The 72,089-nt window shown below is 37.8% G+C and overlaps 5 protein-coding genes across 9 annotated transcripts in view; 3 read left to right on the forward strand and 2 right to left on the reverse strand.

Moving 5' to 3' along the window:
• The window catches only part of sobpa (sine oculis binding protein homolog a), a 39,359-nt gene extending 36,399 nt beyond the window's left edge, over window positions 1-2,960 (reverse strand). For both annotated transcript variants that reach the window (XM_081350585.1, XM_081350584.1), the window contains exon 1: window positions 2,737-2,960. In XM_081350585.1, the coding sequence (XP_081206711.1) occupies window positions 2,737-2,832 (96 nt within the window). In that variant the 5' untranslated portion in view covers window positions 2,833-2,960. The remainder of the gene's footprint in view (window positions 1-2,736) is intronic.
• Window positions 2,961-12,110: 9,150 nt separating this feature from the next.
• On the forward strand, window positions 12,111-56,335 carry pdss2 (prenyl (decaprenyl) diphosphate synthase, subunit 2). Its single transcript, XM_081350590.1, has 8 exons — window positions 12,111-12,702; window positions 31,144-31,278; window positions 38,043-38,241; window positions 47,089-47,163; window positions 51,760-51,921; window positions 52,068-52,196; window positions 53,083-53,118; window positions 55,906-56,335. The coding sequence occupies exons 1-8, from the start codon at window positions 12,476-12,478 to the stop codon at window positions 56,059-56,061; spliced, it is 1,119 nt and encodes a 372-aa protein (XP_081206716.1). The 5' UTR covers window positions 12,111-12,475; the 3' UTR covers window positions 56,062-56,335.
• A 6,325-nt stretch (window positions 56,336-62,660) lies between these two features.
• On the forward strand, window positions 62,661-67,588 carry bend3 (BEN domain containing 3). 4 transcript variants are annotated; one of them, XM_081350588.1, is made up of 5 exons: window positions 62,676-62,995; window positions 63,200-63,440; window positions 63,729-63,783; window positions 64,464-64,618; window positions 64,771-67,588. In XM_081350588.1, exons 3-5 carry the CDS (start codon window positions 63,732-63,734, stop codon window positions 67,030-67,032), a joined length of 2,469 nt encoding a protein of 822 aa, XP_081206714.1. In that variant the 5' UTR covers window positions 62,676-62,995; window positions 63,200-63,440; window positions 63,729-63,731; the 3' UTR covers window positions 67,033-67,588. The 4 variants fall into 4 exon arrangements, with proteins under 4 accessions (XP_081206713.1, XP_081206714.1, XP_081206712.1 ...); XM_081350587.1 differs by lacking the exon at window positions 63,200-63,440 and having other exon boundaries at window positions 62,661-62,995; XM_081350586.1 differs by having other exon boundaries at window positions 62,712-62,995; window positions 63,200-63,783.
• Window positions 67,589-67,591: 3 nt separating this feature from the next.
• On the reverse strand, window positions 67,592-71,114 carry mtres1 (mitochondrial transcription rescue factor 1). The gene is made up of 4 exons (XM_081350591.1): window positions 71,025-71,114; window positions 69,110-69,549; window positions 68,726-68,798; window positions 67,592-68,515 (listed from the first exon to the last, which is right to left on the reverse strand). Exons 2-4 carry the CDS (start codon window positions 69,538-69,540, stop codon window positions 68,333-68,335), a joined length of 687 nt encoding a protein of 228 aa, XP_081206717.1. The 5' UTR covers window positions 69,541-69,549; window positions 71,025-71,114; the 3' UTR covers window positions 67,592-68,332.
• Window positions 71,115-71,515: 401 nt separating this feature from the next.
• Window positions 71,516-72,089, forward strand: part of matn3b (matrilin 3b) — a gene marked incomplete at both ends in the record, with an annotated part of 4,749 nt that continues 4,175 nt past the window's right edge. Inside the window, one exon of the mRNA XM_081351604.1 lies at window positions 71,516-71,690. Within this exon, the coding sequence (XP_081207730.1) occupies window positions 71,516-71,690 (175 nt within the window). The remainder of the gene's footprint in view (window positions 71,691-72,089) is intronic.

The raw sequence follows: 72,089 nt of genomic DNA on the forward strand, positions 1-72,089 counted from the left end.
AATAATTGAGGAGGGTAGTGAATGACGTTTAAGGGTTAATAGATGCGAGTGGTCTAACATTACAAGCATTAGTAACATCAGAGCCAATCTCATACGTCATCACATTCTCTTCATTATTAATTTTTGCAACGAGGCATTTAACTTCAGATACATCAGGATGAGAAGGTTTTTGGTGGGTGGTTGTCTCTGAAAAACACCTGAGTGTTTCAGGATAGCTGAGAGAATAATGGGTAAAAACCTTTGTCAATTATTTGAGAAGTTCGCATGATGATGAAGCATACCTAAGCAAAACTGATAGGCTATATCTCAGACTTTATTTGTTTTGCTGTTAAATTTGCATGTTTGTGTATGTGTTACTAAAGAAGGAAGAGTCTTATCACCGGCTATATGTTTTGTCAAGGTGTGTGACCATGTTATCATATTATTCGTCCGACAGTAAGTAAGGCGAATTGCTGACAACTGTTGGATGCAGGATGATCACAGACACTCTATTGGTCTCTGTCAAAATTAAGGCAGAGATCAGCTTTATCCACAGCCCTGTGGTCAAAATGACAACTCTACGGATGAAATGACAGATTTGTGCCTGACTTGTACACACAACACCGCTGACAAGGCCAACACTCACCACAGGCCTTTGGAGATGCACATTGTGCAGAAAATAAAGACTAAACACTGTGTTACAGATTTGAAGTATTGGGAGAAATCACTGAATTGTGCACTATGGATTACAGACAAGAGAAGTGCATATAGGTGACAATTCTTACAGCATCTGTCCATCTGCCCAACTTCACCATTATTCTTTCCAAATTGTATTCTCCTAAAGCACATCTTGAGTTGAGTTTCATCCTCAAACTCTAAGCAGACAGAATGCCAAATCTGTTTATATACACTACTTTTAGTACAATATCAAGGAATGTAAAGGACATCATGGAAGGCAAGCAAAAAAAGATATTTGTTCCAATTCCTTACTGTCAAAAACTGATTGTAGAAAAATTGATTCCTTATTAAAGGAAAGGTCAACAGTGTGAAAGACAATGCAAACTCGTTACATATAGGCAGTGATTTATTTCACTCTGTTCACTGATAAAAATCAGACAAAAAAGGTCCTTAACACTCAACACTCATGTTCACAGGTAAGATGTGACTTTTTTAGCCTGGATCTTTTTTCTTTTTTTCTAAATTAATTGTGAGGTTAAATGAACTTTTATGATGAGCAGTTTTCCATTTCTGAATTAAAACTGATTTTGATAATCAGACACATAAAGTGTTGCAATTGTCAGAAGACTGTAAAGGGTGTCAAGTTTGACATTTTTATAAATAAAATTGTATTATTACTTTTATTGTTAATTCTATAAAAAGCAGTAGCCTAAATGCAGCATGTTTTGTAGCATAAACAGGAAATTATATCAGAGGGGTTCAGACCCCTGAAACCCCCAATAATTCACACATCACAGCTCCAGAATGAGTCAGTTTCTGCAAGTACAGCATTGCTGTGAGTGTGTGTGTGTGTGTGTGTGTGTGTGTGTGTGTGTGTGTGTGTGTGTGTGTGTGTGCTTTTAAGGAGACCGGGGAGACGCACGCTTGTATCTCCGCTACAGGTCGATCAATATCTGTCAAATTTAGAGCCCCGGCGGACCGGTGAGCCTCGCGCAGGTTCAGTCAAATAATCACTGACAAGAAAGAAAGCGAACGGAGCGAAATCACCAAAGCCACACGCGCGTTTACAGTGACCTAAACACATGATCAAATCAATAATAATATTAATGAAACGCGTCCCTGTACACCACGATGTTGCTATCAGAATGAATGTAGCTTGTTCTGATAAAAAGCACAAATAAATTCTGGCGTTTCCAAAACATTAGGCTGCATGGCAGCGGATGCAAACGCTTCAAACAATGAGCACCACACAACCAGGAGACAAAGCGCCTGTGTGCGCCTTCAAAACATACAAACACACGGCTCTCCTCAAACAGAACAAAAAAGTGAAAGAGTCTCAGATCTTGAATAAACGAAACCATGATTGCATATTGCAAATACCCCCAGTAGGCTTTTTAAATGTGCATTTGTCTCGAGCAGACAGCGCTCAGTCAGTGTTGAACAGATGCACATCTGGAGTGACCGGCGCTTCCCATCAGAACAGCTGGACAGAATGATGCACCCTTCCAACATGCATTCCGTTTCATTATTGAGTTTTTACTCTGCTCTGATGTTTATGTGGTGTTTAGCAGAGATATAGTAACGCGCTAGTAGTAGTAGTAGTAACGCAGCAATTTGACGCGGAGACTGACGCACTGGATTTTCCATCAACTACAGTGGACCCAACAAGGGGATTTCACTCTAAACCATCTCGTGATGTGACTGGGAACATTTTATATTTTACGTGCATGTGATTTATAAACTCATACAAATATGTGTTTAAATAAAAAGCCACAATTTAATATAAAAAAATAGATCTCAAGCACTGGAAAGCGAGACCAGAGTGGTCTGGAAGGTGCGTGAATTAAGCTAAAAAAGAAACGGGAGGGAAATAATGCCGACCTGTTCAGCAACCAAAAAAAAAAAAAAAAAAAAAAAAAAAAAAAATCAAAGTTAGCTGATTAACCCCAAACACACAGCGCTTGAATGAATCGGTTCTCTATATTCAGTCCGAGGGCGGAGCGGCGGTGCGCTCAACGCATCCAAAAATGACAAGCCTTTATGGGCGCCAGTGAGAGAGAGAGCGCGCGCACAACCTACCTTCATCTCTGCGTTAATTTCCCTCTTCACGGGGTGAGCTGGCTTTCTGCTCCTCTTGTTTTCCGGAGGTCTTCCCTCTTTCTCCATCTCAGCCATGTTTTCTTTAAATCTCTGTCAATATTTGGGGGTGAAAACCCCGCGGGCGCACGGCACGGAGCGAGGCGGGGCCGTTTCAGAGTTGCGGAGTGGCAGCGAATGGCAGGCGCGCGAGAAGCCCTAGTGAAGTTGATGCTGGTGCTGGTGCTGGTGTTGCGGGCTCACCGTGCCCGGTCGAGTCAGCCATCTTCTGCCTGCTATTTCTCAGCGGTCTGAGCGTGAGCAGGATCGAGCCCTCTCGGAAAGCCAACCAAGAGGTTGAGAAAAAAAGAGCGAGCCAGACAGGGGGAGGGGCCTCCACCGCAACTCTATACGGCCACGCTGATCCCGGGAAGGCTATTTCCTCCCAATTTTCCACAGATCGGTTTTCACTCAGGACTCCACGCGTGGCGGAGGTTGTCGCGCGATAGGAGTGAATGGGTGCCGTTGTCTGATGTGTTATCATTCACCCCGCGCGCGTTATCAGCGCTCCGCAGGGGGTGCTTGATATTGTCGTACGAGACAATTAATGGAAATGAAACAGTCAAGGGGTCCTAATCATTTCCTTTTAATTAAACATCTTTGCACGGGTGGAATTGTCCTAATGGGTTGTATGGTGTTTATGAGAGAGATATCTACAGGTAATTAAAACCCACGCTGGAGTGACAGACAAGACTTTACAGGTTCCAAACAAATGTGTTACAAGCAAGAGAGGGAGATGTATGATACATGACCCTGTGACACTAAATTTTGCACCTAAAAGCTCTTAATTTAGCTTGTCTAAGGTATTGTTCAATCTCACTCGCACACACATTTAGTCAAAAGTATAGCGGATCTTCACTGAAGCTTGAAATAAGTGAACAAAAAGTTCTAAGAATCAGACATTTTTTTAATTACCATGAATCCCAAAGGTCCAACAATGAGCAAACATGGCAAAACATGACAAAAATTGATAAATTTGTAAAAAAAAAAAAAAAAAAGATGTATATAAACATGGAACAAATATTGTAAAGACAGGTGAATTTGCAGCAAAATATTTTAAAACATTATTTGAGTGACACATGACTTTTGATGCTAATGAAAAAATATATGGGAAGTGTTTTATTTTTTTATTTTGCTATGCATGATTGCATGGTGAGTTGCATTTTAATATGCCTTATTTTTCACCTGCTGTCCTGCAGCCTCATCGAAACCCATGACCCATTTTTGGCTCACAAAGAACCACTTGGGGGGGGGCATCTTAAAGTGCACACAGGTCCACCTGCAACAAACAAATCACATTCTAAGCCTCTTTTATTTCAATATTTAAGGTAAGGCTGATCTCTTACAGACACCAATCAAACCTGATATTCTGTGAGGAACATGCCTACAACTTTTGACAGAAAGAGTTAATGGACTGTAAAGATGGAGATGAGAGTCACACAGATGATTTTTTGTTTGTCTTGATGTAAAAGAAAGAAAAATCTGAATGTTTTACCAAAATCACTCCCAGTTTCCCTCCTTCTCTTTTTTTGCTCCTCCAATCCACCGGTGAATTCGCTCTCAAGCATGGCACATGTAGGACAAGGTGGCACGAGACCTCCTCTCTCCTCTGGATCGGACCAGAGGCCGTCGTCCTTGAGAGCGTATCGACGTACCGTCCCAGATCACTAGCAGATGCGCGACGGCCTGAATGAGTGCATTGTTTAGCACACACAGCTCTGGCAGCCCCTGCCGAACACTAGCCCATGATAAACAGTTACATTCTAGCAGGGATACTGTTACCCCTCTTGATACTAGAGGAGGTGCTTCAGCCCGTTTCTCTAACAGCCCAAACTGTGTTTTCTCCAGCGTGGATTGGCTTTCACTCCCGATTCGATTCCATAGCTCTTAGCCTTGTGTATCAAGTGCAGAGGAATATGGTTTGTAAACACAAGTAAGGCCCTAATATGCAATGACAAATAAGATTAAAGGATGGAATTTACGTCTCATGGGAAACGCCTGGTGGAAAAAGTGTGGTCATGAGACAACATCAGCCTTTTCTGTTCTCATTGTAATCCCTGCTTGTTTATATTGTGTGTGCATTGTGTCCGCTGAAGTGTGTGTGAGAGAATGCGTGTGTTAGTGGGTCTCCATTTCAAAAAGATACTTATGGGATTTCTACAAGAGGGAAGTATTACAAAAGGAATTAAAAGTAAATGGAAAACAGCTGGATGCAGAATCCGTTACTGGTTTGTGAAAAATAAACATTCGTTTTACAATCACAGGGACTGATGAAGCTTCTCTCTGAGATGTGTATAACAGTCTCATCCACCGTAGCATCATATCTTTATTTCACTTGCACAACACAACTGAATTCCTCCCTTCATTTAAAGGCAGAAACTCACCTTACATTATCTTTAAATGGGACTCGGATCACCCGAAGGCTCTATGCAAAATACAGCTTTCCACTGAAACACACAACAGCCGTCAGATGAGGGTCAACAGATGAGGGAATTCAAAAACAGCTGTTTGAAAAGTACATGCAAGTGGGTTTCCAGTGCAGATTGCTTTCAGTTGTTTAATGACTAGCCAATTACATTTTTTTCCTTTAGATTAATTTGATACTTCTTTAAATTAAGACAACTGGTGCCCAGGTTTTTAAAGACAGTTCATCCAAAAATCATCTTTTACTCACCCTCAAGTTGTTCCAAACCTGTATGAGTTTCTTCTGTTGAGCACAAAATAAGATAAAGAATGTTGGTAACCAGACATTTGACGGTAGCCACTGACTAGCTACCGTCAACTATCTGGTTACCAACATTCTTCAAAATATAATCTATTTTCATATTAAAAAAAACAATATACGTTTATGTATTTCTACTGTAACCAACTTATTTTCTGTGATGTTTTTTCACAAATCCCTTTTGATGCACTGAGGTCTACCATTATACCAGATCCTATGGTTGAACAGGAACTTTCAAACATACCACACCAGTTTGCTGTCTTGGTTAGGCTATATCTCCAGTCCCATAAAGACAACTCTACAGAAAGACAAATGTTGATTGTGAAGTTTCGGTTTGATTAAATTACCTCTTGAAGCAGGCTACACCAGACCTCTTAATTATGTGATGATTACAGTTTTAATTTGTTAAGTAATCATAAGTGACAACAATTGAAAGAATGACTAGGATTAGATCGAAGAGACAAATGAAGCTGTGAGCAAACACTGTACAGCAGCAAATAAAGAACGACAGGTGAATTGAACGTGGAGACCCAAAAAGCAGAGCTCTGCAGGAATCATAGCAGATGGTTGGTTATTTGTGTTGGTATAATTTCATAGAGTGCCATTAGAAACATCAATGTTTTGAACTTGTAGAGGTGTTTGTTGGCAAATGAGCATAAACTTTTTATGCAAAACGTGAAGGTTGTGAACGAAATGGGGCAGTTGATATTTCAGAGATGTAATAAGTAAACAATTTCTGAGGCTGGACTGATTTGGTTCCTGGTTTATGCACCAAGTTGCTCCAGCCTAATCAGATATTGAAAACTCATAACAGTTTTAATGATCCACTGTTAAGAAATTATATTAGTTATATCAGTAATGATAAGGGCATCGTTACCAGCGTTACTATACTGTCTTTTGGTAAATGACTTCTTAGACAGTTCATTGTAAAATAGCTGAGGGGTATTGGGGGAATCTGAGATTCATGTGCCATGTGTTGTTGATTAAAGTAATGCAACCTAGTCTTAAATAGAAGGTCGAATTTATTGAATTTCAAAGGGAGAGGAAAGCAGAGAGACCCTTCATTTCTTCTCTCTCTGCCCAAAGCAGCATGTGTGAATATGTAATCACATTGGAAGTTCTCTGCTAAACATCTTCCTGCTTTTAAAAGTGTCTTTCAATTTTCTCAAACCTAGGCTATAGGTTCATTTTTCATGTCTACAAAATTAGGCGGTGTGGCATTGCATTGTCCGAAAATTGCAGAAAATATATAACTTTACAGAAAAAGAAAAGAAAAAAATTATATATATGGGTCAATGACGTATAAGGATTTTCGACAGGCCAATTTTAAAATACAAAAAATAATAATACCTGTTGCAATTGTTCAAACATTAAGGATGTTGTGTACACCTAAATTCATTTTAAAATTTGAATTTAAGTGATTTTAGTGTTTTTCATCTAGATGTATTGTCCGTAGCCTTAAAAAATGTCATGTGGTGCGACCGTGATTTATCTTAAAATTAATTAATTTCCTTAACATGCTTAAACATTTTTTTTACAAGTTCTTAGTAATTAAAGTGTTTAGAAACAAAGTATTTGCATTTCTTTTGAGTTTTTGTAAATAATGATCTCATTTTTTGTTCTATAATTTCTGAGTTGCCTTCTTAAATCTAGTTAACAGACTTATTTTTCCTGTAAATCACATAAAACTGGTAGAAATGTTAATAAATGTAAATATAATTTACTAAAGCATACTGTATCAGTGATTCATATTTCAGCCACAGAAATAAGATATTTTATTTTAAATTTAATACAGTGATTGCTTTTATTGGTCGCACCACATGATAAGTGGTTGCTCCAAATGACACGAAGACCTTAAAGAGATCAGTGAACAATACATTTTATACAAAAAAAATAGATTTAAACCAGATTTTATACAAATTTCACAGAATTTTCCTGAACATAAACATTTTATAAACATTTTTTTTAAATAAAGATCACATCACAAACACAAGTGCACCATTTAATTTAACTTGACTTAGAATTTCTTTAACAAAAAAAGATGTAATAACAAATAATATATGTAACAAATAATAATATTATAGCTATAAATTATTTCATAAAAGTATTGTATACAGGTAACATTTGGGGTCAATAGTTTTTTTTAAAGTAATTAATACTTTTATTAATCAAGGACACATTCAGGCACAGGCTATAATGTTACGAAAGATTCTATTTCAAATAAATGCTGTTCTTTTGAGCTTTCTATTCATCAAATAATCCTGACATATAAAAAATATGTATATATGTATATATATATATATATATATATATATATATATAAAAGAACATTTATAATAATCAGAAATATTTCTTGAGCAGCAAATCATTAGTGACCCTGGATCACAAAACCAGTCACAAGTCGCACAGGGTATTTGTGGCAATAGCCAACATTACATTGTATGGGTCAAAATGATCGATTTTTCTTTTATTCCAAAAATCATAAGGATATTAAATAAAGATCATGTTTTATATTTTGTAAATGTCCTACCATAAATTTATAAACATTTATTTTTGTGAGTGAATATAGCATTATCGCAAACATAAATGGATAACTTTAAAGGCGATTTTCTCAATGTTTCGATTTTGTAGCACCCTCAGATTTCAGATTTTCAGTTGTATCGGCCAAATATTGTTCTATCTTAACAAATCATACATCAATAGAAAGCTTATTTATTCAGCTTTCATATGATGTATAAATCTAAATTTAAAAAAATTGACCCATGTGACATTGACCCATTGAGTGGTTTTGTGGTCTAGGGTTACATATTAGAATGATTTCTGAAGGATCATGTGACACTGAAGACTGGAGTAATGATGGTGAAAATTCAGCTTTGCCATCACAGGAATAAATTACAGTTTACTATATATTCACATAGAAAACAGATATTTTAAACTGTAATAATATTTCACTCTTCTCTTATCAAGGTACTCCGCTGTTGCTGCAGGGTCAGAATTTTTTCGCTTGGCAGTGGCATCTGGTAAAATAGATTAAAATAGTTTTAAATAAATAAAAAGGCAATAATAAATACACTACAAATAAATGCATTATTACTAAACTGAAATTACATGCTCTCATTTTTTTTTGTTGCATTTTTCTCATATTGTACAAAGAGTAAACATAAACTGTCTGAAATATATTAAAAAAATCCCAAATTGCATAAAAATCTATTCCAAATGATACTAAAGTAAAGTACTTAACCGTCAATTGAATATAAAAGCATAAAACTGCCAATCTAGGACATATCTATCATGGAAAACAGTCTGCAGTGGTCGCACCACATGATATTTTCAAATTCAGTCAAAATTTACAGGCACAGAATTGGCCACTTAAACAAAACAAGCTAGCTTCCCAAAAAGGTCACAATGAAATTTATAATAAAAATATATATTTGTAGAAATAACTTTAATATAAAATTTTTTTTTAGGTCATACCACATGACATCCAAATGTGGCCACTACATACCAACCACTATAAAGGTTTTTTTTTTTTCTTCAATTTGAGAGAATTACAAATCTGCTTGCTGCTTCCATGGGTCTTCCTTGGTAACTTGGTTTATGATGTAACTTCCCGTGTTTGAAAAGTTTTCAACATAAAAGTCCCAAAATGGTAGTTCCTTGATGGTCGCACCACATGATATTTCATAAAATGGACATCATCGGACAAAGTTTATTTGTATATTATGATGGAAATATAAATACAGATGCTTTGAATTTTTTGAAAGGGTTACAAAACATTTTGGAAATCATGCCAAATAGTGCAGAATATAAATTTGAATAAATTCAGAGTAATTTCAAAGATGTTTTCAAAACAGAAGTTATGGCCGGACGGTCGCACCACATGATGTTTTGACACTTAAAAAAAAATAAAATAAAGAATAAATAAAAAAATAAGTATAGGTTTTTGAAAAGTTAAAGTGAGTACATACATGGGAGAGGTACTACAAATATGCAGTATCTTTTAAACCCATTTTTGCCTGAAAAAATGCAATCGGACAGAAAATGTAGGCGTCACTTCATTGACCCATATGTGTGTGTGTGTGTGTGTGTGTGTGTGTGTGTGTGTGTGTGTGTGTGTGATTATACTAAATGGCATTAAATGAAAAAATGGCCAAACATACATTGCAAATATGCTCTAAATATGCAGATGCTGCTTCAAATTTTTAATTTTCAATCAACTTGAATGTTTAAATTTCACCGACATTAAACTGTCTTAAAAATTTGTTGAATCTTGTATAACTTTTTAAAAAAGTTGAAAATTGCTTAACTTATTTTGATATAAGCATCTCTATTAAATATTTATCATATTTCAAATATGCAAGATTTTTTTTTTTTTTTTGACGCATGTTTACTGATTCTTGATCAGCTTCAAAAGACTAAATGAAAGATGCCCTGCAATTGAGTCAAATAGGATAGCAAAAATGTACCAGATCACATAATCATTGTGACCCAAGGCATCAGTTTACCAGACTGAACTGGGCTAATGATCTTAATCTTTTAACTTCACTGTCTTACATCTTAGCATGAAATATAGTATGCAAGGTCATAGTTTAGTAAATTATGGATTTTCTCCTTCCTTTAAGGTTAATAAGGCATACTAACCATGTGTGATTATATGGTTAGTTGGATTTTATTATTTGCACCTTCTCATTGTTTAGCCTACATGACCCTAGAAAACACTTGCGACCTATTTTTGAGTTGTGACCCACCCGATTGAGAAACACAGCTCTGTATTGCATGTTGTAGAGTGATTATTCTGGATTTGTGATAATCCCCATATTGAGATCATGCCAGTCAAATGAATCCCATGGGATAACAAATTCAGCTGTATCAACTGTTAAAAGCCAGGATTTCACTTAAGCGCAAGAACATTAATGATGTCAAAAGTTACTTTTTACACAACCTGAATTGTGTAATTGAAGGACAATGTATTTATTTGGACACTGCAGCCTTTGTTGGGAAATTCACGTTTTTGCTCAAACCTATCACAGATGGTGACACTTTTGTATGGCCACAATGTTACCACTCAATTTGTATGGCCACAATGTTACACTCAAAAAGTTAGTTTTCAGCGTTACTGTGTTTGAAGCAGAAAGGAGTTGACGATGTTATTCTAATATGCATTTTATTATGAAGATGTTTTTAAGATGATCTAGTTTTCATTGTTTTATCAAAGGCTGTATGTGTAATCAACAAGTGTAGTATTTTGGTGCACATTTAACGTTCACACAAGACAAATTATGCAGATACCAATATGGACAGGTTAAACAAAACTAAGCTAAAGGTAAAAAAAAGATATAATTCAAACTACATTAATCAGTGTACTCTGGTGGGTTGCCCCTTAAAGTTCCACTGAAGTGCCTTGAAACTGCATCATTATTCAATGTGTTAATGTAATTTCCACTGAAACAGGAAGACAGGGCAGGACATATGTGAAACCATTCGACCCCGTCCCCATGCAGAAAATAGTAAATGTGCGAAAAAGTGACAGATTTTAGCTGCAGCTTCAGCGTCTATTTATAATTTAGGGGGCTGGATGCTTTAGATTCGAGAGAGCCTTTGATTGGACAGGAAATCTGATGAGAAGCTAGTAATCATATATCACATAGTAATCAAACTTTATCTAAGATAATCTCTTTTTTGTTTAATGAAGATGTTATTGTTGTTGTTGTTATTTTGCTGTTTTAATTTATTCACAGTTCCAGAATCCCAATTCAGTAGATGAGCATAAGTGCTTTTATATTGCATTGCTACCTTAAATATGCTATACACAAATCAAGTGGAAGAAAAAGACACGATCGCTACTGAGCAGAAAAAAATATATAAAGTGATATTATTGGCGTAATGTCAGGAATCTAATCATCAGCAGAATTTAGAAGATAGACCCATAGATATGAGATCCTTTACTTGAAACATTTAAAAATGTTGTAGTGTGTTGGCTTTTTAACTTAGAATACAGACGTCTTGTCTTTTAATTTTGTAGCTTTTTTACTAGTCAGCTCCCGACGCGATGTTATTGTACGCGCAAATTCAAAGCGTCGCGTCTGGGCACGTTAATGACGCTCACGCTCTTTTAAACTCGTAATAAAGCGGTGAATGATTTTTCCAGAAATGACGCTGATCTACAGTACAAGTTTATATTTAGAATACATTGCAATCACTCCAAAATAGATGACGACAACTCACACACCTGCATTATGAGCTGTGCTTCTTTGTGTGCTATTAGGCTTTTGCCTCGCAGCACCTGATGGATGCGTTCGTTACACATACTACTTTCAGAAGCCGGCACCCGCTTTGTAACGGACACATTAATTGGTTTAACTGCAGTAATGTAACAGTCTATGGTTAAGATAAACATCGTCACTATTTTTAGTTAATAAATAAATATTGAAATAAATTGTAGATGGGACATTTGTACATTTTTTTTTTTTTTTGTCCCTCTGTCTGGGCCCCATTCCGCCAATCGGGCCCTAGGCACGTGCCTAGTTTGCCTTTGCGTTAATCCGGCTCTGGTCTCAAGGTTTTGTTGAAGAGGGTTATGGTGACGAAGGGGTTAATCGCGCAGTCTTTACGACAGACCGTAAACTGATTCGTGGAAGATGGCGACCCGGTGCAGCTGTCAAAACGTGAGAGTTTAATTTCGTAGAACCGGACACTCGATAAACACCACAGACCATCGGGTTGGGCAAATGTACTTGAATTAACCAGAGACCATCGCTCGCTCAGCGAAGGAGACTTCTGTGTTGAAGAAGATGCAGTTTTCTTCCATAAGGAGGTGACATTGGGGAGGACAGAGGCTGCTGGATTTGACACTCAAAAAGTGAAAGACAGTGTCAGATTCCTGATGTCAACTTATCTGAAAGTACCAATGAACATTCATGCATTTAAATAACTAGTCTATTAGTTTTATTTGTTTTAAAAATGGCTTGGAGGTCACGGCTCTCTTACATTGGACGGAGGCACCTGAGTATTTTCTCCAACCCTTCTCCCTCTAACTGGACTAAAGTGGTGTCTGATGCGGAAAAGATCGTAGGATATCCAACTTCATTCATGAGTTTACGCTGTTTACTTAGTGACGAGCTCAGTAACGTGGCCATGCATGTTAGGAAGCTCGTGGGAACGAAACATCCTCTGCTAAACACCGCCAGGTACTGTGTTTTATTCATGACTGTCTTCTGGCCACCAGACAGAAAGACTTGACAGTTTTTTAAACATTCATATGGAAACAGAGTTGGCTGTAATGAATATTACAACGTGCTATAAGAAATTTTTCATAAGCACTAAATCAGCATATGAATCAGAATGATTTCTGAAGGATCATGCGTGAAGACTATTACAGCAAACTGTCAAAACTGCTGAAAATCCAGATTCGCCATTACCATACACTTTAAAATATTGATATTTATTTTTGAAATATATTTATAATTTTAATTAAAAATATATTACCAAATTCAACAGTAAAGTACAATTTGGATATTAATTTTATTCAGAATTATAGTTTCTTGATGATGGCTCCATTAGCTCACTTGATAAATCTATCAATTGCCAACGTTCTGGAAAAAGGCTGTACACACCAGTTTAAATTGGGGGATTCCAGCCTGATTTCCAATTAACGTTTAATATCAGTCTTACCGTTATGCCAATGATCCTAGAGAATGTTGTAGAAGAACAATTAGTTTGGTTTTAGACTACAACATTTCACAACACTACGTTTGATAAACAAAAAATTTCTTCAGAAATGTTAAGGATCAATCTAAATTGTTTTAAACTTATTAGACAGTGTAGATCTCAAATCAGGCATCTTTTTATGCATGCAATGATCTTGCCCTGTATTTCTGACTGTATTATAGATTAGACTCAAACTAATGAGTCCGTAATCAAAAACCTTAGGTAGTAGAACTACCAGAAGTACAGCAGTTGTAAATTGTAGGATTGACAACCGCGTAAGCACACAAGGACAAAACTTTTTCTGTAAAGCTTTTCTTTTTGCAACTCTGCAACATGTTGTCAATTGAAATTAAAGCAGCACTTGATATAAAGACTTTCACAATGACGGTTAGCCTAAGTGCTGGTTTACAACTAACCAGAGCTGTACGTGTAAGAATAAATTGTGTTGTTTCTTATAATCGAATGAACCAGTTCATTATAAATCAAACTTACCGTAACCAACATGCATAGTACGTCTTCTGGCTGTCATGGGGCCTATTTATCAACCCTATATGGGTTAGGCCTGGTTCATGAATATTGATTAGGTCATCTTGACGTTGCTTGGTTTACTTATTGGAATAAATTGCTGTTTGACACAATTAATGTTAATGAACCAATAGTAGCGTTGCTCAAATTAATTCCCGACGGCACTTCAGCCAATCAGTTATAAGCATAACGTAACCTGGTTAATATACATGAGCCAAGCCTCCAGTTTAGCAGGATTTGAAAGATCGTAGTGTGTAAAGAAGCCCCTGAAGTGCATTCAAGTGACAAACTGATTCACACACTGGAGTATCACCTGAATATAGTGGTTAAAGATGCAGGTCATTAGCACAAGTGGCTTTTGGCTCTCAGAGGACAAATTAAAAGGCATCATAAGAGTTTAACATCCTGCTGACCCTCTGGGTGCTGACCTGTTCAGTTTGTTCATTGAGAAGCAATGCAAGTCTAGTCATTTCTTCTATAAATCAATAGGCTGGATGATTCCTCACTATAGTAATTCCTCACTATAGTCCTGCGCTATTGAATCATGTAGCACACATAAAGCTGTTTTGTTGGTGAAAGAATGAAATTGAAACTACGAATCATATGTCAAATAATGTGCACGAATTGTATTTTTCAGGCTAGTCCAGTTAAAGCATGTTCATTGAGCGTGGAAGGCTTAATAAATGAGACTTTTGTCCTCTCCTAGATCTACAGGTGAACGTTACCTAATGGTTTTGCATCTTGACTGCAGAAGTCAACGGTTCAGTTCCGGTTAGGGGCGAATTAGAAATGGGAGAGTTATTGAATTCACTTGAGCAAGGCACTTAACCTCTAGGTTACTCCTAGTAGATAGACCCTGGAAATTGAGTACTTAAAAGTCACTTTCAAGTAGCCATGGCCAAATTAAAGCTGGCTCCCTCCAGTGGCTGCCATTTGCAGTTCCAGTCTGATTTTGTGCAACTTTTGAGACAGACAGCCCACTCTGTGATACCATAGATCAGACTTTTTTTTTTTTTTAGTATAGCACTCCATCTGCTTTTTTTTTTTTACCCTGCTGTGAACTTCACTTTGTCTCTATAGACTATATTCATTAATTTAGCCTGTGATGTGCCGTGCGTAAATGTTAGCTTTAGGTGTTTTGTGTAATAAGTTGGCTGAGTCAAACCTTCTGATCAGTTTTCAGTGAGAGAACAGGTACAGTCTGAACTCGAGGCATATCTGGAATTTGAATCTGAACCATGAATTACCCTCAAACACAAAATATTTTCAAAAGGAAACAAAAAAAAAAAAAAATCCTAAAAGGGATAATTCACCCCAAAAGGAAAATGTTGTGCAAATGTACTCACCCTGTGCGAAACTGTATGACTTTAGTTCTTCTGTGGAACACAAAAGAAGATATTTTGAAGAATGTTGGTAACGGTTTTGGTTACCATTGACTTCCATTGTGTGGACAAAGAGCACATAGACATAATTTTTAATGTTCCACAGAAGAGAGAAAGTCATACAGGTTTGGAACAACATGAGGGCGAGTGAATGATGACAGAATTATTTTTTTTTGGGTGAACTATCCCTTGAACTATTTTTCACCTGAGTGCTGTCTAAATGAATGACATACAGAAAGTTTTAAGAGGAAATAAAGACTGAGTGTTTGTGTGTGTGCGCTTGGTTTTAGAGGGAGAGAGAGTTCGGAAACTCAATCCGGCCCATCCAGACGACAGTGCTGGAAACAGTAGCCCAAGGGTGTAATAACCTATACACCTAAATCTGATATGACAGTCCATTTGGGAGGGGACCCTGTCTTCTCTCCTCAGCATCAGTGCAGATTCAGCCGTCTCCTAAGACGCGCCACAGATATTTATATGCACAATTGCTGGCTGGCGAGTCGGGCAATGCCAGCTCACGTTCCGCTTTGCCTTTCGGTTCATTCTTTAAAAAAAACACAGACCTCAGCGAAGTTCAGAGCAGTTTGCGGTTGCGGAAAGAGCTTGCGGAGATGTCCGTGACACGTCAGGGGAAGACCTTCACAGTTACACACAGATGTGTTTTTCTCCACACATACACAGGCACTGTGACAGGGTGGTCTCACTGAGCTCCTCTATGGCAGGGCTTTTCAATATTTTACGGCGAGAGACCGCCATCCTAAAATTTAAAAGGCATCTTTTTAAGTTTTTGTATAAAGACCCAATTTATACTGTGAAAAATGTATATTACAAATAAAATATTATATGGAAAATATTTAGTGTCTATTACGTCAGATTATACAAAATTTCCACTCCTTATAGTGCTGTTCTGTTATTAATTTATTTACATTTTAATTTATTATTTTATTATTATTATCTTTTTTTTTTTTTTTACACTGTTTTTCTCTAAACTTTTCCACGGACCCCAGTTCGAAACCCCGAAAAACTAATTGGACCCACCCAAAACATGTTGTCTCAGTCTCCATGTCTTAAAGTGATGGCCCTGCTGCAAACACACATAATATTCCAGAAGAACAGAGTTCAGTGATGTAATGTCACATTTTCCCTATGACATCATTCGCTGTGGCGTTTTGATTGATATTTACAGCAGTTTTCTTTTTTAGCTATTAGGGGTCGTTCACACAGGACACACTAAGGTGGTAAAAGCAGCTAGATGAAGCATAGTGTATTTAAAAAGGTGTTAAAAATATATGAAATATATGTAAATATGCTCATCCCACCCCCAGATTCATCTGATTGGCCCATTATTTTATGACTGGCATTTGTCCCCTGTGACACATGGGTATTGACATTGCTCATGGTGCAAGATGTGTAACACCCCCCCCCCAGAAAGATTCACTATGGACATCTATCTAGCTCATGTTTTCATTGGCTTACCAAAAAATGCCATCCTGTGTGAACAGCCCCTTAAAAATGTTTCACTCATATTAAATTTACTTCACTGCGCACTCCTTGTTCGTGAGGGTCATAAACACTTTCCAGCTGGTCTGTAACATTCCATCACTCATTCATTCCCTCTTTCCAATCATTTCTTATCACCACTCGTCTTGTTTTAATGACTCCCTGCTCCTCACTTTGCAGTAGAGTGAGTTTGTGATTTAATGATGTGTGTTTGTGTGCATGTTTTGAGACGCAGTTTCTGTCTGATTGAGTGATGGTGTGTGTGTTTCTGGGCGGTGCATTTGACCAGATTATTTCATAGTTCTCTTGTCTGACCTTTCTATCAGGGGTTTTAAAATGTTAGCTAAAGGCAACATGGCTGTTGGACTGGAAGATGTTAAAAACCTGTGAATTATTCAACGGGATAGTCTTTCACATCTTGGGATGTGACCTGGTGTATATGAGGGCTGTTTGATTGATTGCATTCACATGAACAACACAAGACAGAGCTATCAAAAATCAACTCATTATTAACACCAAAGAACACAAGGAAAAACATGTAGCCATAAACATGGTATTTTTTATATTTAGACATCAATGCAAATCTCGCAGGAGTGGGTCGGTTTTACCTTTGCTGCAGGTGGGAGTGGGCGGTCAAAAAAATACAGTGCGTCGAGTTCCGCAGTCCCGCGATTCAACAATTGAAGTTCACGAATAATTAATGATTAATGAATGAGTTCTGACAAACTGTTCAAAAGTTATTAGCAAAAGCCATTTTTTAGATCTCATGACTTGTAGGTGGTGCTGTTCCCAAATTTGGCATGGACCCTCAGATAATGGTTCTGATGAAGCGTACCAATTTTCGTTTCGAGTGATCAAAGTTTGGCTGAGATATAGCCTCTGAACCAATTTTGGGTCGACCGCGTTAACTTCGCAACATCATAACTTTTGAGCAAAAATTTATAAAAAAATCTGTTTAGTCATGTCTGTCTAGCTCTGTGTACTTTTCAAAATGTCCACTACTGTCTTAATGTAAGATGTTGAATGTGATCAACATGGAATCAGGTGTACTAAGTTTAGTTTTTCTAGGTCAAAGGGTTCAAAAGTTATAATTGTTTCAAATGTGAATCTTTGAACTGGTGGTGGCGCTATAGAGTTTGTCCTAGAGGTTACAAAATTGGTCAGATTATTATTCATTACCATCATTTCAAGTGTACCAAATTTTACCATTTTCTAACTTGCGGTTCATATGGCTGCTTCTGCCATTAGGGAGGAATAATAAGAAAACTAACGGATACCATAGGGGCTACAGCCCCTAAAAATGAAATTGTGAATTTAAAAGCTAATTAAAAAATATTAATAAATACTATAATAGTATATAAATACTAAAATAACACTGGCCACTCAGAACGCTGAAAACTGAGTAATGGGTGTGTGCTGATCAGGTTTCACTTAAACCATTTATGACCTTTACCTGATAAAAGAATACAGTTTACAATGATTACATGACTTGCATGGTATTGGGTTATTTTTAAGCATAATCTATGTAAGATGATATATGTAACCACACTCATTGATTCTCCTGCTATAAGCCACTTTTCTGTATTTCTATTTCTCGTTTGTACCTTAAATGTCTCTCGCTCTCCTTTATTCATTCATTCTGTCATGATATATCCTGCCCACCTTTCTCTCTCTCTCTCTCTCTCTCTCTCTCTCTCTCTCTCTCTCTCTCTCTGTCTGTCTGTCTGTCTGTCTCTCTCTCTCTCTCTCTCTCTCTCTCTCTCTGTCTGTCTGTCTCTCTCTCTCTCTGTCTGTCTCTCTCTCTCTCTCTCTCTCTCTCTCTCTCTCTCTGGGCTTTTTGGTAGTGGGCGTGTCTGGGTGTCATCTCATCTTGATTACCACAGTTGTGATTCATGACAAGTGACTCTCTGCCTGGAGACGGGATTACAGCCTTTGTCGTCACAGGAACTGCATTATGCCTCATTGCCCGGCAACCAGAGACTATTGTAGCCCTGGAATGCTTGTGATATGTACGTCACTACATCAGATTAATAACAGTCTGGATGTAAAATTTCTATTGAGTTGTCCTTAATAGCTGCACACAAAATAAAACATACAGCACAAGATTCAGCCCAATTTGCCAATGAAATGCTCAACTGGTGGACTGATGGACCAAATCACTAGTCACGTTCACTTCCTCACTGAAATGGCTCAGATGCCTCGTTCACTCACTAAACAGCAGGTTATTATAGAACAATTATGGGACCCCTTTTCACCTTCAGAACTGCCTTAATTCTTTGTGGCAGAGGTGTGGACTCGAGTCATGTGACTTGGACTCGAGTCAGACTCGAGTCATGAATTTGATGACTTCAGACTCGACTCGACAAAATGTACAAAGACTTGCAACTCGACTTGGACTTTAACATCAATGACTCGTGACTTCACTTGGACTTGCGCCTTTTGACTCGAGAAGACTTGCTACTTCCCATGAAAACTGGGGAAAAAACGTTCACACGCCGCTCTGTTTATCTGCATCTGTGAAAAAATGTGCACCACCTGTATGCATGCAGAGAGCACGCGCGCTGCCTGCACGACATCCAATCACTGTAGTCCCGCGTTGTTTTGACAGCATCTAAGCAGGCACATTGCAAGACAACCAATGAAGCGCAACAAGCACAACGCATGCTACGAATTTGAACGAATGAAGAGGACACGGAGACCGACAGACTTGACAGAGCAGGTTAGTTATGATATAAAAAATCTCTGCTCTCAGATTCTGTCACTTTTATTACGAAATTCAGACAATAAATACCGTTTTGGCGCTTGTAAATGTGACACGACAGATCCCTAGCGGCACGTGAACCGATCATCTCTAGCTGATAGTAAATAACGTTAAACACGAATGAACACTGTTGAAAGATACAGTACAGCTTACCGAAATGTATTTTCCTCATACATAATATCGAGCCATCAATCAAAGGGGTCAATAAAACAGTTGGAGAACAATTATGTCACATAACATTTACCTCAGGAAAGCATTTAATGACCATAATATAGGCACGTTAGTTGGCTAGAAAAATGAGCTATAGAGAGTATTTTGCTAAATATGTGTACTATTGCATGTTTATTATATTTTTACTTATATCATTAAATAAAGTTGTTATTATAATAAAAAAAATGCATTATATTTAATTTGTGTTATTTTTAACCTTAAATAATACTGCCAGCTGATAGGGCTCTCTGTATGTTTAGGCTACAGCATTAGGTGAGTTGTTTTTTTCTTGAGAAAAATGAATGCCTATCTTGTGTAGCCTACCTAATATTTATCCAAATGAGTCAATATTAAATCAAATCATAATAAGTGAATTGAACTGAAATAATAAAAAAGCGTAGCTTACCATAAATTGAACCATGTAAACATTGTAACATGTTGTCACTAAACCTAATAAAATTCAGTTTAGTTACTAAAATGTTTTGACAATACACTTATTGTGATGCAAAAATTACAATTATTAATAATTGCATCACAGTTGCACCTAGGAGTGTGACGGTTAGTATATAACCGTGAGACCGACGGTTATAGTTGAACACCATCATTAGATCTATATAACCGCCAAAACCGTGTTATTAAAATATTTTTTACAAAAAAATTTTTTATCATAGAGAATGTTTAAATACTAATTAAAAACAATTGTTAACAGTCTGTGTTATTAATGGTCTACGTCGTTTCCAACTGTATTTGATTCTTTGCCAAGTACCCCCTGACCGACCCAATTATTTTAGATAGAAATAAAAGCTATGATATAATGATATGCCATCATTATGCGATTTATTAAACAAATGAAAAACATTTGCAATTATAAACATTAGCAATGAACATTTGCAATCGGGAGACATGGTTTTTACCACTTAATGAAGTTTTGTTTTGTAAATCGTCAGACATGATTTTTACCACTTCATTAAGTTTTGCTTTGTAGAAATCCTTTCTTTAAAGCGAAGTTCGTTTTGTACAAATTGTATCTTAATTTTAATAAATGTTTCATCAACCAATAGGCTCTATGTACGATCGCTTCCGCGTTTTGTCTCAGCCCGCCCAGTTACATCCGGTGCTGCGTCAGAAGCCGTTTTTGCATTAGGTGGAGATAATGGCAAATTACACTCGCTGTTTACAAACACTTCCTGCGGTTAACGTGAATGATGTTAACAATATTGTGAGGCAGTTAACTGTCACACATATGAGTAAGATAGAGAAGTTCTTTAAATTATAAATTTCAAGCTACATCAACAACTTTGAGGGTGAGTATTCTCTCATATTGCAAAAAAATCCGACTAGCGAATCAGTTTCTAAAATCGTTGTCTCCGTTTCTGAGAAAATGAATTTTATTAAAGTGAATTGTCCTATAGAACCAAGCGGGAAGGAAGTCGACCGGAAGTTGAAGTCGGCCGGGTGCCGCCATCTTGAGCGGAACTTCACTTGCGTTAGCAATCCCATTGACTCCCATTCATTTTGGCGTCACTTTGACAGCGAATAACTTTACATCTGAGGCGTTTGAAGACTCCATTTGTCCATTTTTTATTTCTAAAGAAACACGACAATGTATAAAATGCTCCATTACCTTGTAGCTTATGTTATGGCCCCGTAGAAGCAGTTTTTGTAAAAGTAGGCTAACGATTGCGTCATAACCAAGCGACTCTTTGTCGCACATTAGAGAGATTACCGTATGGACAGGAGGAGAAGCTCACGCACAATCGGGGGGACGTAGAGGCAAAATGACAATATAATTAATCAGAATACCTAGCAAAAGTTGATCCTGCTCCATGCTCATGGACAATTCCTACTCACACTCTCCGTCTCTGCAAGATTCGGAAGGGAATGATTCAGATTTCTCTTGGCACAGCTACTAGAAGACAGACGGGTTGCTCACGTGGTCCGTGTAACGCTTTGCTCGGTTTGAGTCTGCGCGTCAGGAAAGGAAGTGCTAAGAAATCGCTAAAAATGGGCTTCACTTGTCTCAATTGAGTTCCAATGGGGTCGCTGTGTCCATTTCTTTTACTGTCTATGTATAGAACGCGCTATGCGGAAGTAAAGACGCCGGCTGAGATCCTACCGGAAATACGTTAGCAGCGTTCGTGCATTGAGCCTATTGCATGTATTTAATAATTAAAACCTATTGATGCTAGGCCTGTCGCGATAGTCGATAAGTCGATTAATCGCACGATAAAAAAAATGAGCTCGATAATTTTTCCGGCCGCGATAATTCCATTTGCATGCTTGTTTGTTTTCCTCGTCTCTCTCTCTCTCTACCAAAGAGACTGGATGACCACTCTCGGTTCTTTAGCGTATAGGAGGAGTTAACCCTCTTGTTGTCAGTTGCGTGGTCTTTGTGTGGGGAGGCGGCGGCGCGGCGCTTGTCAGTCACATGGTCTTTGTGTGGGAAAGCGCCGGCGGGACTGTTTGCGGCTACTGCCGGGAGAGAGAGAAGATGCTAGTTGTGAGTTGCGACAGCGAGCCCGATCACATGAAAATGCATATCTATACCACGAATGTTATTTCTCGTGCCATTTATACGCCAAAAATAGTTTTTGCGTGCATATGATACGCTCTTTATGGCGTGTAATACGCACGCACTCCTCACCCCTAATCCTAACCAAGTATTTTCAGTGCGTAGCATACACACGCAATAAAGTGCGTCTCCGTCTTCCCGACAGTACACAATCACTTGACAAAGTAACAGGAGGACAAAGTAACAGTGCAAAATTGTTCGATATGGCTTGTTGAGGCTTTTTTTTATTTGTTTACAAAGGTCCTAACTGTCAGTTTTGCCTGTTATGGAATGTATCACCATTTAATAATGTCTAAAGCCTAATGTTTAATATTTTTTGAAGTGCAATTTTGTTTCATTTTATATATTAACAGACATTTATTTTGTTAACAGACACTAAGAGTCCATTGCTTTCATTGTTTTTGGTTGTTTTGTTCATTTTTTTGGATATTTAAAATGTTTTCCGTTTTCAATGTTTAATATTCTTTAGAAATAAAAGTTTATAGATCGTTGAAAAGGTGTACCTGCATTATTATGCCATTATAATTATATTAAATGAAAATGGTCTCAGAACGACAATATTATCGTTTATCGCGATAATTTCTTGGACAATTTATCGTCCAGCAAAATTTGTTATCGTGACAGGCCTAATTGATACTTTGCAGTCACGTGACTACCACGGATACCTGGCGGCCAACAAATGGGTATTTTCAACGTTGAGTCCTGTCTTTCTTGTAGATATCAAGTCTGTTAGCGAGCTAGCTGCATAACTACGGACTAGGATTAACTCCAAGGTAACTAAATTGTGTAAAGCAGACAAGTTTTTTTAAGATAATCGAGCAGTAATAATTCCTCCGTAAATAATCTAGCTCTCCTGTTGGGTCATCTCTGGTTCTCATTGAAAATCATAGGTTGTTTTGAGGTTTGCGATATCTATCACACACTTCTGTTATTGTTAGCAAAAGACGACAGCTGTTACTGTGCGTTCACACCGCCACCGGCGAGAGCGTCAAAGTGCCTGGAAATCATTCATTTTCAATTAATTTTGCCGCTCTCGCTGGCGGCGGTGTGAACGTACAGTTAGCCTAGCTTAGACTCATAACACAAACACCTGACTCGCCGAACCAGCTGGTGAATACTGGTGGTGTTGATTGACAAAACTACAGTAACTTAAAGACACGATTAATTACATGATCATACACCCATTGTATTCAATCAAATGTTGAAATTACCTTTGATGGTAATATGCACAGACGTGTGTATACTGTGAAGGTTGCTTATCTCATCTGCGGTTAGTGCATCCAATTGCACAACAACTATCTGGCATGTCGTTTACACCTCAAAACACCAACTTTTGTATAGCAAAACTGGCGACCCTTGATTAATTTACTGGGTTTCATTGCTGGAGAACGACGTTCTTGCCCGCCAGCCAGTACTTGTGACGTCACGTGCAAAGTATCAATAGGAGACAATAAATAACCGTGACATTGAGGCTCCGATGCGGCGCGTTCACTTGCATTGCATTGTGAAGCTGAACTAGAGCGCATCTCATCGTAAATGAATGAAACTCAGCGTAGGCCTCATACATTAGCATTAAATATATTTGCTGCATCCTTTCTAGAACAGACAAGGGCATTCTTGCGGCTTTGAAATCTGGTCAAAAAAAGTTGGTGCGGATGATGAGTTTTGTGATGCGGTTGCGGATGAAATAATACACCATTCGCGTATCTCTATTGATAACAACATTGAACACTACACAAATATTACTTTTATTCAAAGCCCCCCCCCCCCGACAGTTATGTTACGAACGAACCGTCACATTTGACTCACGTCATAACCGTCATCACCAAATCTGAAACCGGCACACCCCTAGTTGCACCCATCTCCCGCCCCCCCTTCCTTCCTGTTCAGCAGAAGAAATAAATTCATGTGAATTTTTTAGTGAAAATTAAATTTTCTGTTTTTTTACTGTATTTGATTAATGTCATTGTATAAAAAGAGGTTTAAATAAATACAAATCTTACAGACATACATGATTTGTATGCATTTTATTTCTGTGGTAAGACGACTTGAAATGACTCGAAACTAAAATGGTAGGACTTTGGACTCGACTTGAGACTTGTTGGCTTTGACTTTTGACTCGACTCGGGACTTGCCTCATCTTTGACTCGACTTGACTTGGGACTCGAGGGCAAAGACTTGAGACTTACTTGTGACTTGCATAACAATGACTTTGTCCCACCTCTGCTTTGTGGCATAGATTCAACAAAGTGCTGGAAACATTCCTTAGAGATTTTGCTCCATATTGACACGCAGTTGCAGCAGATTTGTCAGCTGGACATCCATGATGTGAATTTCCCATTCCACCACATCCCAAAGGTGCTCTAGTGGATTGAGATCTAGTGAGTGTGGAGGCCGTTTGAGTATTTGACCTCATTGTCATGACGTGGCATCAAGAAATGACGCGTTATCCTGCTGGAAGTAGCCATCAAAAGTTGGGTAAACTGTGGTCATAAAGGGATGGAAATGATCAGCAACAGCGTTTGAACTGTTTAAGCTGTGGAGTTCCCTAGTGAAAAAAAAAGTAGGCCCTATACTTTATTGTATCTGAAATATATTCCCTTTTTCAATAATACATTGCAAATATGCTAACACATTTTTTTACTATCTTTAAATATAATAAAAGTATATTAGCATCATGCTTTTACCTATTTTCACAATACAACTTTTAGCAGTTTTACTTTTAATATAATTGTACTTTAATATATTTTCTAAAAATATTTTAGAAAAATATACTTGAAGTGAAAATTCAGTTTATTTTTTAAAAGTGTATTTATTTGCACTTTATTAAAAAAATATTTTAGGTATATTTTAACTGTGCTGGAAATGATTATTGTAACAATGCATTGAAAGTATACTTTCAAAATACATTATAGTATACAATAGCCTACATACATGCATATAGCTATACAAAGTATAGCTAAGTATTTTTTTGTTTATTAATGTGCATTTGTTATTGAAGACAAAGTGTGCAATTTGTAGTATTTGGAATAAGCCAAAGGTATTACTGAGCAAGTGAGCATATACTTCTTATTAAAATATAATACACTTATGGTCTGCCCTGATAGCCTCGTGAGTTAGTGTGCCGACATGTAGCCGTTGTGCTTCGTGCGACCCGAGTTCGAGTCCCAGCTTGTGGACCTTTCCCGTCCCTCTCTCTCCTCTCTCTCTCTCTCTCTCTCTCTCTCCCTCCCTGTGTAGCTACTGTCCTATCTTAATAAAAGGCAAAAATGGCAAAAATAAATCTTTTAAAAATATCTATAATATTTTTATGGTATATTTCGAAGACACTCGTAATGAATTTGTAATGTACTTGTAACACAAATAAAGTACACTTTAATATCAGTAATCAAGCATGTAATTAGTCCCTACACAGGCATATACTTAAAGTATACTAAGTATACTTGAAGTTGTTCCAATTTGCCACACAAATGTACACTAAATACTCTTTAAGTTATGCTTTACTGCAATTTAATTACAGCTAAAATATACTTAGTACAAAATTAGTTCAAAATAGCACACTTCAAGTTAACTAATCATTAACACACTTTAAGTATACTAAATTAGTCTGGCTGCAAGTATACTTCGCATATTTTTTTCACTAGGGTTTAAACGATGTTCTATCGATAATAAGGGGTCCAAAGTATGCCAAGAAAATATTCCTCACACCATTACAACACCACCAGCAGCCTGAACCGATGATACAAGGCAGGATGGATCACTGCTCTTATGTCGTTTACGCCTAATTCTGACCCTACCATCTTAATGCCGAAGCAGAAATCGAGACTCGAGACCAGGCAACGTTTTTCTAATCTTCTACTATCCAATGGTGGTGAGCCTGTGTGAATTGTATGCTCAGTTTCTTGTTCTCAGCTGACAGGAGTGTCACCCGGTGTGTCTTCTGTTCCTATAGCCCGTCTGCTTCAAAGTTCGACATGTTGTACGTTCAGAGATGCTCTTCTGCAGACCTTGGTTGTAACAAGTGGTTATTTGAGTTACTGTTGCCTTTCTATCAGCTCAAATCAGTCTGGCCATTCTCCTCTGGCATCAGAGATTCATATTTTTGTTATTAATTTATTCACTTTTTTATTTCACAATTGGTGAGTTCGTAATATGATAGTATTGCAGGGTGCTCTTACAATTTATTTTGTAGAATATACAAAGATTTTTTTATAGTATGGATAGATTACGTGTCTCTGCTGTTTCTGACAACTTTCCTTTTAAAAAGGATTGGGATTTTAAAAAGTTGCGATGTCATGTGAGTGTTGGTTGAAATTGAATGATTTATTAATAAGTGTCTCAGAGGAAAGAGGCCTTTTGTGCTGCTGTGACATTAGGAGGCAATTATAAGAAAGTTATTTGTATTATGTATGTTTTAAACAGATAATAGAGCCGAGTAAAGGGTCGGTGGGGTTGGACGCCTTTGCACAGAACCAGCCACCAACTGTCATACAGATGCAAATTAATCATGATGTTGAAAGGCAGGCCAGCTCATAACAGTGATGACCTCTGCCTTCAAGACCCCCTCGTGGAACTGTGATTAACAAGCCTGAGAGTGTCTTTGTGTGCGTTTCCTCCTCCATAGAGAGAGAGACAGTGAAAGATGGAGAGATTGGGGGTGAAAAGAGGGCGAGACTGTACTGGAACGACATGCTTGCTCGTTAGTTTGGCACCGTGCATTTCATTTAGACACAATTAGGATACGGTGAGGCGGACCGACATCACACGCTTGATCACACACTCATATACTCAGGGCCGTGCACAGACCTTTTGAGGGGCATGTGCTGAAACTGAAAAAGGGCACCCCCCTCCCTTTTTTTATATCAAAATTATTTAGTAAGCCTACATAAAAGGAAGAAATGGTCACGTCTTCATGACAAATTCAATAACACAAAATAATAGTCTCAAAAGCTTTAGATTTATTCACGATTAATAACAACCATAATAATAATATAGATAAACAGGGTTTTAAGGGCCTCTTAACCTAAATACAACAGCAACCTTCTGTTGCTCTTGTGTACTCCGTCTTTTTTAAATTGCATAGAAATATATGTCAAAAATACTTGACTCATACATAAACATGTTAACCAAATAATACAAATTAGCTTACAAAACCAAACAGAATAGCTAAAAAATTCTGTTTTTTTTATTGAACTTTATTCACTTTTTTATGAACTTTGCAGATATATATATATATATATATATATATAGAGAGAGAGAGAGAGAGAGAGAGAGAGAGAGAGAGAGAGAGAGAGAGTTCAGATGCAAAAGCCTCTAAGTGCCATCTGAAAATTTCTTCTAGAATGATAATTTTTATCAAGCTCGTATATTTAAGTTCAGTAATTTCACTTAAATGACAATTAATAGCTAATTTTCATTGCCATTTAAGTGAAATTACTGAACTTAAATATATGAGCTTGATAAAAATGATCATTCTAGAAGAAATTTTCAGATGGCACTTAGAGGCTTTTGCATCTGAACTCTTCATATTCTCTTTTTTAGCTATTCTGTTTAGCTAATTTGTATTATTTGGTTACCATGATTATGTATGACATTGAGAAGAGGGGAAGGTAGAGCAATGAGTCAAGTATTTTTGACAAACTATTTTGAAATATAATTTGAGTAATTATGTCCAAATCAATTCCAGCTTATAAGAAACTATAGCCATACCTTTACTATATCCAACATGTATCCGCCTACCTGGCAAAAATTTGATACTGTGCTGTGGAGGACAAGGGATGTTGGTCTCTTGAAGGTCTCTTATTCACTAAAAATATTTCACAATATTACTGTTTTTGCTTTATTTTGGATCAAATAAATGAAGCCTTGGAATGAATTACATCATGAATTACATTCTGCATGATACAATATAAAGATTTCACAGTGATCTTCTGTAATTTTTTTTTTTTTTTTTTTTTAGTTACTACTACAACATTACTGTAGTAAAACCATGTTTTACTACATTTTATACATGTGAGGATGAGCGGAGAGTATAGAATAATATAGATTAAAAATTAGCTAGATAGCGAATACATGCATATTAACAGCCTTGAATTAACCATAATTGAATATTATTACCATAACATGATTAGCCTAAATGTTAATAAATTAAGTGTATCAGCAATCATAAATCAAAGAAGAAATTTCTTAGAAATATGTTACCTAGGTGATGAGGATCGCTTTGTGTAAGTTCCAGTACGAAACAGCGCGGGGGCGCACCTGTTATGATTTTCCGATGTTAAAAACAAATTATATGTTGTTGTATTACTTATCAATATATAGTTTTTGACCAGCGAATGTGTGCAAATGTGCATTTTTTTTGTCCGTCATTAATACGGCGCAGGCGGTAGGCTATCACATTACATTTTCATCAACAGGTTACAAACTAGTTTGTTTTTCCTGTTGTAAAATACATTTGGCCAAAATCGCATTTTATAAAAGATGAAATACTACTGTATGCACAGGATATTTAAGTTATTTGCGTTAGGCTATGTATTGGGTATGACTAGATGGCAAATGCTAGCCTAGACCTCTCTCTCAGGCGACGTCCCACATGTCTCAGTCAGTGAGTCATCAAATAAATAAAATATGAGCCTTTATAGACATAGTGTTTAGTAGTACTTATTCAAACAGCAAGATATTTATTTACCCTTCGCAAAACTTCGTTCAGCTGCTGTCTACTGTGCGGCTGCTTGTGGAACTTCAGTTGATTCAGTGAATATAGAGGAGGCGGAGTTATCAGCTTACTGACAGCTTGAGGATCGAATAAGATTTACACAAGCTCGGTTTAAGAACTTTCATTGGCTAAATATTTGTAAAACAGACAGACAGACGTAAAGGATGACCAATAGCATTGATTAAAAAAAAAAAAAAAAAACACCACCAAAAAAGGGCACTTCGGAGTGTGAGGGCAAAAAGGGCATGTGCTCTGCACAGGTTGAGCCCTACCTGTGCACGTGCCTGCATATACTAGAAACTTATATTTTCATAATGCTCCCAGATGACAGAATTAGTCCCGTTCACACAGAACACATTTTTTACATTCCACACAGCACTGCTTTTCTGTTTGTCTCTAAATGTATGTTTCACTGTTGCACTTGAATCTGATGTGTGATTCAGCATTATAAAAATGTTCAAGTTCAACTTTTTAAAAAATGTCTGTAGACCTTGCGGTTTTCCCTTCCACTAGGCTACTCTTCGTCTCGCTTTTTTTTAAAATACAAAAATGCATTCTGTGCGAATGGCCCTATATAAAATGATTTTTTTCACTGTTTTTTGTTTTGTTTTACATTTTATGACGAAAATTTAAGTGGTTTATGGTTCTTGAATGTGAAAAAGTCACCATCATAATCATAAATTTAATAGAGGATTTTAACTGTGACAAGATGATTGACAGGGCAGTTTACGTGACAGGATGCACACGACAGATCCGTCCGATAAAGATGAAGAAGTAGTATGTCCCAAAGCTTGCCTACGTTTTTGCTACACATTCAAAAGTAAATACCTTTTCTTCACAAAAAGAGTACATACTTTTATGGTGTAGTGTAACTTAGGCGAATTGGGACGCAGCATTATGGCTTTACACGATGACGATCGCTCTGATTAGTTTTAGGTCTATCCAATTGCGCCCAGAGGCATTTGAGTGACGTCCGTTGGTGACGCCCCTTTGGAAATGAGTTATTAATGAAGCTCTGCCAGACCATAACTCGGTTACTACTACTGAGAATGGTCTGGTTTTAACCAGGCTAAGTTAACACAGTATAGTTATACTGAATTGACTTTCATGGCCAAATTTTGATGGAATTTGGTTTACCCTTTTATGTTTTATATTTATTTTAGTCACTGTCACTATGGTTACGGGTGATATTTACGGATATGATGAGAATAGAAATGGGGATTCACTTTATTGACTCCTTCACACAGACAGTATTCAAGCTGTTCCTGGCTGCTGTTGTAGGAACAGGATATTTTGAGAGTCACACCTGCTAGGAAATACGGTTGTCAATTCCAAACACTGTGTGAATATACCATCTTCAATGCAAGTCTATTTATTTTATGTCTATTTTTAAGTCTATATATATTTTTTAAATCTTTCAACAGGTTTAGACAGATCCAGACCCATGTTGACCTCAGAAGAAATTGAAAGTTTTCTTGAATTTTTAGATGGTTGTAGAGATTTAATAAGAGATATATGGCATAGTTTGATTCATTTAACAATAAAAATAATTACTTTTTTCTTTATTGTGGCTGTTCCTATATGCCTTGAGGGCATCATTTAAGTGATTCAGTGTGTCCCATCAGGAGTGAGCAGAACACTGCTTTAGAGCAGATCCTGGAGAAATCTGCAATCTTGGCTGCTTATGACTCTTTAATTAGTTGATAAATCACATTTCTGCTCTTCATAGCACTATTAGTTCTCATTCTGAAGGGTTTGATGGGGAACCGCAGCATTCAGCACAGAGTTAGCCTGCAACAGTTAACCTGAATTATTAATTGATCTCGCATATGAAGGTGTCTTGGAACACTTTGGAAAACAAAAAGGAAGCAGTTGTTTTTTTATTTAAAAATAAATAATTAAAATAATTATCAGAAGAATAAATAACATTTTAAAATATATTGAAATAGAAAACAGTTATTTAAAATTGTAATATTTTTCAATAGTACTGTTTTTCCACTGTATTTTGATCAAATAAATGCAAACTTGGCGAGCAGAAGCCTACCAAGCCTTCCTTTTTTAACGGTATTGTATTTATTTAATTGTTATTATCAATTGCAGAAATGTTATGCTTTTTTAGTTTTTTTTTTAAATGATCAGTGGGTTTCTGCTTGGGATTTGTCATAAAAAATATGAAATATATTATTATTTATTTTTTATGTATGTGAAATGTAATGGTTTGTTTTGTTTTTTTGTTATTTTTTTTTTCATACATAGAGGGTTTGTGTTCGACAGCCGGAATAATCTACAGATGCGAGGTCTTGTGGTGCTGCTAATGTCCAAAGCAGCCGGTCCAAGTCCCAGTACCAGCGACCCGATTCATGACAGTATGATCAGCGGCATCTACCCCAGGTAAAGAGATGCTTTTCTCTCTCAGGGACATGGGGATCCTAACTGCTTCTAGCTTTGGCCATTAGTGAGAAATGATTGCTACCATACACAGCCTCAGAGAAAGTGAGAGAAGGAGAAGGAGACCAGGCAGAAAGATGTGTAATAGACAAGAGAAAAGTATATGCAGTTTGTTATGTATGGACATTTCAAGTTTTCAAGTTCATAGACTTTGAACACTAATTTCCATTTTTAACCCTAATAAACCTGCTGTATCATATCTATAGATACATTAATTTTTAAGTCCTCTAAATTATAAACCTGTCGCACACAATTTTTAGATATTTCTAAAGATGCTCGCCTTCAGATCGTGGTGTGTCTTTTCCCTGTAAAATCTTGATTTTTATAAAGTAAATGTAAGAATAACTTTTATATTGTTAGTAATATTTTAAGATGAAATCTGGACAACTGATATTTATATGCATTTAATGTATGTAGTCTGCTATACTGTTACAAACATCTCATTGATTCCCTTTACAAGCTATAAGAATTTCATCTTTCTTTTTGACACTGTAAATAACAACATCTGCATCAAATTGCATATTTTCTCTTAGTTTGGGTCTCTGGGTAAACTTGAGGTATTTTTTCCTCCATATTCTCACTATATCATACTGTATCAGCCATAAAAGCCAGATGTTATAAAGCATAAAACAAATTAAAGAGTTTCAATGACTTTTATTTCATGTATTAGTCTTTGTCTGGTCTTGTGAGAAATGCATTTGTAAATGCAAGTATTCCATGCAGTCTTTCAAGGTCAAGAAAGGTCATACAAAAGTATTGGAAAATGTTGTTTAAGCAATCAAAAAATATGCAGTTACCACGTCTGCTGTTCTGTGGAGAAGACTTTGCAGTCTCTGGAATAAATCTAACACACTTGTGGGTATTATATTTCAGCAGACACTGTTTGTTAAAGTTGTCTTCAACTCTTTAAATAAAGTTTGCCTGCTGAAATCCACACCCTGATGAAGGATCTTCAAACTGCAACTCATTGGTTGTGGTTTTAGTTCTAGCTCTATTTTAATATAGACAATTTAATATCATATGCCAATTATTTTGTTTTACAGACCGCTGTCTTTTAGATACAGTATACTATGTCAGTTTTAGGAGTATATCATGTCACACCGCAGGACATGTCAACTTCCCAAAAGTATTTGATGTCAGTGTACAAGTGGTCACTTGTGTGTGTTCGTTGGTGCGAAAGGTGGAGAGAGGTTAATAATAATTTTTATCACAACGTATCATTAACTGGTATCTGGGCATCAGGTTTAGAGAGGTTTTTCATTTGGACACATAGAACGCTATAGGCTCCTGAAGATTTTATTTCCGAGACGATGAGGTTCACATTTCACCTGAGGCCAATAAGAAATGTAGCCGCTTCCTCTTCCAAAAAAGACGACTTGTTTTGTTTTAAAAACATTGCATTGAATTCGTAGAGAATAAGGTTTATTGGAAAATGGTAACCACCATGTTGTTGCATGTGCGTGTGTAATAGACAGATCATCGGAAACAGGATATGAAGGCGTGCGGGGTAAATTATGTCCAGTTAAGGACACGAAATGAACACACATGCAGCACACACACTCGTGCAGCCACTTCCACCGCTGCGCCTCTGAAGGACTCTTGCTCTAAACAGGCTGGTGTGTGTGTGCGAGTCCTTTGGCTGCAGTGCCAGGGAGTTACCAGAAACGGCTGTTGCACTTGGCAGCATGTGTGTATGTGTATGTGTGTGTAAGCTGTCTGAATGAACTCTTTCTCTCTCACCGAGCGGGGAAAGAGAGTGTCAAAGCAAGCGAGAGGAGGGACCGGCACTAATCTCTACACTCCTATATTTTTTCCCCCTCGTTCTCTTGTTTCTACAACCCCACGTTTTCCTCCAAACAGGAAGTGACCTCATAGTTCCACAGCTGGGACGTGGGTGTCATGGAAACAAGAAGGTGATGTAGTTGCCCTGAGACTTGTAATACTCAGGGCTGACCCATTGTGAGTGTGTGTGTTTGTGTGTGTGTGTGTGTGTGTGTGTGTGTTAAAAAAGGGTGAGGTGGGGATTTTTCGTCGCTTGGGGTCGCTAACCTCTTTACAATAACAAAGGCGTAGTTTGATGACGCAACATTTGCTAAGAATTATGGATCTTGTCAACGTCAAGCCGACCGATCTAATAATGTTTATGGATGAGTGAATACATCAATGTTTTGATCATGACTGTGATATGAAGCAGTTCGGGATTGCTGAAAGACAGCTATCAGCTCCACACGCGACGCGAGTCCCGCGGATATAAAAGGAATATGGACATTTCATTCTACCGAACTACACGCGAGTGCAGAATTACAACTCACAGGTCAGTTTATTAGACAAATTAAACTTGTGAGGTAACGCAGCACTGTTGTCACAGTCACAGTCACTTGGTCTAACATTACACTATCACACTAAACTGCATTTGAATGTGTTGAAATTTATGTTTTATGTTAGTTTGTCTGTATGAGACTAGCAGTAAGCTAGATCAACATTAGAATAACATACAGATCATATTCTAACATTTTATCATTGTTGAACTATATAACATTGATTAGTTTTATGTAAATGTGCTCACCTGTTTAATAAAGTACATGTAGGAGCGGTCGAAGTCTCGGACGTGGAGCTCTAGGCATCTCGAAAACACCGCGCTGATATTGATTCTCGTTTTAGTTCTCCTTTTTTATCCAAAGTCTGCTTGCCATGGTCCATAATGTTTGAACGAAACAACAACAGCGTGCAGATAGACATTGCGAACTACACAGTGGTCCACGTCTGTCGCTTTGGTTACTATCAGAGGGCTCTGGTTGCTATGGCAGTACGAGCGGAAACCAGGGACAACACGGATATGACGTCATAGACGGCGACAAAACGGAAATAAAGAAAAGGGACGTTTCTCGAATTAAATTACAAATTTCTTCTGGTTTGAAAGTTGTTGGAAACAGTCGGGATAATGTAAGTACACAACTAAAAAAAATATGTAACATAGATATAGCGATTTTTGCTATATTTAAAGCAAAAAAAGTTACATATTGTGCCTTTAAATGAATCAGCTGATCTGTTTCACAATGAATGATTCTGAATGACTGACCTGTTCAACTCTATGAATCAGTGATTCTGTTAACAGTTAACTAGAGGGGGCTTTAAATATGATGTACATGTCTGAACAAATATGATATACATACAAAAATGGAAGTCACATGGTTTGAAACAACATGAGGGTGAGTAAAGAATAAACATGTCTGTGATAGTTACCTCTTTCTCACATACATGTACTAGAGATTTTTCTCTCCCCCTTTCTGTTTGTTCTCTTTTTTTGTCGGTCGTCTCTCTTTCCTTTCAACTCCCCCCCTTCTCTCCTTCCTCCAATGACACCTTTCGCTCTCTCGTTCCTGGTTAGAGGTGTGTTTGATGGTGGTGATGGATGAATTGCTGTGCTGCTCTCCTCCTCCTTGACATGCAGCATTTGTAAAATGTCCCTTCGAGTCACTTTCTCTCACACACACACAGTGTTGTGTGGTTGCGTGTGCATGTCAGGTGGATGGTAAGTGTGTGTGTTCTCTTTTGACAGAAATGCTCATGGTTAGTGGGTGTGTTTGATCGCATACGTGCACAAGTGCATTCCGCAGAGAGAGACATCTGTTTGAATAATTCCTCGATATTTCTTTTAGAGGTATGTTGTGGAACACGTGTGACGTTCAGCAGACTTTGGCTTTAAAAATAAGCATTGTAGTCACTAAATGTTTGTCGGGTAAGGTTTCTTGAATTTGTTTTAGATCATTAGACATTATGGCATCCTGTCTGTCTTTTTAGGTGGTTCTGACATTTGCGAAACATTTGGTTTTCCGTTGACATATCTGAATGCAAATTTTGGGATTCCACATAAAAATGCTGGATGGAAAAACCAAGATATAAATGAAATTTCGGTTACACTTTATTTTAAGGTTTTATTGTTACAGTGTATATATTTAAGTATTGAGTGATATTAATGAACTACATGTACCTACTATCGGGTTAGGGTAGGATTTGGATTTGGTTGAGGGTTAGTTGCATGTAATTATGCATAAGTTACTGTTATTACTATGGTAAGTACATGTAACAAGGACACTGTAAAATAAAGTGTTTCTGAAATGCCCAAAACATGATGATCTTTAAAGGATCATGTGACTGAAGACTGGAGTAATGATTCTGAAAATTCAGCTTTGCCATCACAGGAATAAATTACATTTTAAAATGGATTCAAATAGAAAATGGTTCTTTTAAATTGTAATGATATTTTAAAATATTACTGTTTTTACTGTATTGTTGATCAATTAAATTTAAAATTAAAGACTTCTTTCAAAAAATAAATAAAATAAAAATAATCGTACCGACCCCAGACTTCTATATAGTATATACTTAATACATACTGTATGTCACACACATGCTGAATAGAGCAGGCCAAACTGTCTTATTAAGTCTTATTTAGTGCTAGGGTTGTGTGTGTGTGTGTGTGTCTGTGTGTGTGTGTGTGTGTGTGTGTGTGTGTGTGTGTGTGTGTGTGTGTGTGTGTGTGTGTGTGTGTGTGTGTGTGTTGTGTGTGTGTTTGAGTCAAGAGGTGAACTCGTTTCATAAGTTTGCAATCTTTCATGATCTTTCATTAAAACATCACCTGCTGAGATACTGTGTGACAGGTTTAGTGATGCTTTTGGTCAGCTGACACCCTGACCTCTAAGGTGATCTGCTGTGAGCTTGCAGGCACACGCTTGACTGTGCTTCAGGGTTAAATTGGCAGAGAAAATGGAACAAGCTGGGAAAGGGGGCGTGTCAGGGGGCGGAACCCCTCTGCGCCATGGCATCGGTTGCTATGCAACTGAGTTCTGAGGCTATTTATACTCCCTGTGCTGCTCCTCCCACTGACTTCAAAAAAACGTAGACGGCATAGCTGCAGATTTGGGGGAAAATTAGATTTTGAGTCAAATCCGTCTGTCTGCACACAAAACACTCCAGCCAGTCCAAGGATGAAGGAGACAAAGAGTATATGAAAAAAAAAAAAACTGTTTGTTCAAAAAAATGCTGTTTACAAATAGCATCACTTTTACTAATGAGTATCAAATCAGCAACTCAATGCTGGCGGCCACAGGGGACTGAGAAGGACACACACACACACATACACACACGCACACTCCTTGGCTACATTCACATTGCAGCTTTTTTTTTTAAAGGTATTAGCATGAATTTTTAAATGTGCCATTAAAAGAGTCAAACTTGGCATGTTAATCTGAATTAAATAAATGGAGTCAATCATTATGAACCTGATGTTGCGTGGAGGCTGCGGTGAAATTACACATCAATTAAGAACGGGGGCAAGGAGGCGGAAAAAGGCCGAAATTGTATTATTGGCATTCTGTGGACTCATTGTCTTCCACCCTAATAGAAATTAAGCATGCCAATGATGGTGAATGATTATGATTATGATAAACCCACATTAATTCATACTGTATTATTATTATTTTTTTATTTAATACGATTTTTTTGCATTTTGTAATTTGAATATATTTTTTTACAGTGATAAATACAGAGACGAAAGAGTTTTGGATTGTTAACATAATATTTTTAATTCTTTCATTTTTTATTTTAATTTGTTTCATATTAATGATGTAACATTGGGCTTTTCACACTATATATAAAAATATATGTATATTTCGTGCTATTTTTTAATTCTTTATTTTTTAATTTAGTCTTACTTTTTCATTTAATGTAATTTTTGTATTTAATTTAATTTTCATTTAATAAAATGACCCGTGTCACTCGTGAATGTAGCCATAGATACTTTTTCAAGGTCTGAGGTCACAAACCTTATCTAGAAATCATCTTCTAACTTGAAATGCCACTCACTACACATTTTACTTCCATAATCACATGCATTTCTGTGGTAAACAGGATATTAATTTTCAAAAAGTGGACACTTCACATCGATAAAAAGGACAAGTAAACTCTAAAACTCTTGACCTGAGATACTGGATGCATACAATTACACCTCTGTAAAGTATGTTTGAGTTTCCCCAGTCATTGTAAATCACATCAACATCAGTATTTACTCAGCACATGCGCCCGTGTCAGCTGAAGTGAATCTGACCAGGATCAGCGGATTTGTGAACAAGAGCGCTCTGCACAATAGGAATGATTGAGCTCAGGAGATGGTCCATTAATGAACAGCATTTAATGACAACAAGAATTATTGCAGAGCATTGTAATTACCCAAGCACTTGCATGCGTCGATGCGTGTGTGAGCAGAAAAGGCCACAGCGCTCCTCTCACACTGCCAAACTGAAGAGAATCCCTTCATCAAAGACGCTTTTTCTTCATTCTCTCAGCCTCTTTTCTTTCCCTGTCTCCCGCTCTGAAGGAGGGGTAAGTGGTCATCAGTGCTAATGTCTCTCTCTTGTGTCTGGAAGGTGGTTATCGCTGAGACCTCAATGGTTCAAGCTGATTGTGGTCCTGAACCCAAATCAACATTTGATTATAACGTCCGTGTGATGGCGTTGTGATAATCTGGCTCGTCTGATAATCAGTGGCAGTTGGTAGTTTATGAAGTGCATTATGGTCACCAGGACACTTCACACTCTCTCTCTGGGTTATTTGTTCTGCAGAAGAACATTTGGGCTAAAGCGTGCTATAGAATCTGGACTGTTTATAGATCTAATCTCTTAATATTTCTCTTTCTCTCTCTTTGTCAGTCAGCGAAACTTGGCTGAGATCACAGAGCTGATTCACACGGCCTTCCTGGTGCATCGTGGGATTGTTAATCTGAAGGAGTGGACTAACTCGGATGGCCCCCTCAAAGACATGCAGTTTGGGAACAAGATGGCCGTTCTGAGCGGTGATTTCCTGTTGGCGAACGCATGCACTGGATTGGCCCAGCTCAATGACACCAAGGTACTAAATACGTTCTGTAAATAGTCCACTCCAGGTTTTTTTTCCCATTGCTTACTTACACCATAATCTGTAATGAAAGAAAGCCTGCTTCGAGTTTGCTCCATCGTAAAAAAAGAAAAGAAAAAAAAAAGTGCATAAGTAAGCAGTACAAACACATTTTCTTAGCAATTTACACTACCATTAAAAAGTTTGGGGTCAGTAAGATTAAAAAAATAAATAAAGTAATACTTTTATTCAGCAAGGATGCATTCAATCGAACAAAAGTGTTTTGTATTTCAAATAAATACTGCTCTTTTGAACCAAGTTATTTCAAATCCTGAAAAAAATTACATCATGATTTCTAAGAAGCAGCAAATCAGCATTCTGAAGGATCATGTGACACTGAAGACTGGAGTAATGAAGCTGAAAATTCAGCTTTGCCATCACAGGAATAAATTACATTTTTAAATATATTAAGATAGAAATAATTCTAAATTCTAATAATATTTCACTGTTGTATATTCAAATCAAATCAATGCAGCCTTGGTGAGCATAAGAGACTGGTTTCAAAATCATTTAAAAATCTTACCGGCCCCAAACTTTTGAATAGTAGTGTAGATGAGGACAAAGGCATAGATTTCAATTGGTTATTTTTTTACAATATAAAAATAATTATAACCACTAACCCTAAAAAATTGAATTTGTTTTGTGCATTTTCAGGATTAAAAATAAAAGTATTACTATTAAAAATGTTCCAACTAAGAGCCTTGTCAGATTTTACTTCAGGTATTTTTCTACCAAAAATAAACAGTCACATCTCTTCATGCTGGAGGTGTAAGCTTCTTTTTTTCATCACATTTGTGTTTTTATGCAAAACACTGAAAAAGAGAGAAAAAGATAATCATTTCACCGGCTTCTGACTTCAGTTCTCAAAGACTTTGTTCGCCAGGCTGTACGCTGTCCTCTCTTGCTAATTTCCATACACTTGCATATTCTCCCACATTCTCTTGCACTCTATGTGTGTGCGTGAGTGTGTGTGTGAGCATACGTCTCCTACACCCCTCATTAAGTGTCAGTGTTCTCCTCCAGCTCTAATTAGAGTCGCAGTCAAAGCACCGTCTAACTGCACGCGGCCAGCTCTCCACTAAGGGTTACAGCGTCTCACTAGAACATCTTTCTGAATATCATACAGCATTATGAACGGCCAGTTCAGATGTAAAGTGATGGTGGAATACATCTTAGAGCGCTGTTTCCCAATTTATTTTGTCTTTTGGACCCTATCGATATGGCTCAAATAACCTGAAGTGTGTTACTTCTAACGCTCCATTCATTCTAGCGGCTCAAACTGAAATGAACCCTCATAAGTTACTGACTTGAAATGCTCTACATAGGCAACAACTCCATGCGTTGTACAAATAGCACTCTGTATCTGAAGCACACAGGAGTCTCGACCCAATTATTTCAATAGTGTAACATTAGCATGTTGTTATGCTAACACCACATTACTCCAATAAGTTTAAAAATACATAGCATGCAAAATATTGAGTACATATGGGGTACTATCAGTTTTTTAATTAGCTTTGAACTACATTTTTTTTATGATTGGATTTTGAATGTAAAATATCGAAAGTTTGGGGTCTGTAAGATTTTATGTATTTAAAAGAAGTCTCATATGCTCACCGAGGCTGCATTTATTTGATAAAAAAAAAATATATATATATATATATTGCTAATATGCTAAAACTGGAATATTCTTATAATTAAAAATAACTTTTTTCTATTTTAATAAATTTTTAAATGAATTTTCGCCATCATTACTCCATTCTTCAGTGTCACATGATCCTTCAGAAATCATTATAATAGGCTGATTTAGTGCTCAGGTAACATTTCTTATTGTTATCAATGTGTAAAACAGTCGAGCTGCTTTATATTTTTGTGGAAACTGTGATACATTTTTCTTTTTCAAACAGAAAGTTCAAAAGAACTGCATTCATTTGAAAGAATTTTTTTATAAAACAAATTATGTAAAAGTCTGATCAATTTAATTAATCAAAAAAGACCTACTGACCCCAAACTTTCGAACGGTAGTGTATTTATAATTAGTATTCTCTCATATTGTTTGGCATATTGTTGGCAAACGAATCCATTCATTTTTATGATTATATAACCTTTTAAGTATTTTTTTTTCTGTTTTATAGATATTTAACAACGCAAAAGCAAAAAAGTACACGTACCCCTGGTTGGGATTCACTGTTTTCGAGGATAGTGCTTGTCATATCATAATATTAACAGACTAAGTAAAAGGGGATTTGCACTTAGAAACCCTAACATTTCTTCTCTCTCTGTTCCTGTAATACACACAGACACACTCAGATGCACTAAGCGGCAGAACGCTGACAGGATCTGTCACCAAGTGCAGCTCTAGAATGCAGCTCTCCCCGTGGAGGAAAACAAACTCTTTTCCTTCTGCGAAGCCTCAGACACACGCACGCACACTCGAACTCACTTTAATGTGTGCATGAGTGGACATGGAAATGACTGCAGGGGATTGAGCTGATCAGCAGATTGTGGTGACTAATATAAAGAACAGATTCTGTGTTTTTTCTCAAGGGGAGCTCAGCATTCAGACAGCCAGGCATCTTATAGTCAGGACTCACTGCTGATTTTGTCTCTGCGTGTTTAATATTCACTCTCTTCTTTAGGTAGATAATGTGGAGTAATACAGTGAGTTTGGGAGTTTGTATTGGCGTGTTGTATAGCACCTCCTGGTGGCTGAAATTGGTAATTCCTCACCTGTTTTAGAGGTCAAGCGTGATGCCTCAAGACTAGTGTAAGGATTTAAGTTAAAGAATTAGAATTACAGATTAAAGATTTGGTTTCTTTTGTTTAATTTTGAATAAACATTTAATACATTTTATTTGTTTTATGTTACTGCAGTCGGTGACATTTTATAAAAATCCAGGTGACAGGTGTAGTTTTACAGACAGATGGCGACATGAAGTTTCGAAAGTTTTGGGTCAGTGAGATTTTTTTTTTTTTACATGTAAGACTGCATTAAATGGTTAAAAAGTGACAGTAAATGCATTTATAAAGTTAAAAAATAATTCTATTTAAAATACAGTACTGTGCAAAAGTCTTAGGCATGTTAAAGGTCCCATGACATGAAATTTTCACTTTCTGAAGTTTTTTAACATTAATATGAGTTCCCCTAGCCTGTATATGGTCCCCAAGTTTCTAGAAATTTCAATCGGTGTAAATCGAGCTTTTGCTATCTTTCTCTGCCTTTGAGAAAATGGAAGCTCAATCGCGCTGATCTTGAATCTCCTCCTTGTGACGTTATAAGGAGGAATGTTACCTCCCCTGTCTCTGCTTTGCCCGCCCAGAGAATATTTTCCGCCCATGAGAAAATGAGCTAAGAAGTAGGAACGCGCACGCGCGATTTTAGTTTGTCCACGAGAGATATCATGGCTTTTGAGCGAGCGAAGCATAATAATTGCTCAATAATTGGATGTACAAATGAACACCGAAGGGTTAATACAGAGCTGGGCTTGCTGGACGTCTGAAACTAAAGTCTGGATCACTCTCTTTGGCTCAGCTACACACCTCGGAACAGTAAGTCAACTAATGATATAAGTGTGTTGCTTTACTGTTTATGGTTGCCTAGACTGTTACACGTAGAATGTGGCTGTCACATTAGCTATGCAGCTATGCAGTTTATGTGTGTGAATACACACACTGTAACGCGAGTGTTCAGGGCCGGCCCGAGGCATAAGCGAACTAAGCGGCTGCTTGGGGCCCCCTCGCCACCAGGGGGCCCCCAAGCGAGTTTTTTTTTTTTTTTTTTTTTTTTTTTTTTTTTTTTACATATTAGGCCTAATTAAATTAAACAAGTGACATAAATTAATGAATGGATTAATAATTCAAGACAAGAAAATTCTGATTTCATGATCAATATACCTGCCTACAACTGCTGCTGTGTCTGCCAGTGTTTGAGTCATATGCGCATAACCTCGCGTGCATAGAAAATTCGTGCGCAAAGTCACGGTAGCCTAATGTTAAGCCATTTCACACAAATTTGATTTGATCAATGATTTATCCTTTAAATTTAATGATATTCAGAACAGAACAAGAATAAAAAAATAACTATAAACAAGCCAAAACGAAATAATTTAAAGCGAAAGTGAAAGCGGATCTCTCTCATTAGAATCAAAATGTTTCAACATTCGCGATGGATTTGGATGGTAAACTATTATTTATTATAGGCTTCTTTGTACTTCACCCACGTTCCAATATCGAGGGAAAAAATCATCCTCTTCACAAGCGCAAAAATGTGGTTGAAATCCAATATCGAGGGAAAAAATCATTCTCTTCACATGCGCAAAAATGTGCTTGGAAACATCACAGTGGAGCGGTGCTTAGGCTACGCAGCACTGAATGGTACGAATTGTAGGCTACTACTGACTATTTAAAAAGAGCAGTGTAATTTTTATAGGTTAGTTTGACTATTTTATTATTATTTTTTATTACGGCTATAACGAACAGGCTGCGATGTCAAGATTGCAGTGCTGGAATAGCCTATGTTGTGTGTGTGTGTGTGTGTGTGTGTGTGAGGCGCGGACGCGATCGAACAGTGGAAACATAAACACATACTCCGTCATGTTCATATAAGACATCATTCAAACTGCAAAGGGTTGCAAAACGTTGGAGGATATTTTGCAAATAATTTTTTTTTATATGTTTTTTGACAGTTTGTTTTCAGAAGTTTCAAAGAGTTAGTAAAAGAGTAAAGAAAAAGTTAAAACATTTTTATTTAAGTATCTATTTTTTATTAAGTAGGCTATTTATTTTGTATTAATACATAACCTCATTGTATTAATTTATAATGTAACATTATAGAGTGACATTGTGTCAATAATCGTCAAGCACAGGTGACTCCGCGTGGTGGGAGGGGGCCCCCAAATCAAATTCTGCTTAGGGCCCCCAAAAGGCTCGGGCCGGCACTGCGAGTGTTGTACACTTCTTTGTTACTTGGATAACCGTTTTCCTGTTGGTTATACGGCGCGCGCGATATCCGCATTTCAAGATCGCAGAGCTTGATGATGTAATTGTAATAAGATAAATTACAGATGTTACAGATCTCTCATGAAAAAGCAACAGTAGGTTAGCGTTAGCTACATGATAATAACTGTAAACCATCCGAATAAAGTACCGTATCCAGACATAATATTTTAAACTAACCATTCGGAAATGTCCTGCTGGAACCGCTGAGTTGTTGCTTCTCCATCCGGATCAGATTCTGGGTCAAACTGAAATGCTTGAACGACTGCGTGTCTTCGTGCCATTGCTATATCCAACGTAAACATGCACGGACCGGTACCGTTGCGTAAGATGGTCAAGGCCACACCCACCCTCCACCTTGCGCCGCCTTTATCCTCCTCATTAGTATTTAAAGCTACAGACACCGAAACGGCCTGTTGGAAGGAAGCTCATTCTGGGACTGGCTTATAGTGGCTATAATTCTGCACCGAGGCTGAATTTTTGAAAAGAGATTTCAGATACAGTACTAGAGACCACTAAGGCCTATATTAAAGCCTACAAAAAGTAGCATGTCATGGGACCTTTAATATCCCCCCCCCCCCCCCCCCCAAAAAAAAAAAAATGGTTTTAAGTCAGTTATTTATATCTTTTGCTGTAGTGTGTCAGTAGGAAATATCAGTTTACATTTCCAAACATTCTTTTTGCCATTAATTGTAATAATCCAGTGAGATTTGTGTATGCACAAGGAGTCTGACAACAGCCAGGATGATCTGATCTCACCATCATCGAGTCCGTCTGTGATTACATGAAGAAACTAGTTGTGCTGCTTAATATTGTTGTGGAAACCACAATCCATTTTTTAAAGATTCTTTAATGAATAGAACAGCATTTAAAGTACTGTGCAAAAGTCTTAGGCATGTTACAGAAACAGAAAAAACTGAGACAGACTAAATCCAGAAGAACTGCGGGAACGTCTCCGAGATGCTTGAAGAAACCTTCCTGCAAAGCTACCTGAACAACGATGCGCAAGTGTACCTGGACAAAATCCGTTTTAAACGCAAAGGGTTGTTACACCATATATTGATTTGAATTAGTTAATAGAAGTTAAATCATAAATAAATTCAATTTGTGATTTTATTTTTGAAAGCATTCTCACTTTACAGCATTTTAACACAAGTGCCAGTACTTTTCACAGTACTGTAGCTTTGCAGGAAGGTTTCTTCAAGCATCTCGGAGACGTTCCCCCAGTTCTTCTGGATTTAGTCTGTCTCAGTTTTTTCGTTTTCTGTAACATGCCTAAGACTTTTGCACAGTACTGTAAATGCTGTTCTATTCATTAAAGAATCTTTAAAAAATGGATTGTGGTTTCCACAACAATATTAAGCTGCACAACTAGTTTTGAACATTTATAGCATTTATTATTATTATTATCAATAAAACAAAAAGTACAAATAGCAGTTATTTTAAGTTTACTGTATTTTTTATCAAATAAAATGTAGCCTTGGTGAGCATAAGAGACTTCTTTAAAAAACATTAAAATATCTTACTAACCCCAAACTTTTACCAGTACTGTGTATACACTCACTAATATGCAAAAACAGCTCTTTTGAAAAAAAAAATGTTGTTTCATCATCAGTAAGAAATATATATATGCCAATTTTCTCCCTGCACTCGCCATTGGCAGCTGTGGACAGAAGGTCATTTTGAGCCCTTGCTTTTAGTGAAAACACACACACACACACACACACACAGAGAGAGAGAGAGAGAGAAGAGTGTGTGTAAAATACTTTTTTGTGTGTGAAACTGAACCTGTTGTGCAGCGAATCGTGATTAAAGCCACACACGCTCTGTTCTGACTCACTGAAGTAGTGACTGACTGACAGGATGACCAGCCAATCAGAGATCAGACCCTTTAGCTGCAGGTTATAGATGTAATTTATTAGTGATTAAAAACATATATTTTAAGTGTTTCACCTAGTCCCTTGATGTAACTGACAGTCACCCAGCTAGAACCATCCGAACGCATCTCCCTGTTCAAACTGCCGTCTATGTAAATGAGGGCGAGGCCCCATTGCATTAGCGGTTCAGTTAGCGTGAGAGCATTAGCGGTGGAAATCAGACGTTCTCTCTCCGCAGCAAAGCGCTTTTTCCTCCTGATTGATCTGTATTATGTATCGTGGCCTTGAGTGGGATCCTGACTTAGTAGACTGTGTGTGTGAGTGTGTGTGTGTGTGTGTGTGTGTGTGTGTGTGTGTGTGTGTGTGTGTGTGTGTAAGTGAGAGAGAGTGGGATTCTGGCTCGACACTAGTATAAACGGTAAAGGGATCCGCAAGCGGCTGTCTCCTCTTTCTTCTCCTCACAGACCTGTCGGCGAAACACGACTCCGGCTGGATTTGGGAATGAGACGAGACGGAGGGAGGGCAGCTTATCTGATACTTTCCAAAAAAAGCCCCCCCCCCCCCACTTCTCACACACACACACACACACACACACACACACACACACACACAAAAGACATAGACGTACACAAACACACAGTTCAAACACACATTTATTCTCGTACACACACACACACACACACACACACACACACACGTGCTTTAATTTCTCCATGTGGAGTGTGTGAAGCCGCACATCTGGCTGCGCTATAGGGGCTCTCTGTCTTCTCTGGGCTCTGGGTAGAGGAGTCAAGTTCCTCACTGTTTCCTCAAAGATCTGGTTACTCAGAGGGCAAAGAGAAAGAGAGAAGGAAAGAGTGAGAAAAACAAAGTTTGAGAGAGAAAGTTTGGGGAATGGAGAAGAGTAACATAATATTGAATTTGAGGAATAGCCGAGGAATAGCAGTGTCTGGATGGAAGGCCTCTGCTATTCTAGTTCCCTGGAGATTCTGCCTGTGGTTTTATGATTCAACAGGCAGGTCTTTCGGGAAAAGAGGAAAAAGAATGACGGAGGGTGAAAATAAGGTGGAGAATGTAGCCTAGGGCGACGGATGGAAGGAAGGTATAGCGAAGCATGTGATTAGATGAAAGATGGAGCTGTCAGTTACTTGCTCAAGCTGACTGTTGTGGAGTAGCTGTAACGGAGTAGCGCCCCCCTCAGGAGCACTGTAGGCACTGCACGATAGGATAATAGGGTTTTTTTTTATTCACACATTTTTTTTTAATTCAGACAATTTTTATTCAACCTCATGTCAACTTACTGTCTTCTGTGGAATACAAAAGAAGAAATTCTGAAGTATTGTACTAGCTCTTTTCAATTACAATCAATGGGGAAGGATGCTTACAAAGATGCAAACCATGATTCAAAGCAGTTCAGTTTTAAATTCATATAACTAAAATTTTATCTAATCATTGAAAAACTAATTTATTAACTCTATTAACATCTGATTATGGATTGATAAAATATTATTCTTATTTTTCTTCTTATTCTATATTATTTTGCTATTTTATATGTGTGTTAACACTCAAATATCAGATGATTTTCAGTAGGTGTTGAGTATTTCTGTGCTATGAGCAGTTTGGGGCTAGTGTTTTTTAAAGAGTGAAAAACTGAATCAATAAGCTAGTGCAGATGTCAGAGTCCTCATTAAGCTCTGTATCCTCTGGACATTGCACAGTTTTGACTGGCCATCTGTTTAATAACTGAAGTGCTGGTTATTCTATCTGTCCCTCAGATGCTCTTTTAGACTGTGTGGACTGGAAAGAAAGTCTTCCCATATTCCCAAACAGCTCATGGCCTAATAAATGCTCATTTCAGAACAGATGGGGCTGATATCAACACTGTTATTCTGAGAGTCTTCATTTAAGTGTTCTAATGATATGTTTGTTATAGGTGGTGGAGCTGATCTCCAGTGCTATCGGAGATGTGGTGCAAGGAATCTATCACGAGAGCTCCAGTTCTGCAGAGGTACGACATTCAGCCCACTGCACTTACCACATATAGCCACCAGGGGCACAATATGGGACACTAACTAACTACGTTGTGTGATCTTTGAGACAACTGCTGAAAATTGATTTTATATTGTAATAATATTTCAAATTATTACTGTTTTTAAAATCATATTAATGCAACCGTGTTGAGCATAAAATACTTAATTCAAAAGCATAAAGAAATCTTACGAACCCCCAAACTTTTCAACAGTAATGTGCCTGTTTATGAAACATCGTGTTTTATTATATTTTGGCTGTGTTGCCTGTTATATATAAGCAACCACTCTGTGGTTTATTGCTTTAACATACATGTGCTTTCTATGTGATGTAATATCTTCCATTGCTAAGCTTTGTTTTTCACATAAATGAATTATAATTGAGTTACAGAGGAATCTTTTTAGTGTTTAATGTTTTATATTCAAAGCTTTTAAAACAGCTAATGACTGGACATGCAAAACATCTCCAAACAGAGCGAAACACAGGCTGACTTAAAAGACTTAAAACATCTGCAAACCACTAGTAAATAATGAATGACGAAGTTTCCTGTGCGAGGCGAGAAAGAGGAAAAGTGATGGAGAGGACCGCGTTTATGCGAGAGAAACGCAACGAGGGAGAGAGAGATTCAAGTTACTTTTACCCTTTTTAGAGGAGACGTTTCCGAGCAGATGTTTGCATCAACTTTCCTTCCTTCGGTTACACCCCCCCCCCCCCCACACACACACACACACCATACCATAAGTGGTTTTTTTTTTTTTACTCTCTCATTTTTTTTAAGTTTAAGTCTCCACATCCTCTTGACAAAAAATGTAAGAATTATTATATAATAAAAAAAGATATATTTTTAAAAGAAGTCTCTTATGTTCACCTAGGCTGCATTTATTTGATCAAAAATAAAGAGAATAATTTTGTACAGAAGTATTACCATTTTCTATTTTAATGTTTTTTTACAATGTAATTTATTCCTATGATGCAAAGCTGAATTTTACTCCAGTCTTCAGTTTCACATGATCCTCAGAAATCATTCTAATATGCTGATTTGGTGTTCAAGAAACATTTATTATTATTATTATTATGTTGAAATCAGTTGTGCTACTTAATATTTTTATGGAAACCTAGCTCCAATACCTAAAAAATTTTGACCACAAGAGGGCGCAGTTTCCAACAATAACAAAGGCGAAGCTTGATGACGCTATGAAGGAGGTGACGATGGGAGATGTCGTTTTTAATGCGTTTTCACCATCTAGCGATGTATCTAAATGGAATTAATGAATCATGATCACGGATGAGGTAATTTATTCGTTTTTGTATTACCCAGAGGTGGGACAAAGTCATTGTTATGCAAGTCACAAGTAAGTCTCAAGTCTTTGCCCTCGAGTCCCAAGTCAAGTCGAGTCAAAGATGAGGCAAGTCCCGAGTCGAGTCAAAAGTCAAAGCCAACAAGTCTCAAGTCGAGTCCAAAGTCCTACCATTTTAGTTTCGAGTCATTTCAAGTCCTCTTACCACAGAAATAAAATGTATACAAATCATGTATGTCTGTAAGATTTGTATTTATTTAAACCTCTTTTTATACAATGACATTAATCAAATACAGTAAAAAACAGAAAATTTAATTTTCACAAAAAAATTCACATGAATTTATTTCTTCTGCTGAACAGGAAGGAAGGGGGGCGGTAGATGGGTGCAACTGTGATGCAATTATTAAAGGAGAACTCCGGTCAATTTTAACATTGAGCTCATTTTTTTGTACATTTGGAGTGCTGTCAATACAGAGAACAACGTCAAAAATCGGTGTTGCCTACACCGAGTTATTCTATTTTTAAAATTTGCACCCTGTTGACTTCAATGGGGCAAGTACTAAACCTGCTTTTAGGCTCTTAACATCCTTGATGTGTCATTACAAGTGCACAGAAAATGTGAGTGATTCCTTCTGAGTGAACACGAGCGGATCTGACTGCAGTAGATGTAAAAGATATGTATAAAAATGATGTTATTTAAGCCAGCGCAAATACCTGTTTACATCCTGTTTTTCGGTTGAAGTTCAAAGTAGTCGATTGCCGAGTTCACGCGCATAGGTTTAGTTACCTATGATCACGTGCGTGAACTCGGCAATCGACTACTTTTGACTTCAACCGAAAAACAGGATGTAAACAGGTATTTGCGCTGGCTTAAATAACATCATTTTTATACATATCTTTCACATCTACTGCAGTCAGATCCGCTCGTGTTCACTCAGAAGGAATCACTCACAAGGCTGGGCACTTGTAATAACACATCAAGGATGTTAAGAGGCTAAAAGCAGGTTTAGTACTTGCCCCATTGAAGTCAACAGGGTGCAAATTTTAAAAATTGAATAACTCTGTGTAGGCAACACCGATTTTTGTAGTTGTTCTCTGTATTGACAGCACTCCAAATTTACAAAAAAATGAGCTCAATGTTAAAATTGACCGGAGTTCTCCTTTAATAATTGTAATTTTTGCATCACAATAAGTGTATTGTGATTGTCAAAACATTTAAGTAACTAAACTATATTTTATTAGGTTTAGTGACAACATGTTACAATGTTTACATGGTTCGATTTCTGGTAAGCTAATACGCTTTTTTATTATTTCAGTTCAATTCACTTATTATGATTTGATTTAATATTGACTCATTTGGATAAATATTAGGTAGGCTACACAAGATAGGCATTAATTTTTCTCAAGAAAAAAACGACTCACCTAATGCTGTAAACAGAGATCCCTATCAGCTGGCAGTATTGGTTAAAAATAACACAAATTAAATATAATGCGTTTTTTAATTATAACAACAACTTTATTTAATGATAAGTAAAAATATAATAAACATGCAATAGTACACATATTTAGCAAAATACTCTCTATAGCTCTTTTTTCTAGCCAACTAACGTGCCTAACTTATATTATGGTCATTAAATGGCTTTCCTGAGTTATGACATAATTGTTCTCCAACTGTTTTATTGACCCCTTTGATTGATGGGTCGATATTATGTATGAGGAATATACATTTCGGTAAGTTGTACTGTATCTTTCAGCAGTGTTCATTCGCGTTTAACGTTATTTACTATCAGCTAGAGATGATCGGTTAACGTGCCGCTAGGGATCTGTCGTGTCACATTTACAAGCGCCAAAACGGTATTGTCTGAATTTCGTAATAAAAGTGACAGAGTCTGAGAGCAGAGATTTTTTATATCATAACTAACCTGCTCTGTCAAGTCTGTCGGTCTCCGTGTCCTCTTTGCTTCGCGATTTTTCTGTGCGTGAGAAAATGGATATGTGGCTACATCATTCGTTCAAATTCGTAGCATGCGTTGTGCTTGTTGCGCTTCATTGGTTGTCTTGCAATGTGCCTGCTTAGATGCTGTCGAATCAAAACAACGCGGGACTACAGTGATTGGATGTCTTGCAGGCAGCGCGCGTGCTCTCTGCATGCATACAGGTGGTGCACATTTTTTCACAGATGCAGATAAACAGAGCGGCGTGTGAACGTTTTTTCCCCAGTTTTCATGGGAAGTAGCAAGTCTTCTCGAGTCAAAAGGCGCAAGTCCAAGTGAAGTCACGAGTCATTGATGTTAAAGTCCAAGTCGAGTTGCAAGTCTTTGTACATTTTGTCGAGTCGAGTCTGAAGTCATCAAATTCATGACTCGAGTCTGACTCGAGTCCAAGTCACATGACTCGAGTCCACACCTCTGGTATTACCTGTATGTCTGATCGTATTATTTTATGTCATCATAATTAATGAACTGCAAGGAACGTGAAATGTTATGCTATTTTATCCCGTTACAACATACAGCTATTTGTCATTAATTCATATCTATTAAAATCATCTTTACTGTAACTATTACGTTACTTGTACAATAAAAAAAAATTGATTTGCTTACCTGTCTATCAATACACTCGCGAGAGCAGAGTCTCTGTCAAGTCCAAGATTGTCGCGCAGCTCTCTCCATCTCGAAAACGCCTGGCCGATATTTATCCGGGCTTTATTCCTCCGTTTGTCACACAGTCTGCGTGTATCCGAATATGGACGCTTTCGTTTTGTTGGCACTTCAATACTCGCCAAAGAGTTCGTGATCCATAACAGCTATAACCATACAGTCTATGGCTATAACGCTATAACCACCACTTCCGCATTTGACCATGTGATATTCCGGTGTGGTGGAATATCACATGGTCCACACCGGAAAAAAAGGATAGTGCGGACATTGCGTCACTGAGAGGCGACATTTCTTTTCCGGGACGGACAGTTATTTAAAATCGGAATTTCTCTGAAATAAAAAATCTTTGGAGACTTTTGAGATATTGTAAGTACACAACTGGAGGAAATATATCACACTGTGCAAGTTATTCTCGGAAATTTTATTACAAAATTGTTACAAATTGGAGCTTTAATGCATTTTTTTTTTTCAAGATTCTTTAATAAAAATAAAGTTCAAAAGCACAGCATTTATTTAAAATAGAAATCTTTTGTAAGATTATTAATGTCTTTACTGTAGGCTACATCACAGTAAATATAAAACATTAATGCTTATGTGATTGAGTTTTTCTGTATTCTGAAGGAGGGCAATCTAACACTTGCTTCCTGGGAAGACCAGACATTCCTGTCCCATGGTGCTTTGCTTGCCAAGAGTTGTCAAGCTGCGATGAAGCTGGCCAGACACGGTACCGAGGCTCAGAATTTGGCTTTTCAGTACGGAAAACACCTCACTCTCGGACACAAGGTGTGTGTGCACAGTGGCACAAGTGCATTGTGGGCACAAGCTGTTTCTCTATACCTTCTGTCTGCGTGTTTCGTTCTCCTGTTTTCTCTTTAGACTGTACACACAGTGTTTCATAACAATCATGGATATATGTGTGTGTTTTGTAGCTAAACTCTGATCTACAGCCGTTCGTGAAGAGCGAGTCAGAGCCAGCTGTGTTTAGTTTGGATTCGGCTCCTGTTGTCTTCCACAGACAGATCATAGGACCTGAGAGATGGCGGCACCAGCTAAAACAGGTACCAGACAACCACATCAAAATGGTAGAAGCCGGCACGCTAACACACTGGTAGCAAAGCGAAAGCATTGAAAGCATTGGCATTGAGACTCAATGAAATAACATGCTGAAAAAAATAATAGAAAATACAACATATACTACCGTTCAAAAATTGTGGGTCAGTATGATTTTTTTTTAAAGGAAATAAAGTTAAATTGATCAACAGTTACAGTAAAGGCTTTTATAATGTTAGAAAAAGTTCAATTTTTAAATATATGCTGTTCTTTTGAACTTTCTATTTATCATAGAATCATGACTTTTTTTTTATCACTGTTTTCACAAAAAATAAGCAGTTTCAACAAGTTTTCAGCATTGATAGTACGGGTAATAAAAATGTTTCTTTTTTCAAATCAGCATATTAGAATGATTTCTGAAGAATCATGTGACACTGAAGACTGGAGTAATAATGCAAAAAAAATCAGCTTTGCCACCATAGGAATAAATTTGTTTTTAAATTTGTTAAAATAGAAAACAGTTATTTTAAATAGTAATAATATTTCACAATATTTACTGTTTTTACTGTATTTTTGACCAAATAAATGCAGCCTTGGTGCGCATAAGTGACCTTACTGACACAAACTTTTGAATGGTAACAGTTCATGGAGTGTATTCACATTACAGTCGTGTGAGATGGCATTTATTGAGCTATGTGATGTCTCAATGCAGCTAGCAGACAGTCAAGCCAATTTTACTGGAGTATAATTGATATTGTATTTGTATTTGTCATTAATAGAAGTGATTCAATAAGATTTTTAGCCTCTAGACTGGTGGCAAACACCATTACGGTTCAGATTTCATTGTGTCAGCATGACGTTCTCTGGATTCACATTTTTCTCTCTTCATTTCAGGCCCAGAATATGGCTAGACAGATTGATTACACAAAGGTGAGCAACTCCTATTTTTTGATTAAGGGAGAGGGAAAACAGTAACGGCAGCCTCATTCTAGTGTCTTCTTATTCAGAGAACTTGTGTTCATGGGTTTTACTGTATAAACCACTAAATCATTTGATGATTTTCATTCAGCCAATGAATAAGTGAGATTGTCTATCAAATTCAAGAGAAATCAATCCTCCTGGTCAAACCACTAATCAATGAATCCAGCCACAATACTTCTGATGAAACATTCATACAGATAGGATACAGATCGATCTCCCAGGAGTCAGTCATGAAATCATTCCCAGGCTCACAACGTGTGTCAGTGTTTTCAAACAAACAAAAAGAGAAGTTAATTAATATGCAATTAATAAAAATGAAGTTTTTCATGCTTATTTAATTATACATTTAAGATAGCGAAACCTGAAATGACCTAATGTGACAACCAATGGTTCCCATGAGGAAAAGAGATTGATAACATACTAAATAATATCTTGATGAAAGTCTAAGATGCAAAAGAAAAAAGAAAAAGTTAGATTTCGGGTTAGGGGGTTGAAAACAAACATCATTAGCTCAGCATAAAAATAATAGAAGTTAATGGAAAGGCTGCACCAGGATATCAAAACCAAGTAAAAAAATGTAATTAAATATTCAAATTGGAAGTAAAAGTTTAAGAATCGGTCATTGAAAGCGCATGTTGATCGACCGATGCTGTGAATATTGGTGGTTACGGTCCTGAGTGAGCTGATAGGAGGTGTTTGTTCTCTGTAACTGATAGCAAGTTCAGAAATTTGATTTCCAAAGTCAGAAGGAGAAGCCGGACAGAAAGAAAGAAGGGGAGAAAGATAGAGGCAGAGATGAGGTGGGGAGGGGGCAGGAAGAGGAGGAGGAGGGCACAAGCAGCTCGGGTCGCCGTAGAAACACGATATTAGGAGATAGAGTGGCAGGTTTATTTGTAGAGGAGACAGAGAGACGGTTTGACAGCAACATCACACAAGATTCTCCTTCAACAGGACACAGACAGACACATCACACCCACACACACACATCACATATCTCTGTTATCAGCACATAAATGCCACATTAATCTCTCCAGTATTCGCTCTGATTGTTTTTTTTTGGTGTAAAAGTGTGTCTTGGGTGGGTCATGACTCATGAGGTCTGTCAAATTGAAAATATGAAAGTTTTTTAGTACATTAGTCAAAGAAACTGTGGCCATACAAACAACAGTGAGAAATCGGTCGGCAGTTGATGTTATCATCTGTCTCTCTCCGTCTCCCTCTCGCTCACTCACGTCTTCTGCTGTTTTTAACTCTAGGCCCCCAGAACAACACATCCCAGAATTCATTTGGTAAAATAGCCTCCAGTAAAACATGTTTATAGAGAGCAGTGGAGGACAACAAGACCATTTGAGTGAGGGAGAGAGTGGAGTAATCTGGCTCTAAATGTAATTATTGTTTATATATTGTGTGTGTGTACAGTATATATATATATATATATATATGTACATATATATATATATATACACATATATACACACACAATATATAAACAATAATTACATTCTATATATACACACTTGACTGACTTCATGACTGACTCTCTTTTATATATATATTATATAAAAGAGTAAAGAATATTACTTATACTGTTTTAGTTTCATTAGTTTGATGGAGTGATATTTATTATTATTATTATTATTATTTATTAATTATTTATTATTTATTTATTCAACAAAGATGCATTAAATTGATCAAAATTGACCGTAAGGACTATTTACATTAGTAAGGTTCATTTCTACAAAAAATCTAATAGAACTGTTCTTTTTAATTGTAATAAGATTTCACAACATTACTGATTTTACTGTATTTTTGGTCAAATAAATAAAGCCTTGGTGAGCAGAAGAGACTTTTGTAATGGTTCAAAAACATTAAATATCTTACAGACCTCAAACTTTTGAACAGTAGTGTATTATTTTTAATGTATTATATTTGTTAACATTAGTTTATGCATTAGGGAACTAATACTGAATAAATAAATATACTATTGCTCAGTTAATTTATGTTCTGGAAAAAAAGAAAAAGATTTTTGCTGCTTGTTCAAATTGCTTAATTAAAAGCTTCACAATTGCTATTTTGTCCTGACTTAATTTGATTGTGTTCAATCCACTTAAATATATGTAAAATTGAAGTTTACTGAATCCGTTTGGGTGCTTGTTAGTTCCCAGCATGCTTTGCATATGGCTGAATGAGTCAAGAGAGTGTAAATGTTGTAATTAAGTGTTATTTTATGTTTTTGCATTTAAGATGCTAATGTGTGCTATTGCTAGCTAAAAGTTTGTTAACTAGCTAGTACAGTCTTACAATTCAGTTGTGTGACAGTAAAATATATGAAGATGAATGAATATATGAAATTGAATGCCTGAACCATGTCAGGGAGCCATTGATTCATGTGGGACAGATGTACAAGATAAAATCAGTATATGTACATTAATGTTAATTCATACAATTTTAAATTTTTACAATATGAAAATTTAACCAAGATTAATAAAAGCTGTAAAAGTATTGTACATTGTTAGTTCATGATACCAAACACATTAATGTTTACAAATTGACCCTTATTATAAAGTGTTACTATCATTTGTTTTGCAGGTAAATCCCGTTAATCTGTAGAAATTATCATTATTTGAATTCCTTGCCTTTAAAATCAGTTCTAAAGAATATTACTTATACTGTTTTAGTTTGATTAGTTTGATGGAGTGATATTTAAATTTCTCCTCATTCTTGTGTGTTCTGCAGCTCCGGGGCCTGATAAAGATGGAAAGAGGCGTGAGCCAGGCGCTTGACCTGTGTAGTTACCATGGCAACAAGGCCTTAGAGGCCATGAAGTGCTTCCCACCCTCAGAGGCTCGGTCGGCGCTGGAAAACATGGCCTGTGCGGTCACCAAGTTCTAAAGATGGTTTCAATCTGGATGCATATATGAATCCAATTCAGTTTGATGCTCTTGATTAATGCTGAAACATGAGCCCACCTGGAGTTTTCACTTTTTTTGGTGCTTTTTAAAGAGGACTTTCTTTGGAATGTTTGTGGTTCTGACCTGCTCCACAGATGATGATGATGATGATGATGTTTATGTAATAATGGCGAGTGTTGATTACTGGACTCATACACACTCTATGCATTTGGTCACCAAATCAGCTTTATCTTTTAAAATAAAATGTCTTTTTGAAAGAAAAGAAAAAATCAATATGTATTGTCTCTCTTTATTCTAAAATTCTAAAGGTCAATATTTCTATACAGCAGTTAAAAAAGACAAACAAACAAACATCATTAATATATGACTGTAAGAAATGATCATAGAGAAACTTATTAGTATGATAGGGGGCGGCATTAACCAAAATGTTGGTCCGAAAACTGATGACTGTGTGTGTGTTGTGGGTGCCCGGGGTGCTCCAGCAGCAGTGTTGGCAGTAATAATTAATGAGGTGAGTGTGTGACCTGAGTGAATGGGCAGGAAATGCTGCAGTATTGATCAGCTCAGCGAGAGGGCTGGCGCCAGCTTGGGCAGCCTGCGGTTTCCCGGGTGACCACAGGGGGGACGACTAGGGTGTGAAGTGAGGCGTAGGGGAGTGACGGTCACCGCCGGCAGCCGCTGGACCACACACATACACACTTGAAGGACAGAGAGGGAAGAGAAGAACATATATGCTGGAACATCAGTAGAGTTCCTTCCATGTCTCTCTCTGGCCTCAGATTTGTTGGCAGGATAGTACACTAAGTTTGCTCGGTAGGAGCGTGACAGCCCTCTGGTCATACATGAAAAATTCATTTTGGCCTCAAGCAGACCTGAGAAAACACGCAGTGAAAAACTGAAGAGAACAAGGACAGAAAGAAAGAACAAGCAACCCTTCCTGACACAACAACAACCACCATGTCAGAGGCAAACTCTTGTGCTGCCTCGTCCTGATCAGAGTTCGTTCAGACTTTATTATTATAATTACTGTGTAAAAGTGTCGAAGAATGGTATGGAAAGTCTTGAAAGTTCTTTTAGTCTTTATTTCAAGGGAATTGCAGGTTTTGGGCCTCATTGAGATTGTACAAATCACATTTTAGTCGTGTGGAAGTTTGCTTCATTTAATCAGTCATGGCTCATGGCTAACGCTTAACACTTTTTTCTATTTTTACAGCATTAATTAACCTTTGTTAATAAAAAAATGTAAGTTAGTTTGAACTAATGTTGACAGATAGAACTTTTGATCTCAAATTATATTACTAAATGTTGAGATTAACATTAGCTAAGATTAATAAATACTGAAGTATTGTTCATCGTCAGCTCATGTTAACTGTAGTTGACAAATTAAACTTTACTGTATAAAGTGTTACCAAAATCTGGATTAAGTTGTCTAATATTACTGTATGTTCTTGTGTTCATTGGAAAGGGCAGATATACAGTATATCGATACTCGAAACCATGATCAGCAATGCAGCGATTGGCTGGTGTCAAACAACAACGTAATGACATCATAGGCTATATATAAAAAGGAAACAGCCAAGCAGGCAAAATGACATAAAATATCTAATACATAAATGAAATGTGTAAATGGTTAAAAGTATAGTGGGAAACCAAGCCCAAAGTTGCTTATAATAAGTAGACTTGGCAACACTGCCATGCTTGTTTTGTGAAACTGATAGACGCTTCTCAGATTCCTCAGGTGGTTGTTTTTTTTAAACTGAAGTGAAATTTCTGCTCCACTAGCAGGGTTGCCAGATCTGAAAGAAACAAAACCAGAAACAGCCTGATTCAAAACTAGCACAAATACCAAAACTCAAAATATATCAATCCCATAGCTAAAATATATTTAAAATACAGTCACTGTTATGCATTACAAACAAGTTTCAACTCAAATCACTATACAGTAATATATAAACAGTCTGTCATCTTATTAAGATTGTTATAGTTTTAAGATCTTGTTCTTGGTCATTTTCATAGATTTCTGCACACTGGCTCCTTCAATCATTCATTTTTATTTATATTCAATCATTGGTTTATCAGTCAAATAAAGTATTTCAGTCAAATACAATTTATAATATATGTCAAACCTTTAACCCACAGGGGAAAAAACAAATCGCTGCAACAGTTTCAAAAGTAGCCCAATTCCGCAGGAAAAAACGATAGTCCCACCCCAAATCTCACGTCATTGGTTCAGCTGTTACTGGTCAGAATGCTCAATTTACACTTTCTAGAGAATCAACATAAGGTTTTTTTTTTTTTTAGGCTAGTTCTTTCTTTCTTTCTTCTAGTTTTTTATTTAGTTCAGCATTTAGTTTTTTATTTAGGGTTAATCCTAATTTTGGTACGGACAATCACCACTTCACATAATATTTTTTATTTTTAGAAAATTTACAACCATTTGGTATTTTGGAAATTTATTTTCTTAAAAAAAAAAAACAAACAAACCTATGTGTGTGTTATGGGGTCAGACGGCGGCCTAACGAAAGTCAGACATAGACACAGACTTGCAGTGTGATTTTATGGCCGTCAGTATCATCATCCTGGTAACCTGATACTGTCTCTGTTTTTGCGCATGAAAATGATTTTTGCGGTTTGGCGATTTGTGGCAATCCGAGCCCCTGATGACATGGTGGCTGGATTTGCACAGGTATAGCAAGCGAGAGAGAGAGAGAGTGTAGGATACCAGCTCAACTTCAGCAAAGCTCAAATCTATTACGACACTCATTTATTCCATACAGACACGTGACTCTCCGCCTCCTGTATGTGTTTGGGTCAGAGATGAGGAGCCTGGTCTGAGATCATTAGATTTGGTTTTCGTATATTGAAATGCTTGGTGTCAGGGACGGTTATGCCTCAGGGTGGACCACCGCTGTCACAGCTGTGGCCCCTTGGATGGAGTCCTGCCTGTATCGGACAGGTGTCTGATTGGGACTGACCTCCAAATGGAAGGTTGTCACGACAGATGCCCGCAACCCGGGTTGGGGAGCTCTGTTCGAGGGCAGACCGGTGTTCGGCTCCTGATCCAGCCTGGAGCAGCGCCTGCATATCAATGGCCTCGAAATAATGGCGTTTTTTCTGGCTCTCATAACCTGCCAGTCCTGCAGGGGCACCACATCCTGGTCTGTTCGGACAACATGAAGGTGGTAGCCTTCATAAATTGCCAAGGCGGCCTAAGGTCGTGGTCTCTTTACAGGATAGCGAAACGCCTCCTCCTATGGGCACAGTGCAACCTGGGCTCCTTGAGGGCAGTGCACGTGCCGGGAAGATTGAACCAAGGGGCTGACATGCTGTCCCGGGGTGAGGTGTCTCCAGGGGAATGGGGGCTCCACCCCCAATCAGTTCAGATGATCTGGGAGATCTTCAGGAGGGCAGAGGTAGACCTCTTCGCCTCAGAAGACAACTCTCATTGGCCAATTTTTTCTCAAGGGAACAGGATGCACTGGCCCAGGATTGGCCCAAAGCTCGCCTGTACGCCTTTCCCCTGATCGCTCTGCTCCCTCAGGTCATCAGGTGAATCAGGGAGACCAGATGCTCAGTTCTCTTGGTGGCTCCACTCTGGCGAAACCAGTCGTGTTCCCTGAGCTGATCATGGACGATTCTGTTGAGGAAAGACCTTCTCTCTCAGGTGAGAGGGTCCCTTTGGCATCCCCAACCCGAGTCGTGGAGCCTACATCTGTGGTCCCTCGACGGGAACCTCCGCAGCTCCCTGTGAGGGTCGCCAGCACGATAGCGGAGGCCAAAGCGTCATTTACAAGACGCCTCTATACCTTTTTAAGGGTTTGTCTTCTCCGACTGGTGTGTAGTCCGGAACTAAGACCCATCAGTTTTCAATGTGTCAGCCATTCTGTCCTTCTTACAAGAGCTGCTGGATAGGGGGTGTATCCCTTCCATGCTCAAGGTATATGTGACGCCCTCGTGGCCGGCCAGTCTGTAGGAAGGAACGACATTGTCTTCAAATTCTTGAGAGGAGCCAGGAGACATAACCCGCCTCGCCCTTGTACTGTTCTGATCTGGGACCTGTCCACTATCCTTAGGGCCCACTGAGGCCCTCCATTCGAGCTGCTCCAAGCGGCCAGATTGCGGCCCCTGTTGCTGAAGACAGCTGCTAGCTTTAGCGTCCGTCACACATGTGGGCGACATGCAGGCGCTCTGGGTGTTCTATATGGTATATTGTTCCCCTGTTTCGAAAGCGAACGCTCTGGTTACTAACTTAACCTCTGTTCCCTGAGATGATGGGAACGAGCATTGCGTACCCTGCCGTGCTATACAGCTACACACGAGTCTGCGCTGCCGCAGTCAAAGATTCTGACATTATGCCATTCTTCGCCAACTTAGGCAGTCGGCTCTGCCCGTTAAGGCAGGCTGAAATGCCATAGGTTTCAAATCAGGCTTCAGTATACTGAGAAAACAGTGTTTCCCCAAAGAGTGTTTCACGCAATGCTCGTTCCCATTATCACAAGGAATCGAGGTTACGTTAGTTACCGGAGCATTTCCTGTTCCTGTTGCATTCAAAAACCGTTATTGTGTGTTCTGTTAGTTGGCTGACATTAAGGAAAAACAGACTTTAAAAATATGAAATAACAAAAGAAAACAACAACAATAATAAAAAAAAACATTCCACAGCCTATTTAAATGTAGGCTATTAAAGTCATTTGCATGCATTTTTAATAGCCTATAAAAACAATGAACTGAACAGCAGTTAACTCTTGTCTCTTAGTTTGATTTTATTTTCCTCTTGTTTATCCAACAGCTTATTATTTTAAAAAACATAATGTAGTTTTTGAGGATAGAATGCATTTAAGAGTCTTTGAAGTAGGCTAGCCTACTGCAGTTTTGAAATGTGTTCTTAACTTCTTATTGTAGTACTCTTCTTTATTTTGGCACTAAAGCAATAAAATATTCTTTCTCAATTTGACGGATGTGATTCTTTCTCATAAGATAAAAAAAAAAAAAAAAAATAGATGAGCGCATGCTAAAATGAGTCTTTAACGAGCAGCGCAAAACTCTCGTTCACTGCGCGAGCGTCCCGTAGAACAGAGGCGCGAGCGTCATCGCATGAGCGCATGATGGATCAAACAGCCCACATTACCTGAATAATGACCGGCGTCTCATCACACCCACATCTCAAAGAGCCACGGCTCCGTGACCGTGACTTAATGCAGACATCACTAATGCAGACATTACTAATGCGCGTTACGGGACATTGGCCACATCGGGTGCAAACTGATGAGTGTCTGAGAACAGTCTCGGAGTGTGCCTTTGCGTGCGCGCACGAGGACAGCAGTGGACTTATTTCACCTTTGCTAGTGCGAAATGCTGTAGCATACATGTTGTTTTGTGGTTTGGGTTTGTAACAGTCAATGTAACCTACAACATCCATAAATAGCTCACATATGTATATGCTGTATAAAGTTTAATTAGACCTTCTGGATGCTTAAATGGACATTAATTCTTTCTTTTCTTTTTTCCAATTTCAAGTATAGGCTATATTTTTTGGCATGATTGTTTTGCTTGTAGGAATATATAAAATAATAATTAAATAAATGCTTAAATTATATAATATAAGCTATTTATGGATGTTAAATCCATACTTTAATATATATATATATATATATATATATATATATATATATATATATATATATATATATATATATATATATATATATATATATTTACTTGACATCAAAACATGTTGCAATCTATGGTTACAATACAAAGCAAATTTGCCATGCATTACTTGTCATATCCACTAGACGGCAGTCCCTTGTTAAACTGGCAGTAAACTGCAACATAAAGCGCTGAGTCTGGGACAATTCATTAATATATTTCGCTAGTTGTATCATGGACAAGACTGAAACATTCACATAACCTATTTATGTTGCTGATTAAAATAAAATACGAGCTAACCTTATTTCGGGTTACAAGTTTATTCAGAATGCGTCTAAATAGGCTACATCATATTTTAGTCCTTTCAAACTCAAAAGAAAATTTCCTGAATGTTCCAGATATGTTTACATTTATTTTTGGGCAACATTTGGTTTCATAAAGAAAAAACGTAATACCTGTGAGTCGAGTCTTCATAGACTACTACTCTATGAAGATCTGCTTCTTCAAATATTTCCTTAGTAAATTACTATTCAGATATTAAATGTAAAACCTTCTGTGAGGACAAAGTACACCCAAACAATTCGTGGTAGCCTATCGTTTGGTTTTCTTGGTGTTGCTTACATTTCCAATCTCAATACTCAGAAATTGCAGAACGTCATTTATTTAACCGCACCACCTTTAAATCAATGTTTTAGCATAAAACAACAGAATGCACTATTTACACTATTTGCACAAAATAAAAGCAGTATTTTGCGTAATAGAGAGATCTATCTTATATTCACATGCATTATTACTTCTGAAGTCATACGCGGTGTAGTGCAAAATAAGCTTATTAAAAATAAATAAACAATAGTTATTAAAAGTTATCTAAAACAACAAACTATATATGATGTATATTTGTGCTGTCACGCGCGTCTATGACTCGTGGACGCGCGAGACTCGTGGGGCCTACTGAAATGACTGAGAGTCACGAGAAGTCCCACGCCACAGTGCGCACTTCGCTCAATTCATGGCCACGGCGCCGCAGCTCAAGGATTCACGTGGGGTGGGCTGGCAAAAAACCCACAGCGAACCCACAGCTGTGCGGAAATGACACAGTACAGTCACGTCACGCGAGAGGGCACTGACTAGAGAAAGAAGAAAAAAAAAAGCAGCGGAGAGAAACACGGACAACAGTTACCCGTGGACAAATCCACTGGATTTAAAGACGCAACCATGGCTGATGCCTCCTAACCCACTGCCCACGGCTGCCCGGCGTCGCAAAGGTGAGTTTGATTTCAGCCGCGCAGGTAGTTTAAGCGCGCCGTGTTGCGGGAGACGGAGCGAAAACTCATCGGTGGATGTTTTTCTTGCCGCGTCACGCAAGAGGGAGAGTTGCGCACGGGGGAGGGAGGGGAAACACGAGAGAGAAGGGCAGGTCTCCGTATTACTGCAAAAAAAAAACATAAAGTGTACATTATTTCCTTAAGGCATATGCAGTCCACAGAAGGACCGCAGCAGGGAGTCCACTTGTCCGCCTGTCTCCCCGGTTGTACCGATCCGTGGGGTTTCCACTGGAAGAATGAGGAAGTGGAGCCGGTGGACGGGGGTTGGTACGGTGAAGCAGCGCCTCTCCGGTGCTCTGGCGAGACTTCACGGTGCAAGACATGAAAAACAAATAGGAAAACAATCTCACAGAACTTCACCGTGGAGAAAATTCACTCAGGGAATGTAAAGTTTTACACGCATCATAATTTTCTCACGCTTGCCATGACATTTGTCATCACTCAGTCGTGTGTTATGCTGACTTCAGTGTCTTTCAGCAAGCCAAATGCTTCCTCTTTTTAAAACAAACCATTATACAGAAATATATGTTAGTGAGATATTCCTAAACTTCCATTCCCCGGACAGCTGCTACGACTGACAAGTGTAAAGGAAAAGTGCAAAAGAAATGTATTAGATGTGTGATTATCAGATAATATCAGTAATCAGTCATGGGTCTTGTGTGTCTCTTCCCAGGATATGAGCTCCTCTGTGTGCATGGTTAATGCAGACGGACAAGTGCCTGATAAAAGTATGTAAATAACGTTTCACACTAAATGCCCCTTGAGAACTTTCACTGAACAATAGGCCTACAGTTTTCTCTGTGTACTAAAATGCATTACACCACAATAAACAAATCAAATGATCCAGTGAAATGTACTGACTTACCTTAGCATCAAATAGAGATGTTGCATTGAAAGTTAACTTGGTATTAGGATCACTGGTGATTGCATGGATTTACAGAAATCAAGTAGGCAGTACTAAATACAGGTATAATCAAAAACATTTATCAGATGGAGTCATAAAGGAATGACATTGCATTTGTAGTGTAAATGCTCACCTGTAAAATCAACCACTGCCTTAAAACTTGCGATTTTAAAGTCACCATGAAGTCAAAATTGACAAATTTTGTAATATTTGTAGTGTTTACTATAAATGTATCCGTGCATATCGTAATTTTTTGGTACATTCAAGAGCCTGATAAAAGATAACATTTAAATGAAGATGCATGTTACTACCAGCTGTAAATGTCTCAGTTCAGTTGTGATCAATCACTTGAGACAGATCTTAAAACCAGGTGCAAACAAGTCAAGTTTTCTGTAAACAAGTATCCTGTAACCTCATTAAAGTTGTGCAGAATTGTGTGAGATAATGTATATCAGCATTTCTCAGCATTCTTGAATAGTTATGAACACTTGGGTTTTTCTTCAGAAGTTAAAGTCGAGAAAGATGCAGAGGACATTATTGGAAACTCTGAGGGAAAGATGGAGAGCTTCATTAAGCGCATTACAAAACGTTTAGCAACACACGCAGGCCCTGAGGTGGAACGGTCCACTAGCGGGAAGAGGGTCAAGGTGACAACACAGGTAAGATGAAAAGGAACATGTGTTACAATCACAACTTCAGTTCTTCTACAGATTAAACATTGTATTTGGGATAGAATTTGTCAAGAGTTGTCTGGTCTGATATTTCTTTTGGTGCAAACTATTAACAGCAAAATTTCCCACTTACTTTCCAGGCAGGAGAACATCCTGACGGCAGTTCAGATGATGGAAGCAGGTCATGCTCGCACGGCCACAGATTATCTCCCCAGGAGCAGATTTCCATCTCTTCATACAGGAAACCACTCTACAGCATCACGCATCGCATTTCTGAGCGTAAAGCTGCATCCAATCTGGACCAGCACGGAGCTCACAATGAAGTCAGAGCAAGCCATAATGGTGTCCAGTTCCAAAAACTAGGCAATTCTAGAAAGCATCACATGTTTAAGGCCTCCCCTACTGTGGGGGTCACGGGTTCTCCTGCTGCCTTGGATTCTCACCTCTACCCGCTCATCGAGAAGATGTTCTTTCTCCTCAACACACTGAATTCCAGTATGACCCAGCTGCACAGTAAGGTGGACTTGCTCTCGTTGGAAGTGACGCGCATTAAAAAGCAGATGAAGCCCTCTGAGATGGTCATGGAATTTCAACCTCCTCCTGAATACCAGTTGACTAGTGATGAGCTCACCCAGCTGATGGAGCAAACGTCCACTGCGGGCGAGCTTGGCTGCAGACTCCTCGTTCAACTGTTCCCAGAACTTTTCACAGCAAAGGAATGCATGCACAGCTGCAGCACATGCAGCATTACAACTAAACGGACATTAGATTCATTGCACCTTCAGTTAATACGGAACTATGTGGAAGTCTGCTACCCGCTGGTAAAAAATGAAAATGTGTGGCAGACGGAGTGCTTGCTGCAGATCAATGATTTCTTGAATCGTTTCTGGGCTCAGAAGGACATGGAGAGTGGTCAGATGTGCGACAAACAGGCTCCGATGGTTGTCGGGTTTGACATGGAACCGAATCACACTTTCCATTTTATCAGTGAAGATGCCCAGGACGAGAGTCTTTCCCTCAACTCTGGAGAGAACAATGATGTTCATCCTAATAATGCCAGCTCAGATATAGCGTTCGACCCTCATGAAGCTGCTGGTGACGACTCTGAAGACTTGACTTCCCCAGAGGAGCTTGTCGTTTTTTTGTTGAACAGACTCTTCCCAGAGGTGTTTGAGGAGGGCAAGTTGCCAGAGGGCCACAACAGCATTGGACAGTTGATCATTGACTCGGACAGACTGGAAATTATACGAAAATACATGGAGGCCAATTTCCCTGATATCCCAGAGGAAACCTGGCTGCAGTTGTGTGTACAACGAATGGAGGAAGCACTGGAGAACTCTTCAGTAAATGGCAGGGGTCGTGACACCCGAGAGATGTATGATACCAACCGTCTCCCCGATAACATCTCCATTGTTAAGATCGGTGACCTGTGTGATTATGAGAAACCAAATCGCAGGTCTAAAAAATCATGGCTCGAGCCTGTGGATTTCGATAAACTACAGATCCCTCCTCCAGACTTTGATGTTCCACAGGAGTATTTACTTACTAAGGAACAGCTAAAATGCAACTACGAATGCAGTTTATCAATTGGGAACTTTGCATCTCGTCTCCTGGTTCTCATGTTCCCTGAGCTCTTCACTTTCGAGAATGCGCGAAAATACTACAACTGCAGCGGATCTCTAGGAAAGAAGCAGCTGGATCCTGTACGAATCAATCTGCTCCGACATTACGTCCAGCTACTCTACCCACAAGCTAAGAACGACCGTGTGTGGACTCTTGAGTTTGTCGGCAAACTTGATGAGCGTTGCAGGCGACGGGATACTGACCAACGACGTTCATACCAGCAACAACGGAAGGCCTGTTCGCCTGACCAAGAGCCCGACCCAAAAGACTCTCTGCTAACTGCTGGCCAAATCAATGTTCTCACTTCAGATCGTGTGAAAGAGGACTCTGAAGTCCTGTCTTCACCCCTGGAGAAAAGCAGCAAAGATTTCTGCAAGATTCCTCTGGAGGACCTCTCGGTGTCTACCCCAGACTTCCCAGTGCCTTCTGACTACCTGCTTACGGATGCTGAAGTGAGGGAGATTGTCCAACAAAGTCTGTCTGTGGGAAATTTTGCTGCCCGCCTTCTCGTTCGTCTTTTCCCAGAGCTTTTCACGCAGGACAATTTACGGCTGCAGTACAACCACTCTGGGGCCTGCAACAAGAAACAGCTGGACCCTGTGCGCCTCCGACTTATTCGTCATTACGTGGAGGCCGTCTACCCTGTTGACAAAATGGAGGAGGTGTGGCACTATGAATGCGTGCCAAGCATTGACGAGCGCTGCAGGCGCCCCAATCGCAAGAAATGTGACATTCTAAAGAAGGCAAAGAGATCAAACAACACTGTGACTTATTCTTAATCAATGTTCCTGCAAAGTGCAGACCTGTTTTCCTATATTTTACACAACATACCTGTTATTTGCACAAGTCCATAAGCTGAAGCATATTGAAACTTGTCCTTGTTTAAGGTCCAGTTCGGCTGGTCGAGTTCATGTCCATGGCCTTTAAACAGGATGGGATAGTAGGTGACAGAAAAGTTTGTGATTGAAGCCACTATCACTTGACAGATATTAGTGTTACTATTTATATGCCAAAATATTATTGATGTTATTCTAATGATTAATAGATAAGCTAAAGTTAGCCTTAAATCAACTTAAATGTAAACATTTAGTACTTTAAAAATAATAGGTCACTTTAGTTTGGGGTGAGGGTAGAGAAGATGCATATATATATAAAGAAGATACAGTATATATATTGTTTTAAGTTGTAGCAATGTTGCAGCACTGGCTTTTTCTAATTATCAACATATTGAAGTATGTCTTGCCTTACAAGAAGTCAAACTTACTCATCTGTACTAAACTATAGCACCAGGTCATATGTTATATATTTTTAAATAAAAATTCACTTCCTAGCTGAGATGGGTTTCATGATCCTTTTTATTATAATTCATATCCACAAGTGAGGGTTCAGAGGAAACCATACAAAACCTAAGGTAGGACAGATAATTTGCATTTTTGATGTTCAAATTTGTTTTCTTTGCATTATAAAGAAGAAAAAAATAAATAAAGAAATACAGTTTTGGAACCTATATTTGTTTGGGTTTGGACTCACTTTTGAATCATTTGCGTGGTGCAAAACATTTTTTTAAGTCTGGCTCGGTTATTGCCGTTGAATGCAGAGGCACTCTGTACCTTTCCTGAAAAAACTGCACACTGAAAATCTACCAATGTCATAAAGACAATAGTATAAGCTGAATAAGCTATAAACGGGATCAGAAATCCTGAAAACATTTGATATCACAAACACTACAGTCTGATCTACTGTATCTCACAATGGTATTTTTGCGAATCTAGTAAATACTAAATAATAATAATAAAAAAATGCATATAACCTAAACCACCTCTAAATAATTGGATGTATTTGTGTTCCATTTGTGACCTGTAAAGTTCATTAAATCCATCTTCAAGTAGTATGAAAGTTATGAGAACTGTCAAGTGAACAGATGTGAGAAAGTCCGTCAGTTTTTGTTGTGCAGAGAAAACACCTCATTGAATTCGCAATCTGCAGTTTAAGAATTAAACGGCTGGAGAGTGGAATAGGAAATACCACTTTTGTCCCAGTTTCTAACCTTTCACCTATTAAACATCATAGAATTGGTCTTTACTGCTTGTACACATCCTTTCTGGGAAGTTGTAGGTGTTTCCAGCTTCTAAGAACGACTCTCTGCTTTTCTGCATCTTTTGTCTCTCCAACCACCTTTTTTAAGATCACTCTTTTCAGCAAGACTGTGTCCATTTCCTTGTCCTCATTTAGAATCAGATCCAGTGTATCCCCCACTTTAACCTGTAGGAGGCAGCAGAACATAGAATGTTATATTAATAAGGTGCCATTTCTGCGTATACTAATCACTACTCCGATAAATTTAGTCAAGCCAGTAACGGGAAGCCTACCACAAGCAGGGTAAGTTTCTTTATTGCATCCATAATTAAAGCTAGAGTTTCATATTCATAAGGAAAGTTCTTCTGATTATACCACTAGAGGGCGCTGACTCACCATTTTGCTCTTTTTTGAGAGCTTTTGACCATTCAGTCTCAATTTGAGGCTATAAAAAGCATCCTCCACTCCACTGTAAAAGAGATACATGGTGTATGTTAGTCACTACCATTGGCCAAAACACCACACACTAAAAGTACAGAAAAAAATAAAAGAGAGCAATATGAACAAAGAATGTATACACAACTCATCCATTCTCTGAAGGGGTTCTATGAGGTAAAACAAGGCGTTGTCCTAATAACAGACGGCTGATCTGTTCTGAAGTTATTAGAGCTAAATATAGATTAAACTACATCATCACAGCTGCAACTGGAACTGAAAACACTACTTTGCAACTGAGACAGAATTAATCTCAGAACATGATGAGCGGTATTTCTGACTTACTGTCGTGCAATGTCCAATCCAGCCTTCAAAAGCAGATCGAAACGTAGAGACGGGACAGTTTTTTCATGGTCTTTGTAGTCTTTTGGCAGGCCTGGGTCATCTTGAAGCTCGTCCTCATAATCACTAGCCTCTGCACCCTCCTGCTCCTCCATGTCCTCCTCCTCCTCCTGCACTACTTTCTGCTTCCCTTTCTTTCTCGTGCTCTTGAGCCGTGTTTGATGGAGCAACCAGCTTTGCCGAGCATCCCACGATTTTGGCCACATGGCTGTCCGGTGCGTCTGGGGAGTGGCTGAACCCCACAGCTGACGAGCATGTAAAGTCTGTGGGCACCACATGATGAGGCCAGAGCCATGGCACGGTGAGAGCATCTGCAGGGAGTTCAGTCTGCCCAGCTGCCGCAGAGCCAGTGCCTGCACTGACAGACTCTGCATACTGCCACACTGAACACAGACACAAGGGGAAAAGATCAACAGACCTGTTACGTACATAAATATATTGTCTATTTTGTATATACTTATTTCTATTCACTTATTTTACTTTATTCTTGTTATTCACGTCTTGTTGCAGTGCTTCCGTCACCAAGACAAATTCATTGTATGTGTAAGCATACTTGGCAATAAAGCTCATTCTGATTCTGATTAATTAAACATTTTAAGTAGCCTGCAAAAATTAACATTTTGTCAGAACCTCTAGTAAATAATGTTATTTTGTTGAGTTATCTGTTCAGAATTGTGGGAGAAGCCGGATCTCTGTTTGAAATAACAACAACAACAATAAAATCGTGAATCTCAATTATCCAGAACAGTGCAATTCTAGGTAACACACACATATATATATATATATGTATATATAGAGATTGGCATGGTTTTATTTCAGTTAGCCTAATAGCCTAGATTGATTTGCATTGAGAGATGATCTTATGGAAAGTACCCCATGCCAATCTCTAGGTATGGTGAAGGCTATGTGATGATGTGGGGCTATTTTAATTCCAAAGGCCAAGGGAACTTTATCAGGATGCATAGTATCCTAAAAAAAAAAAAAAAAAAAAAATACTTAAAAATAAAAATCTGCCTGCCTCTATGGGAATTTAACATAGGGGTGTCCAAACTTATGCACCCTGTATTTTAAGGAAGAACATTTATTTATTTATGATACATTATTCATTCACAAAGAAAATTGGTGTCCTTAAAGGTTGGATTTTTTTTCTAATTTTTTAAATTAAGGCATTAAGTTAAATTTCCAAAATATGATTTTTTATTCCTCTTTTTAGTCAACTTTAGCATGGGTGTCTAAACTTATGCATAGCACTATATATATATATATATATATATATATATATATATATATATATATATATATATATATAAACACACACACACACACATATAGCCTAGACAATAAATACTTTGCATAAGTAATACTGATATATTTTAAGTTAAAATCCATAAGTTGTGTGTCTATTTTGTACAAGTTCGTAGTAGTTTGTAGTTTCTAGTTTGTATTTAACATCATGAATTGCAATACACATCTCAGTTGAATTTCTATATCTACACCCAAATTTTGGTAAATGGTTTTGAAAGACATGCACCTGACAGCACTGACAACTATTGGCATGGCTTTCAAATCATCTAAACTTCATATAATGCCATGTATTTGTCCGTACATAAATAAACAAATAATTTGAAGTGCGAGCCGAAATTACATTTAGTAACGTTATACAGAATAGCGTGATACAATTTGTAAAAATCTGAGTCATTTTCATGACAGCATAATTAGAATTTGCATATTAGACAGCAACTCATAATGTGCTTCTTCCCCACACCACTGCTCAGGCCAATACTTAAGGATACGTCACCATCAACAAATGCATAAACAACACATTTGTGTTAAACAACGACATAAAGACGAATTTTACCTATTTGAGTTGAGAGATCTCCCCTTGACTCTCTAATCTCGACCAACGAGCACAGTAAAAACAAACCAGCAGTCGTTGCTGCTGTAGCAGTGCACTTATTACAGCGCCATCTAGAGTCGGGATGAATTGTTATTCACAATGCAGAATAACAGGTCTAATACACACACACACACACACAGGGTGATATCATAAAGTTATTTATACATTAGCTAATAAACATTAGTATTATTATTTTTTCTTCAGAATTTACAGAATTCTCTGTGCACTATTTGTAGCCTACTATCTATGCCGTTCTACTGTATTCTCGATTTCATAGAAGACTAAACTCCCGCCCAGTCAAACGCTCTTGTTTCTCTGGATTGGTGGCTGGCGGTGAACATCTGGGGGCCAGCTACTTTAAAACATCATGCGAGCGCCTCCTCCTGTCTAAACTCTCACCTTGAGGTGGAATACACACAAGAACGGACACTTCTGCATCGATCTTCATCAACATGACATTCTTTATTTGCATTATTGTCTTTTGTCTGTCTGTATTTTTAATGGAGGCGCAGGGCACGTATGGCCCTTATGCACGGAACCAGAACCAGAACCAGCTGTACCCGCACCGGCAGATATCTCACCTATCCCCCAATATGCCTGGACACGGCAACTCCATCAACTTTGGAGGTAATCGTTTTATTACTGTTATTTGTCATTTTTTATATAATAATAATTATTATTATTAATAATATAAAAAATCAAGTGAAATCTATTCTTGTAATTATTTTCAAGCCTTGATTTAAAATTATGTTTCAAATATATAAGCACTGAGTATTATTTAAAAAATATTTAAAAAAAAATAGTGAGTGAAATTCTACTTGAGAAACTTTTTTTTTTTTTTGCATTAGTGGTCTTCAGGAACAACCTACTGTAGTCCCTTGAAATTATATAATACACTGTACATTCCATTTTACAGTAGGCCTATTATTAAAGTTTTCTTTTTCAGCAAGTGCTTAGTGACGGATCAGAGACCTTTAGACTTCTAAGACCATGAGCAGTGGTTCTATTGACTATTTTACAGGAACA

Source organism: Scardinius erythrophthalmus (genome assembly GCF_964197995.2).
Source record: "Scardinius erythrophthalmus genome assembly, chromosome: 21".
In the NCBI taxonomy this organism is placed as follows: domain Eukaryota; kingdom Metazoa; phylum Chordata; class Actinopteri; order Cypriniformes; family Leuciscidae; genus Scardinius; species Scardinius erythrophthalmus.

Excerpts from the sequence above, each read along its gene's own strand:
- mtres1 (XM_081350591.1), bottom strand. The coding sequence starts at position 69,540 with ATGCAGAGTCTGTCAGTGCAGGCACTGGCTCTGCGGCAGCTGGGCAGA. Across the intron at positions 68,799-69,109 it reads GGATTGGACATTGCACGACA|TGGAGTGGAGGATGCTTTTT; the intron begins GTAAGTCAGAAA and ends TCTCTTTTACAG. Across the intron at positions 68,516-68,725 it reads TCTCAAAAAAGAGCAAAATG|GTTAAAGTGGGGGATACACT; the intron begins GTGAGTCAGCGC and ends TGCCTCCTACAG.
- bend3 (XM_081350587.1), top strand. The coding sequence starts at position 63,732 with ATGAGCTCCTCTGTGTGCATGGTTAATGCAGACGGACAAGTGCCTGAT. Across the intron at positions 63,784-64,463 it reads CGGACAAGTGCCTGATAAAA|AAGTTAAAGTCGAGAAAGAT; the intron begins GTATGTAAATAA and ends GTTTTTCTTCAG. Across the intron at positions 64,619-64,770 it reads GGGTCAAGGTGACAACACAG|GCAGGAGAACATCCTGACGG; the intron begins GTAAGATGAAAA and ends CTTACTTTCCAG.
- pdss2 (XM_081350590.1), top strand. The coding sequence starts at position 12,476 with ATGGCTTGGAGGTCACGGCTCTCTTACATTGGACGGAGGCACCTGAGT. Across the intron at positions 51,922-52,067 it reads ACCTCACTCTCGGACACAAG|CTAAACTCTGATCTACAGCC; the intron begins GTGTGTGTGCAC and ends TGTGTTTTGTAG. Across the intron at positions 52,197-53,082 it reads GGCGGCACCAGCTAAAACAG|GCCCAGAATATGGCTAGACA; the intron begins GTACCAGACAAC and ends TCTTCATTTCAG.